We start from the raw sequence: 61,426 nt of genomic DNA on the forward strand, positions 1-61,426 counted from the left end.
CTTTTATGTTATTCTTTTAATGATGTAATGAATTTTTTTTTTTTAAATCATTCCAATTATATATTAATTTATTAATAAAAAATATTAAAATATTTTTTACATTATTTTTATAAATGTATATTATAAATATAAAAATATTTAAAATAATTTAACAAATTAAAAATTCAAATAACATATTTTAAAAAACATAACTAAGATAAATTAAATGAAAGTTGTCTTACTAAAAAAACAAATGTTTTTAGTTATATATATATATATATATATATATATATATATATATATATATATATATATATATATATATATTCCAATTTAAAATGGAGGTATTATCGTGTTAATATATTTTTTTTAAACTAAAAAAATATTTAAAAAATATTAAATCATAATAAAATATCATTTTATCCTCTCTAATATTAATCATATTATTATATTTATTAACCAAAATATTAAAATACTATTTATTTTTAAAAAATTATCATTATATTTTAATAAAAAAAAAAATTCCTTTAAAAAAAATAAAATCACCATTAATCAACATTTTAAAATAAACTAAATTTCAACTATTTGATGAGTTCTACTTTTCTAGTATAAATTTTTACCCAAAACCAATATTTTTCTCATTTCACTTCAATTATCATATCACTCTATTTTTTAATTTAATTTGTCCTTAAAATAAAACTAATTCTAAGTTAAATATATAACTCATAAACATATTTAACCAATTAACTAGACTACGAAACTTACCCCATAACATGCTCCAACCAGAATTTCAAAGAGGTTCTACGCTAAAAAGAGGATCTAATTTTATCTATCTAAATATTAAAATACAGTTTTCTTTTCTATATTTCTATCTCATGTATTTAAAAGATTGAATCAACATTAAACTTTATAAAAATTAGTTTTTGAAAAAATTAAGTTAAATAATTTTTTATCCAAAACACAATATCAAACAAACTCGCTTATTTTTTTTTAATTCAAAATCATAAATTCATAATTAAACATTTTCTATTTAATCTCATATCTTTAATTCATTTACCAACGTACTAAAAATATATTATATTTAAAAATAAATAAATTTATTATTTATTTATTTTTTTAAAAAAATGATTACAAACATTTAATTAAAATCCTAAAAGTGGGAGGGTTAAGACAAACTTTAGCTATTAGATTAAATTTATTATTATTGTATATTACATTTTAAGTCTTTGTTTTAAATAAAAAAAAGTATATATATATTATTTTTCAAAATCATTATATATCAAACATTTTGTAAATAAATTCAAATAGAATAGATCCTTGTAAGAAAAATATATATCAATTATATGGGGTGAATCGCCGGAGTCGGAGTTTAACTAGACTTACTGCGGCGGGAAGAGAAGTTGAACCGGTCAATCTCTGATAATAACTTTAATACTTTTACCAAATTACAAGAATAAGTCTTATCCGACTTCGTCTTCTTCTTCCGTATACCTCGAGTCGGTCCCAAGGTTTGGGCTGTCCCAGCCTCAGTAGAAAAAAAGTGGATATACTTTTTGTTAACTTAGGTCAAATTTAAAAAATTAATAAAAAAAAATATTCTTGGTAAAATTTGAACCCATAACTATATAAAATTTAAGTTTGTATGTTGAACCACTAAGATACGCCATTTTATATTTAAAATTAAAATAGATTTTACTAAATACCTTAATATTTTTAACATGTGGGCCCAACGAACTTTTTAAGTAAATCGAAACCTTTCTGTTTCTGGCTAATGTTAACTATTACCTTCTTTGTTTTTTCCACCCTTTGATATTCTCACTTCTACCATTCTACTCACTATCTCTAACATTACTAATTTATCTCTATCACTTTTATATATTTACTTTTTTTTATTTTATTTAATTAATAAGTTTTTTTATCATTAAATATAATTAATTAATTTTTAATATATTTTTTTTTTACATTATTTATTTAATTAAAAATACAAAATATTATTTTTTTATATTATAATTATTTAAAATATATTAAAAATTGAAGTGTACTAATTTAAAAAAATATAAATATTTAATATAAATATTTAATATTTTCTTATATTAATTATATATATATATACTAAATATTGAAGTGTGTCCTAATTTAATAAAATATAAATATTTAATATTTTCTTATATTAATTATATATATATATATTAAAATACTTATAAAATAATAATTTAATAATTTAATTTTTTATAAATAAAAATATTTATTAAATAAATTAGATAAAATCTTTAAAATATTATATATTAATAATTAGTAAAAGTAATGTTTGAGTAATTATTAATATACTTTATCTTATTTATTTGATAAATAATTTTATTTATAAAAACAATTAAATTGTTCAACTATTATTTTTATATATATTTAAATATATATATATATATATATATATATAATTAATATAATAAAATATAAAATATTTATATTTTATTAATTTAGACACACTTCAATATTTAATATATTTTAAACAATTATAATATAAAAATAAGAATATTTTGTATTTTTAATTAAATAAATAAAGTAAAAAAAACTTATTAAAAATTAAATAATTATATTTAATGATAAAAAAACTTAATAATTAAATAAAATAAAATAATTAAAATAAATAAAATAAGAAAAGTGAATATATAAAAGTGATAGGATAAATAAGTAATTCTGGAGGAGGTAAGTGATGAGTGGGTTGAGAACCCATCTACTGATCAGTAAACTTTCTGTTTAGATTTCTAAAATTTTTTAAAAATTTTGCCTTAAACAGAGCAATCCCAATTTCAATTTCAATTTAGCCTATGATCTTGAAAAACGATGGATTCAATTCAGAATATATATAGTCTATTACTGTTGTATAGTAAAGGAAGATCAGATTATGTATGCTTATAGTAATGGAAATTCAGAAATTGAAAATTGAGTAGAATTGTGTGATTATGTATGCTTATAGTAATGGAAATTCAGAAATTGAAAATTGAGTAGAATTGTGTTTGGAGAAGATGATACCTCTATTTCATAAATGGTGTTTTCAGACAATGAATCATAAGATATTTGAGTTTTTTTAAGGGAGACAAATTCGTCTATTTCGCGATTTCAGATGAGTCTCTGGGTAATTCAAGTGTTTATAAGTTTCTAGAAACTGTATCAGATAAATTTAGAAAAGCTATTAATAATTATAGAAGAAACATGACAAATTTTAATTTTGCAAGAGCAGTTTTTACCTATTATTCATAGGTTAATTGTTTCCTTGGATAAGACTATAACCTTTTCCATGGAAATGCCTATGATTAATCCCGATAAGGAAAGATTGGTTGAAGAGGAGACGGTAGAGATTGTGAAGGAGGGGAGGTTTTGAGGACGATAACGGGTAATGAAATTGGTAGAAGGAAATGGTGTCGAGAAATTTGAATTGTTATTGCTATCGATGTTGGTGTTTGTTTGGTTCTTCTTGTGGTTTGGTTGATAATTTGTAGTGGAATTAAATGCACTCGATGAAGGATGTGTTTACTGGCTATGAAAGTGATTTTAATGTATAGTTGTAGAATGTGTATAATTTGAGATATGATCATGTGTAAATGCGATCGATTTTGAATGTGTTGTTTCGGTTTGGTAATTTGTTTTTTCGTGTTATAATTTTTAATCACAATGAAATTTTTAAAGAGAAAAAAAAATGTAGAAACAATTTTAACAAATGAAGATATTAAATTGTGATTTGAGTTTTGAGAATGATTATATTTAATAAGGATAGAAATTGAGATGAGATTTTAAGAATTATTATATTTTCATAAATTATGTGATAAAAATTGAGATATTTGTAAAATGGTTAATTAATTTTGAATTCAATAGTGATATTTGAAATTTTGAGAATCATTATATTTGCATAAATAATGTGGATAGAAATTGAGATATTTGTAAAAAGATAATTAAATTGTGATTTGGGATTTTGAGAATCATTATATTTGCACCAGGATAGAAATTGAGTTATTTGTAAAAAAAATCAGTTAATTTTACATTAGATATATGGGATTTTGAAGATTCATATTTGCTTTACTTAGAAGGATAGAAATTGATAACTTTGTAAAGGTATTTTTATTTTATTTTTTAATTTTGAGAATCATTATATTTTCTTTACTTACAATGAATAAATAAATTGACACTCAATTACACTTTATTTATTTAAATAAATATATTTTTAATTTATAAATATAAATTCACATTTTTTTTTATTTGTAAAATTGAATAAAATTAAAATTATTTATAAATTCTTAAAATTTTTTGAGAATATAAAACAATTCTTAAAAACTTAACTACGTAACTAAATTAAACTTATTCAAGAAGTTTTGATTCTTGACATGGGTAATGTTGTATTTGTTATAAATAAAAAGAAAATGAGAGTCTAGATTTAGTTGGTCTTGTTCGAATAATGTCAATTTAATGTATAGTGTAAACAAGATTAAGACAGGAACTAATGTACGTACATCATTTAATTAAACATTATTCAATGATTTTTGACTATATAGAGTTGTTATGGATTCTTTGTACCATTTGAAAAAATATATAAAAAGAAGACAAATATAAAAAGTAACAAACTCCTTTGTTTTATCTTAATTATTCAAATGATACGAAATAACTGATCTTGTCCCTGGATTCTCTAGCCTTTTTAATTGTTTGTGAATTTCTGTACCAGATCTTTACTTTAAGCATCAATTGGTTTATATATAACATATTTTGAAAACATTCATAACTTATTTTTGTGTGCTTTTGTTACTTGGGATGTTTTTAAGTTTCAAGGTAGAAGAAGAAAGTTTCATAGTCTAAGTAAGAAGGAGTACAACATAAGGTTTGAAATTTGAATGTTCAATATCTATCTGCAAATGAAGAATGCAAAAAAACACCATTAATTTAAAGTTGTAATAATTTGTTTTTTCTTGGGGAGGATGATTCCTTCTGATATTTTTGTTATTAAAATTTAGGATTTTCTTAAAGGTTTTTAATATATTTATTGATTTGTTAACCTAATGGAATAGTTTAAAGTCAAAAAGTTGTGTCTAATATTAATTTTTAAATAATATATATATATATATATATATATATATATATATATATATATATATATATATATATATATATATATATATATATATATATATATATATATATATATATATATATATATATGTGATTGATTTGAATTCTAGATGATTTATTTATTTATTTATTTTTAAGATCTTGTTATATAATATAAATGAAAATTTGGAATTTTAAATCTTCATCTATTCTTTTGTAATTTCAATTTTGTTTATCTTTTTTGACTGTGTTATTTATTCTTGTGTCAAATTTAAAATTTATTTATGATTTTTTATTTTTTGAAAATTATTCATAAATTATTATAAGAGGAGAGTTGTTTTTATAAAAATAGAATATTACATTAAAAAAAATTAAAATTTATAAAGAAAAGAAAAAGTTGTTACGCTATAATGACGTATATATTCAGAGATTAAAAGATTAAAATTAACAAGTTTGATTCTTAATTAAAAGTTTTTAAATAGAATGAAAATAAATAATTTTGTGGTTTCCTTCTAACTTAAGAAAATGCATGAAAATATTTAATATAATTATTACATAATTTTGTAATAAATAATTATATACATATATAATTAAAAGAAATGACATTGTCATCAATTTTATTCAATGAAAAAAGAAAAAAAAATGTGAGAATGAAGTGAAAAGAGAGATTTTTTTAAAATATTTCAGCTAATATTCCTTCTCTATATATTTAATATCACGAAATCTTTAAGTACAATTTTAACTTAAATTATATAAAATATAATCAAATTTATTTTTAATATATATATATATATATAATATTCATGTAATTCCGTTTTAAAAAGAATGTTAGGTTATATTATAAAAAATATATAAGAAACTAATAATTCATAAAAACAATAAATTTATAATATATGTTAATCTAGCTTTTACTTGATTTTAAAATTGATATAAGAAAATATGGTTGTTCGAAAGTTGACAATATTTAAATAAGTTTGAATTTATTTAAAAAATATTAAAGAAAGGTGATTTTAAAAAAAGTGAATGTTTTTTTAATATTTTTTAACTAAAAAGACTTACATTATATTATTAGATAAAGATATTTTTTTTAAAAGAAACTGATTCGTTTAATAAGAGTGGGTATAATCAAATTGATTTTTAATTTATTTATTTTTTTTAAATGTAATAATCAAAACTTGAGGACTTGTTTGATATTTGGGATAAAACTAGGTTTTTTATCTTAAAATTTAACCATTATATCAACTATATAATTAATTATTTTATCCATTTAATTTAAATATCAAAATTATTCTTACTTTATTTTAATATAAATTAATTATAATATAAAAATATAAAAGGATTAAAGGGTAATTTGATAAAAATAATAATTAAAAACCAGTTTATTCTTAGTTTAATCAAGGATTATTTTGAAAAAAATCCAAACAAAACCCATTAACTGTATTAGAACGAGACCTTAAGTCATTAACTCAATTTCCAAGGATTTTTTAAAAATATAATATTATTTTTAAAGTTGTATTGATTAAGATTTTCATAATAATATATTAAATTATGCAATTATGTATTTTCACACTTATTTTAAAAAAAAAATGTTTTCTTTTATATAGTCGTTCTCTTTTTTTTCCTAATTCTTTTCACAATAAAAACATTTTAAAGCATAACACAAACATAATTTAAAATAGTTTTTTATTCTTATAATTCTTTTAATACAAGATTACCGATTAAAAACAAAATTTGTACATGCATCAATATTAAGAACTAGTAGAACAACAACAATGTCAAGTCTTTCCTTTTCTCCAATAACTTATTGAGTCTTCTTCAACTTCACCACCCATCCGTATCTTTCGCTATTTTCCTCCTCTTCTTCAACATATCCTGCTCTCGGCCAGTCTCTTCCTCCTCGGCTATTTTCCTCTTTCATCTTCGCAATATCCTGCTCTCGATCATGTCAAAAGTTTTATTCTCAACTCCTTCTATCAGGATGCATCCTCCTGTGCATAGTAGATAGTCTCTTTGACGTAAATCATAAAGTGCAAGATCCACAGTCAAATGTTTCCATCTAAATATGGAGTTACACCGAATTGCCTATATATAACCGAAAAAATGTTAACAATAAAAATGAGTAAAAAATAAAATTTCCAAAATTATAGTCAATAATTTTTTCTTAATTCATCGTTAAAAACGTTAATTAAACAGATATATAACATATTATACCTCTATCATTTGATGTAGTCTCGAATATGTACTATTACGTTTAAATAATTTCTCGAGAAGAATAGATGTGTCCGAACAAATCATGAACATACTACATCTTAGATCGAGCAACGATAACATGATACATCCAACCATATTCATGTGAAATTTGAGAAATGACGAGGGAAATAGCACTAAGGTGAAATAGGTGGAGGCAATACCTGAGAGGCATGGAATGCTCATTTGTGTTTAGCTTAACCTAAAAACATATTTATAGGAAATGTTAGGGTTTTTCTTCCCAAATACGCGCATGAGCCTATTCGGCCCAACCCTAGGCGCATGGGCCTTGTCAACCAAACTTTGTGGATAAAATATTTTATTTATTTGTTTTCATGTTTAGTTAAATAATTTATCTTGTGCCCACCAAAGGACATAAATCTATGTAGGGTATCTATCAAGTTTAAGTACAACCTTTTTTTTTTTATTAATTATCAAACATTTATATATACTAGTATTTTAAAAATAATAATAACATTTTATTATTGTCTAAGGGCATCTCCAACGGCACACATAACACATAATGGGTTTTGCGTGCCCTTTACTCTTCCAACCGTCAGACAAAAAAATCGCGTGCCCTATACTCTTCCAACCGTCAGACAAAAAAATCGCATAATGTGTTTCTACCGTCTCTCCTACGGCCAAACGCATATATGCGTATGAACGGTTCATCTTCAACATTTTGGCCATTTTCCAAAAATGATTCTTAGACTATGTTTTTTTTAATAACTTTTAATTTATTTATATGTAAATTAATCCTTCAACTTATTTATTTTTTACTTTTAAGATAAAAAATTATAATGTTTTTTAAATTTATAATTAAATCATTAAATTTATTATACTTGAAATTTTATCTAATTCATTTTATATATTATAATTTATTTTATATTTTACGTTAAATTTTATAAATTTGTAATTTGTAATTTTAAACTGTACAAATAAACATAAAAAATACATAAAAGTAATTATCTGTTACATAATAAATAGTACAATAATTAAAAGTAAAACATAAATAATACAATAGTTAAAATTGCTCACAAATAATAGAAATGAACGATAGATAATAATTAATAATCTGGTAATTAGCATCACTTCCTCCAATATTATTGAAATAGTCTGAAAATGTAGTCGGGGTGGAAGGATCTAGTTGACTTTTACTTTTGAGCTATTTCTTTCATAATTTAGGCTTGTTGAGCCTGAATAAATGCGCACACATTTGGATCTTGTATTTTACTCAAATCTTGCCTTAAAGTTTTGTTCTCTTCCTTAATCTTTTTTAACTCATAACACGTTTGTTTTGCTTATCTAATTGAATTTGCATATGGTCATTTGCCCTTTTTATTTCTTCATAGCAATTTTTTGTTTGTTTCTTGCATTTCATTTATGGCCAATGATGTATTATCATCATTTTTCCTTTTCAGCTCTGATAGGTCTTTCAGATGGAGAATCAGTGTTCAATCTTCCAAGTTAAGAGAAAATAAGGAGATATCGGGGATGCTTGTCCAACAGAATCTAGAATTGGATTTTCTGACTCGGAAGAGGCATAGTTGATAAATTGATTTCTCCTCCTACTTGTGGAACAATTTTTAAAATTTTCAAAAGTTGTAACAATGTTCACACATGATCGAACTTCCAACCTTCTTTGAACTTATAATCTTTCGTGAACAACACTTTAGCCTTTGAGCATCTGTGAAGTTCAAATAATTAAATACAAAATGCATAATTAATAGTATATCAATTAATATTTTAATACTCACAATATCTTCATTTGAAGCATCGCTTTGATGAATATTCTCAATTTGTTTTATGCATGCATTAAGTCTCATTGTTGCTTTTTGGATAGTGTCTAATCGGGCTTGCATAGATCTTTTCATACAAATTTCCCAATCAGTGGCGGACCCAGAAATATTTTCTCGGGGGGGCCAAATACATAGTAACGTAATATTTTTTTGGCGATCAAATAAATGCATTTTCTAATTAAAATTTTACTCGGTAATTACATAAAAATACTAACAAACACAATTATAAAATACTAACAAACACAATTACTAAATTATTCTTGTCCATTAGTCGGTACAAAAGAAGACAAATTTATTCTACGAGACTCCATTTGTTGAAAATATTGCAATATTGGCTCATTTTCAATTGTTGAGAAAATATCTTTCTCAACATATACAACTAAACTATCATTCATCCATTCATCTCCCATTCGATTACGCAAATCAGTCTTCACGGTCTTCATTGCAGAAAAAACTCTTTCAACGGATGCAGTTGCAACTGGTAAAACTAAAGCCAACTCTATCAATCGATAAACCAATGGAAATACTATATGTTTTTCTGTTGCAACCAATTTCTGAGCAAGAATTCCCAAGTCTTCAATTGAAGAAAATTGAGGATCATCCCGCAAATTAAATAAGTAAGCCCGAAGTTGTTGTTCCAAAAATAAATAATCACTGCTTGTGAAATCTTCGGGATAAAGTTTGGCAAGACGAATGAGTTTACGAATATCAAATTGGGAGAATGAATTTCTGGGATGAAGACATGATATGCAGCCAAGTAATTCTGTATTAACTTCTGAAAAACGATTATTCATTTCTTGCATAATCAAGTCAACAACCTAGCATTAAATAATAAATAATAACTATTAATAGATAAGAAATAATAACTATTAATAGATAAGAAATAATTTTTATTATACCTGACAAAAGATTTCTACACGATAATGATGAAGATTAGTGATGAGTTCCCCTTTTCCTCTCCGCCTACCATTGCTATCAATTATCATATGATCATTCATATCAAGTATTGAGATCGAGTGTAATTGACAAAAACTGTTAACTTGGTCCAAAATATCATGCCATCCATTTTCTCTAAATTCTTGTAATTGATTTTTTGAACTCGCAATCAATGACATGGCTTGAACTATATTTTGATCTCCTCTTTGTAGGCAAAGTGATAACTCATTTGTAATTCCCAATAAATTTTTCATCAAATGCAACACAAAAACAAATTCATAATCATTCATCTTCTTAAGTAAACCATTTGCAGTACCTCTATTCGCAGAAGATGATGCATCATTAACTACATTTATCAGCACTTCTTGCACTGAAGACCACATTGAACATAAACGAAGTAACGTCAAATAATGTGATCCCCAACGAGTATCCACAGGTCTTGTCAAATTAGTTTCTTGATTTTTCCCTCTCCCAGTAAGGATTTCTCCATTTTCTAATTCAGCAACAATCTTTTCATGTTGAAGCATTCTAAGTTGATCTCTTCTTTTACAAGATGCTCCGGATGTGTTCACAATCATTGTGACATATGCAAAAAGTTCACTCACAATGATATTGTCTTCAGCAACAGCAACAAGAACTAATTGAAGTTGATGAGAGAAACAATGAACATACATCGCATGTGGATTTTCTTGCAATATTAGAGATTTTAACCCTTTGAACTCACCGCGCATATTTGAAGCCCCATCATATCCTTGTCCTCTCAATTTAGACAATGACAAACCATGTTTCATAAATAAAGCATCAATAGCCTTTTTTAAAGACTCAGCAGTAGTGTCAGACACGTGCACAACAGCAAGAAATCGTTCAATCACACATCCTTTTTTATTCACATATCTCAAAACAACTCCCATTTGTTCCTTCACCGAACTATCCCGAGCCTCATCAACCATCAATGAAAAGAACTTATCTCCAATATCATTTAATATAGCAATTGTGATTTGTGAAGCACAAGCATGTATTAAACCTTTTTGAATTTTTGGAGAAGTCAATTGATTGTTTCCGGGAGCATTTTGTTTTACAACTTTAAAAATCTCTTCATTACGTTGACTATACCAATCAATCAATTCAAGAAAATTACCTTTATTTGATGAACTACTTGACTCATCGTGTCCTCGAAAAGGTAATCCTTGCCTCAATAGAAAACGTGTTACATCTAACATTGCCGTTAAACGAGTGCGATAATTTATTTCTATATCACGACCATGTGTACGTAAAACGTTTCTCACGCTATGTCTTTGATCTTGAAATGATTCAAATTGAATTCTAGCTTCATTATGACAACTATTTGAAGTTCCCATATGACGATTGAATCTTTCTAATGCCCTTTTCCAATTTTTATACCCATCTCCTATAAAGGTATCATCTACGTTTTCTCTATTTAAAGGCTTGAAAAGATAACACCAAAAACAAAATGCTGCATCTTTTGATATGCTATATTCTAACCATGTATATTTTTGATACCAATTTTCTTGAAAGCTCCTTTCATGATTACCAAAAGATGTTTTTGGATACAAATGACCATTTAATTGACAAGGCCCTCGAAGTACATATTCTCTTCGAGCTTGATCTCGAATAGCAATATCAAATTTCTCAATTGGTTTCCTTAATCCTGGATCACTAATAATATCATCCAAATTTAATTCAGCACGTGATTGATTTTCTATTTGATCAGTAATATTAGACTCATTAGTAGGCTTATTAATTGATTGAGAAGGCTCAGGCTGGTCATGTGATTCTACAAATTCGTTTATAGAATCTCTCCATTATTCAATATCCTATATACAATAAATAACTAAAAATAAATATGTGTCACAACCTAACCTAGCCCCTAAATAAAATTAAAATAAATATAATAATTGTGTAAAAAAATATTAATATAATAAGTTGTAAATGAAAAAATATACCTTAATAATTGATATGCTTTTGGTGATTTTGAAGCCTCCTTTTATAATATTAGACTATTCGTGATATATTGAATGATGTCTCTGTAATGAAAAAAAATATGACCTCAAAGATGATTTTCAAATTAGGTTGAATCTTGAATGTATGATAAAAAATTTAAATTATTAGAGATGGAAAGAGACGAATATCAATATAAACAATATAAATATAATTAGGGTTAGTAATATATATAAAATAACCTAATATTAAGGATGAAAAATAATAAAACATTTAAAAATATTAATATATTATTATATTAAATATAATATATAGAGAGAAAAATTATTATATTAATATAGAGAAAAATAAGTAATATATTATTATAAATATAGAGAGAAAATAAATATATTATTATATATATAGAGAAAATAAATATATTATTATATATATATATAGAAAATAAATATATTATTATATATAATACGAAGAGAAAAGTTATAAAGTTTAACTTATTATAAGAAAATAAATATAAAAAAATATAAAGTAATATAATATTATACGGTAAAATAAATATTTTATAATAAATAATCAATAATATTTTGGAAAATTTAAAGCCTTAAAAAATGGGGACCGAATCTTAGCGATTTAATAATATTTTGTAAATTTAAGGATCATTAAAAAATGGGGCGTTAGTTAGCGAATAGAAAGAAGAAAATTAAGGAGATAGGTTAGCGAATAGAAAGAAGAAGATTAAGGAGAATGAGAGATAGGATATGGATAGAAATTAGGGCAGAGATTATAGAGAATTAGAGATTAGATGAATATGAATTAGGGCAAAGAGGTGAATAAATAGAGAGAAAGAGAGATGTGGGGTATATTAAAAAAAAAATTTTTTTTTTTAGGTGGGGGAGGCCGGGGCCCCCCAAGGCCCCCAAGTGGATCCGCCACTGTTCCCAATGCTCCAGCATTTCTCTATTGAAAGTTTCTTCAATACGAGACCATAATCGGTCACTTGTTTGATTCATTCCAATAATTGGATCCTCGGAAATTTCGATATAATCAAAACATAAGAGGATATCCTCATCTTGGTTATAGGCTGCTTATCGGACAAATATCTTAACAATGAGTGAAGGTAAATATGTATTCGATTGAATTCAAATGGTAAGATGCAATGAATTATATATTACCCTCCATGTCAATATATAGGTAAAATACAAACACTTACCATGCTTATTACATTGAATTAGAAATGACCACACAATAAATTAATTGAAATGATCATACAATGAAAAATTTGTCCTATTTCTCTAAATAAATTATTTGAAATGATCATACAATGAAAAGTTTCTCATATTTTAATTGAAATGACCATACACTTATAAGTTTGTCTTATTTCTCCACAAAAATTAATTGAAATGATCATACACTTAAGAGTTTGTCATATTTCTCCACATAAATTAATTGAAATGACCATCAAATGAAAAGTTTGTCATAATTCTCCACTCAAATTAATTGAAATGACCATACACTTACAAGTTTGTCCTATTTCTCCACATAATTAATTGAAATGACTATATAATAAAAAGTTTGTCCTATTTCTCCACTCAAATTAATTGAAATGATCATACAATTAAAAGTTGGTCCAATTTCTCCACTCAAATTAATTGAAATGACTATATTACCATCCTATTGCAATTACACTACTATTAATACATAGCATATCCTCCTTATATTGTTAAATCATTTATAACTTATCACATATATTTTCCACTATCCAAAACTACAAGTCTCCATAATGAATTTCAACGTTAGTAATTCATCATCTTCTTCTTCTTCAGATGATGATAATATGATGATTCATCAAAGACAATAAAATTTATGTCGACTTCACAAAAATAACAACATGATCATCCAACACCTTTTTGAACAACAAAGCCAACAAGTACTACATCGTGGTTTAGTTCCTGGACATATTGTCATCAATCTTGATCGTGAAAATGCAGATCGTAGGTTATACAATGATTATTTTTCAGATAATCCAGTGTATAATGAGACCATGTTTCGTCGGAGATATCGAATGTCTCTCTTATTGTTCCTTCGAATTGTTGATGCAGTCAAAGATCATGATCGCTACTTCCAACAACAATCGAACTATGCGGGCAAACTTGGATTATCTCAAATACAAAAAATAACAACAGTTTTCCGTATGTTGGCATATGGTGCTCCAATAGATGCCACGTATGAGTATATTAAAATTGGAGAATCTATTGCAATTGAAAGTATGAAAAAATTATATTGCGTTGTGGTTGAAATATTTAGCGAACGGTATCTTAGAAGGTCAACAACAAATGATATTTCTCGACTTCTCAATATTGGTCTGCAACATGGATTTCCTAGAATGTTAGGCAGTTTAGATTGTATGCATTGGAGTTGGAAAAGTTGTCCAACCGCGTGGGCGGGGCAATACGCATGTCGTAGTGGAAAGCCTACTATCATTCTCGAAGTTGTCGCAAATTATGATCTTTGGATATGGCATGCATATTTTGGTTTTCTAGACACCAACAATGATATAAACGTGTTATATTAGAGTCAACTCATCTATTTTCGGATCTAACTTGAGGTATTTCTCCTCCAGCTCATTATGTAATTCAAGAAAAAAAATTTAACATGGTTATTATTTAGTTGATGGCATATATCAAAAATGATCTACTATTGTGCAAACAATTCATGAGCCACGTGGTCGTAAGAAAAAAATACTTTGCAATGAAACAAGAAGCATATGGAAAAGACGTTGAACGTGCATTCAGAGTTCTTCAATCACGTTATTTCATTATAATTGGACCGATACGACATTAGAGAAAAGAAGTGTTGCATGATATAATGACTAAATGCATAATTTTGCTTAATATGATTGTTGAGAATGAACGTAACCTTAATGCACACCTATCGAATTTTTAAATAAATTTATTATTATTAGTTATTACATTATTCAACGATTTTGACTATATGAATTATATGAAATATCTAGCCTCTAATACAAATAGAAATAAAGATTAAATAAATAAATAAAAACAAAAGTACACCCTAACTTTTTATTCATTATTGTACCCAAAATAATTATGACTAGATCTTTAATTTATTGCATCAATTGGTTTATATAATTACTTTTTATTCATTATTTATTAAATGATATCGTTAACGTATTGTAATGTTATTTCGGTATATTAAAATATCGACAGGATACCATTAACATATCGTTTCTATCGAAGGTTATACCACAATTTCGATAAATAAAATTTCTAAAATAAAATTAATATAAATTTGTTTAGAGAGAAAAATAAATCTATTAAGGTTTGAGTGAACAAAAAAAATAAGAGAGAGTTAAGTCTCAATTATTTAAAAAAAAATTAAAATAAATTTATTAACACTACTAGGATACCAAACAAAATTTTAAAATATGAATGACATGTCTTTTAAAAATGATTTTATTTATTAGGAATATATTGATTTACTCCGTACTTTTTCTATTTTTATTAATCGTAATACAAAATTCACTATATTTATTAATTAGAATATATATAAATAATTAAATATAAAAAAGATAAATAATTAAATATAAAAAAAAAGTGATAATTAATAATTTCTTTTTAAATTGTCCAGTCAATTCTAAAATATTATTTCAAATTTATAATGTCTCATTTAAATTTGTATTATAATAAATAAATTAAAATAATTTTTAAATTACTTTAAAACTTAACATATTTATTTAATATATTTTTAATTTTTTTCTAGTAATAAAAGAATTAAAATAACAATTTTTTATAAATTATTTAAGAAATGTCAAAAACATTTTATTTAAAAAAATATTAATATTAGTTTCCTTAAATATTATTATTAATCATTGTTTAAACATTTTTTATTAGACCTTATTCTTGACAAACCAACTCATTGCATTTTCATATTTTAACCACCAATATTCTGACTTCTAATATTATAATTATTTGACCTCAATTTTTTTTTAAACATCTCACCTACATTAAACCTCTTAGAGTTAGTTTGATTCAACTTATTTACGTCTGCTTATTTAGTTTATTTGCAGGTACATTTTATATAATCTCAATTTATTTAATCGCTTATACGTTTAACTTATTTATTTTTTATATTTATAATATTATTTAATAATTAATATTATATATGTTTATTAATTTAATTTTAAATGTTGATAAATGATTTAATAAAAAAATAGTATATTTGAAAATAAATTATATTAATATATTAATTTTTATAATTTTTTGGTTAATATATAATTTTAAATATTAATAAATGACTTAAATTAAAAAAATATTATATTTAAAATAAATTATATAAGTATATTAATTTTTATAAATATTTAATATAAATATGATATAAAAATATATAGATATATATAAAAATATTTTAAAATTTACAGTCCCTCCTCTCTTTCGCTTTTATTTTGAAAATTTTAAATATTTAGATATTAATTCAATAAAGAAAAGTAATTTATTATTATTATTATTATTATATAACTTTTCAACTTTCCCCCATCTTTCTTATCAAAATTTTCAATTTTCAATTTATTTTAAGTCTATCTCACCCTCTTTCTATCCATATTCATTTAACACAAGCTTGTTTCATCAATTATCATCCCTATTTTTATTTTGATTTCTAAAACTATAATTAGAAATTAAAAAATCGCAATTTATTTGTTTTTCATATTTTGTTTAATTATTTTATATTTGACGATATATATATATATTATAAATAAATATAAATGTATTTAAAAGTATGTTTTATTAATATAATAATTTTATATAAATATATAAAAATATCAAAAATAGATAGAATAGATAAAAGAGAATAAAAAGAATAAATAAAATAATTAGAAAGAGATTAAATAAATAAGAATGAATGAATAAAATAATTAAAAATAAATAAAATAAATAAAAGAGAATAAATAACAAATATTTAAAAGTGATAAGGGAGAAAACGGTGAAATTATAGCTTAAATGCTAAAGAGAAAGTTAGAAAGAAAATTAAGTTTAAACACATTAATTTTAATTTTGTGTGAGCTTAGACGTCTCCAACCCAACGACATACACAAACACACCCAAAATGGGTTTGGAACTCCAACCCAACGACATACACAAACACACCCAAAATGGGTTTGGAACTCCAACCCACCATCAAACTCATATGTGTAATGTGTAATGGGTTTTTAATCCATTTCTCTCTCTTGGAAACGCATATATGCATTTCTACTATTCATCCACACAAAAAAGTAATTTTATATATACTAGGAAGATCTCCGTGCGATGCACACGGATAAAAATATATTGTTACAACGTTCTGCGTTCATCAAATTTGGTGTTGAATTTAAAATATAAAATGTTATTAGCCTAGTTGGTTAAAGAGTTGTACTTGTTTTGTTAGGTTGCAACCCACAATCCGACTCAATTATCCATTTACTCTCACATATATATCCAAATTAACCACAGCTCTCGACCCGACAATCCGGACACTTTCAAAATTAAGCATCATTATATATATATATAGATTTAAGTATTTACAAATTAAGTTTAAAGTTATATGTTTAATTTTTTTTTTATAATGTATTTATATATTAATTTTGTTTATATAATTTATTTTATTTTTGTTGTGTATGAATTAATTATATATAATTAATTTTATTTTAATTTTATAAATAAATGAGAAAAGATTGAGATTAAATATGTGAAGTTGATAAATATATAAATAATATTAATAAGGTTAAAAAGTTAGTATAAGAAAGGAATATTCTAGTTTGGAAATGTGTTTTTAGGTTGGAAATGAATTACTATTTAATGTGACGTTTATTATATTTTAGATTTGAGAATGAGTTTGTGGATTAGAGATGGTTTTTTATTATGCAAATTTACTGTAACAGTTTATTGCACAAATGTCCAAACACAACATTTAAACATTAAATCAAACAAAGCCTTAATATATATATATATATATATATATATATATATATATATAATTTCTCAATCACTTAAATTAAATATATTTTAAATTTCCTTACCAATTTAATTTTTTTAAACATTATAAAAATAACAAATATTTGTAAATTATTTAAAACATGTCAAATATAATGTTTTTTATTTTTAGTTTATTATATATATATATATATATTCTATTTATTATATTTTATAGATTTTTTTTGTATATATTTATATATAATTATAATTTTAATACTAAAAAGAAAAAAAACATTATTAACCTCTAAAATTGACACTCACATATAACAAAATACATTATCATTCAATGATGCACATTATTAATCCTCTACATTCTCAATTCTCACAATATACATTATCTTCGAATTGCATTCTTAAATATTTGATTTTCTCACCATTCACAATTCCCACCGTACATTATCTTTTCAAGGATGACATTCTTAAACATTCGATTATGCCTTCTGACATGATTTTAGGTATTTAATCACCCTCCATGGACGAATCTTGCGGTCATCATGGATATATTTTTAAACATTTGACTATGCCTTCTGGCATTATCTTAAGTTCTAACTCACCTATGTGGATGAACCTTGCGGTCTTCAAAGATACATTTGACTACGTCTTTCAACATTATTTTAGGTCCCTAACTCACCCTTCGTGGATGAACCCCTCACTATTCTCAATTCCCACCATATATTATCTTTAAGATGATATTCTTAAACATTCGATTACACATTTTGGCATTATTTTATGCCCTAACTCACCATTTGTGGATGAATTTTGCAGTCTTAAAGGATATATCCTTAAACATTTGAATACGCCTTTTGCAATGAACTTAGACTTTAACTCATCCTCCATGTATTATCCCCTTACCATTCTCAATTTCCACCATACATTATTTTCAAGGATGACATTCTTAAACATTCGATTATGCCTTTTGACTTACATTTGTCTACGACTTTCAACATGATCTTAGACCCTGACTCACCCTTTGTGGATGAACCTTTTATCATTCTCAATTCTCACCATACATTATCTTTAAGGATGACATTCTTAAACATTTGATTACGCATTTTACTTTAGGCCCTAACTCACTCTCCGTGGACGAATCTTACGGTCTTAAAGGATACATCCTTAAAAAATTGCCCGCTTTTCAACATGATATTAAACTCTAACTCACCCTTCATGGATGAACACCTCACCATTCTCAATTTCCACCATATATTATCTTCAAGGATGACATTCTTAAACATTCAATTATGCTTTTTGACATACATTTGACTACGGCTTTTGGCATGATCTTAGACCCTAACTCACCTTTCGTGAATGAACCTCTTACCATTCTCAATTCCCACCATACATTATTAAACATTTGATTACACATTTTATGTTAGGCACTAACTCACTTTTAGTGGACGAACATTGCGGTCTTCAAGGATACATTCTTAAACATTCAACTACACATTTTGGCGTTATATAAGCCCTAACTCAATCTCCGTGGATGAACCGTTTGATTTTCACACTAATGTTTGTGTTACTTAAGCCGACATTGTCTCTTCTATTCAATTACGCCTTTTAGAATGATTTTAGGCCTGGACTCATCCTCCATGGACGAACCTTTCAGTTTTTAAGGATACATTCTTAAACATTCGAACATTCAATTACGCTTTTTGGCTTAATTTTAGTCGTTGACTCAACCTGTCATTATCTTAGGCCCTGACTCACCTTTCATGGATGAACCCTTAGGTTTTCAAATCAATGTTTTTGTTACTTAAACCGATTCTCGTTTACGCTTCATCTACCATTATTAGTGTGAGTGCTTCCCACTTATACTATTATACATTATCTTTCAAGCTAAATATGCACCCACATATAATACTCACTTTTAAAGGAATTCAAACCTTATTCTTAAGTATGAAATGTAAAGACTTTAATCATTAGACCACCTAATAATGTTGAAATAATTTTATAATTTTGTGTATAAATATATATTTTATAAATGAGATTTTGAATAATTATATATTATATATATTAATACTCATACATATATATAAATCTTCACATATAATATAAATATTATATATATATATATATATATATAATATTCTTGTTTTATGAGTATAAAAAATTGTTGGTTAATAAAATGATTAACTAATTCTTCAAAATCTATTTTAATAAATAAATATATATATATATATATATATATAATAAAAATAAATAAATTTCTTATATATATATATATATAATTTAATATGTAATAAAAATAATTAAACGTTTTTAAATATTTTATAAATTTATTAATAAAGATATTTTATCTTTTAATTTATTTTCAAAATACATAAAAGAGAGAAAATAAAAATAATAAAATTTGTTATTATTAGTTGTATGAATTAATTATAATATATATATATTAAAAATTATATATAATATATATAAAAATAATAATAATAATTAATTAACGAGAAAAGAGATTATAGAGAAAAAAATTAAAATAATTAATTAGGAAAGAAAAAGGTTGATGAATGTGGATGGAGCTTTTACTACACATCCAAACTCTCTTATTAAAATTTGACAGGCAATTCACAAGAATAAAAATATAAACAAAAAATTTGATAAAAAAATAATATGTATTCAATATTTAAATTTGTTAATAAATTATGAATAACATATTAAAATAAAAGATATAACACTTTTGTTTCATGTTTTATTCAATTCAGTAAAATAATTTATCTTCTCACATATCTCATTACATATTTTTTTCGAAAGAAACTTCTCATCTCGTGACCGTATACTTTCACTTTGGTTAATCAAATATTTGATTCATAATTTTTAACCATTTTCAATTGATATCGGTCTATTATCCCTCGTCAAACCACATTTTAATCACACTTAGTTAAAGGGATATACTTGTTTTTGTTAGGTTGTAAGTTCAAAACATACATATAATATTTTTAATTTTATTTTTAACTATTTTAAGTTTATAGGCAGGTCAACCCACAATACGACTCAAGTATTCATTTACTCTCATATATATATATCCAAATTAACCATAACTCTCGACCGGAAAATCCGGACACTTTGAAATTAAGCATCATTATATATATATATATATATATTAGATATATATTAGATATATAAATCAACCAATAATCTCAATCGACCTCAAATCTCGTGACCTCATGATCATTTATTACTAACATCTTATTTATCAACAAAACACACATCTCAATCATACTTTCACACATCTCTTATCCTAAAAAAAACAATCAATCTCAACCAACATTTAACCTCGTGACCTCACAATTTGGTTAATCAAATATTTGATTCATAATTTTAAACCATTCTCAGTTATTACTAGCCTATTATCCCTCAATAAATCACATCTCAATCATACGTGGTTAAAGGTTGTACTTGTTTTGTTAAGCTGCAAGTTTAAAACATACATATAGCATTTTAAATTTTATTTTTAACCGTTTCAAGTTATGGGCGGGTCAACCCACATTCCGACCAGAATATCCATTTTGTCTCACATATTCAAAATAACCACATGTCTCGACCCGATAATCCGAACACTTTAAATTTAAGCATTATTATTATATATAATATATTAGTTACTTTGTCCAACATTCATCAAATTTAGTGTTGAATTTAAAATATAAAGTCTTATTAGTTTAGTTGGTTAAAGGGTTATACTCATTTTTTTTAAGTTGCAAGTTCAAAACATATTTATATCATTTTTAATTTTATTTTTAACCGTTTCAAGTTTATGGGCGGGTCCACCAACGATCCGATCCAAGTATCCATTTTGTCTCACATATATATCCAAATTAACCACAGTTCTCGACCCGGCAATCCGAGCAATTTAAATTTAAACATTTTTATTATATATAAATATATATATATATATTAGTTAGTTAAAAGGTTGAACTAATATTGTTAAGAATGTCCAACATTCATTAAATTGTGTTAAATTTAAAATATAAAGTTTATTAGTTTAGTTGCTTAAAGAGTTATACTTGTTTTTGTTAGGTTGCAAGATCAAAACATATCTATATCATTTTAAATTTTATTTTTAACCGTTTCAAGTTTATGGTTGGGTCAACCAACGATCCGACACAAATATCCATTTTGTCTCACATATATATCCAAATTAACCACACATCTCGACCCGACAATCCGAACACTTTAAATTTAAGCATTATATATATATATATATATATATATATATATATATATATATATATATATATATATATATATATATATATATATATATATATATATATATATATATATATATTAGTTACAAAGTTAAACTTATATTCTTAAGAATGCCCCACGTTGAATTTGATGTTGAATTTAAAATATAAAGTCTTATTAGCTTAGTTGGTTAAACAGGTTTATTTGTTTTTATTAGATTGCAAGTTCAAAACATACTTATAACATTTTTTATTTTATTTTTAACCGCTTCAAGTTTATGGGCGAGTCAACCCACAACCCACGATCCGATCCAAGTATCCATTTTGTCTCACATATATCCAAATTAATCACATCTCTCAACCTGATAATCCGAACACTTTAAATTTAAGCATTATTATTATTATATATTTGTTAAGATTACTGTTCATTTAATTTTGCTAAAAAGTTCTATAATATCTTGAATCTAAATATTGAAATGTAAATTAAAATTTAATGAAGTGTTATATATAGATATATATTAATTTATGTATGTACCGAAATTTTGAAAACAATCATATCTTTATTGTACAGTTGATTTTGGTATCGGTATCATATCGGTATATACCAAAAAAATAATATTTTTAGTATTTTACGGTACGATATTATTAATATTGATAATTTTCTCTCCCTACGTTTATATAACTTATTTTGAAAACCTTAACTTCTTTTGATGTGTTTTTTTATTAGTTGCAATGTTTCTAAGTGAAAACTGAATTGCAAGGATTGTATGTTTTGGGTAGATCAAGTGTAAAAATATTTTCTAATGGTCTTTGATTGTATTAACTTTAAATAAAAGTTAGATAAATAAACTCCGATTTAAAAATAAATAAATAAAATCTTTGTAATTTTCTTCAAAACATTGTTTTAAGACATTATGTGGATCAGTGTATATCAATTTCTAGTCCGAAATTATATCAGATTATATGTGTGAATCTTTTGGTTTACTAAAATTCATATAAAAAAAATTAACACCAAAATTTGAAAATATTTTCTTCTATTTTCTATGGAAAAATATGTCTAAAGTTGAATATAGATTGTCCGTACATCAATTAATTAATGAGAGACTAACCTAACATCTTATTATCGATATGATTAACATCTTTGTTCTATCTATGGAATAACAACATTTGATTAATCATGCAATTTCTCTGCTTATAATAAATAAAAATGTAAGTGTCAAGGTTAGAAGGAGAAAATTTCAAAGTCTAAGTTGGAATGAGTCCAACATAATGTTTGGAATTTGAATGTTCAATATCTTCTTATGGTAAATGAAGGAAGCAAGAAATAACCAATTTAAAATTATAATAATTAATTTTTCTTGGGGAGGATGATTCCTCTTTTGAAATTTGATGATATTTTTGTTATTAAATTTCAATTATTTTTTTTTACAGATTTTTAATATATTGATTGACTTGTTAAACTAATGGAATAATTTAAGAATAAAAAGTTTTTGTCTATATTAAAGTGTAGTTATCTCACTTGAATAATTTACACTTACTTCCTACATAAATATATATGCAAGAATTATTTTTAATATTATAACATAATTTTGTGATTAATAATTAAATATTTAATATTATATAAATATAATCAAATTTATTTATTTAAAATATATATATATATATATATATATATATAATATTCATGTAATTCGTTTTTAAAAGAATGTTATGCTATATTTATAAATAACATATAAGAATCTAATAGATCATAAAAAAAAACAAAATTAAAATTCAACATCAATAAAAAAAAAATATATAGTTTATTTTCTTTTAAAATTGATTAATGCATTACATAAATATAAAAATATTGTTGTCCGGAATTGATGATATTTAAATAAATTTGAGTTTATTTAAAAATTATTAATGGAGGGTAGATTTAAAAAAAAAATTATTTTTTATTTATTTAAAATAAACATACTTAAATAATATTAATATATAATGATAAAAGATTTTTTTTAATGAAATATAAAGTATTTTAGTTAATTAATTAGGTTAGCATCGGTGTTGACAATAAAGACTGGGGTCTGACTATTGTGAACAACTTTCAGCTTTTATTCGATAATAATCCTGTGAGGGATTAGTATCTGTTTATATTCTTCGCAAATTTTCACAAACTCTTGAACAAATTTAAGTGCAGAACCATTTGTTGAATTTGAAGTTTCGGACAAGTGAATGTAAATGGTAGAAAGTAAAGAACACAATGAGTTTTATGGATGTTCGGAGATAAAACTCATACGTCACCCCTTCTTCCACAACCGGAAGGATATTCACTAGAATATTTTAATCGGTATAGAACACATTACACAGACCTAGTTAGAAACCACATGACTTAACAACTGTCTGCTTTTGAACTTCTGGCTAACTCTCTATTGAACAGAACAATCTCTGTTCAACTTACAATACTGAGATTTCTTATAGAAACGACAGTAAACCAATTACAGAATAATCACACAGTGAAACAATGAGTAGTTTGTGCTTTGAGCTTGGGAGTAATTTTCTTGAAGCGAGTGTGTGAAGCGGTTCGACTGTTGTCATTGAGCTTCTATTTATAGTTAAAGTGCACCAACGGTCGAATCTTCTTTGTGGACACGTGGCATGTGTCCGTTGGACGGCCGCGTATAGTACGAGAGTACATCAAACTCTGAATATTTGGATTGTGGCCGTACAAAACAGGTAGTGCGCCGAATATCCTCTGATATTGTCTTGTATTGGTGAGGTACGTGGCGGTTGTTCATACGTTGTTAGAGTTGAGTGAATATGTGGTTAAACGGATGCTTCCTTCAGACGGTTGTTAAAGTAATGCATTAGACGTTCTCATTAGACCACATGTAAAGGAGTTATGTGTCGTCTAACTACGCTTCCCTTTAGACAGCGTCTAAGGGAGTTAGACACCGTCTAACTGCGCTTCCCTTTAGACCGCGTTTAAAGGAGTTAGACATCATCTAACTGCGCTTCCCTTTAGACAACGTCTGAAGGAGTTAGACCTCGTCTAACTGCGCTTCCCTTTAAACAGCGTCTAAGAGAGTTAGACATCATCTAACTGCGCTTCCCTTTAGACATCGTCTAAGGGAGTTAGACCTCGTCTAACTGTGCTCCCCTTCAGACCGCGTCTAAAGGAGTTAGACTTCGTCTAACTACGCTTTCCTTCACACCGCGTCTAAAGTAGTTAGACCTCATCTAATTGCGCTTCCCTTTAGACAACGTCTAAGGGAGTTAAACGTTGTCTAACTACGCTTCCCTTCAGACCACGTCTGAAGTAGCATTATCCTTTAGATTTGTGCATGCACAACACAAATTATCTAACTTAGTTTTATTCCGACCACATCATTAAAACCATGTTGAGCATATTTTCTTACGTTAATTAATTATTTTTTTTTAATTAATTTTTTCTTTTCTTTGTATAGTTTAGCCTAATAAATTATTTGATGAAAAAGTAAATAGGATAATATTTAATTATAATTGATTTTTTTTTTTAAAATACAACCAAACAAAGCTCTCCCCCAAGGAGTTTTTTTAATAGTATAATATTAATATTATTTTAAAAAATTTATTGATTAAGATTGTCATAATAATATATTAAATTATGCAATTATGTATTTTCACAAATTTAACCCAAAAAAGTATTGTTTCTCATTTTTGTCAAATTCTTTTCACAATAAAAACATGAAATTTAAAGCATAACACACAAAGTTTCTAAATAATTTTTTATTCTTATTAATTCTTTTCTTATAACATTACAAATTAAAACAAAAACATTACATATAGCATCAATATTAAGAACTAATATAACAACAACATGAAGGTCAAGTCTTTATCTTCTCTCCAATAGCTTATAGAGTTTTGTTCAAGTGAGGGAGATCAGCCTCACATTTTCCTCCACTTCTTCGTCGACTTCGATTCAAACATTTTGTTTTCCTCCACACTCTATCCGGGTGCTTTCTCATGCGCCTTGTAGATAAAGTGCAGATAGAACACATGCATTTCTTCCTCTCAATCTGAAGTTACACTGAATTGCCTGTATATATATAACCAAAAAAAGTTAACAACAAAAATGAGTGAAAAATAAAAATTTTGAATTATAGTTATTAATTTTATCTTAATTCATCATTTAAACCTTAAATAAAGAGGATATATAACATGATATACCTCTATCATTTGATGTAATCTCGAATATGAATTATTACATTTTGAAAAAGTTTCAAAAAGAATAGATGTGTTCAGACAATTTACGAATATACTATGTCTTAGATCGAGCAACGTAATCATGATATATCTAACAATATCAATGTAAAATTTGAGAAATTATGAGAGAATAAGCATGACGGTAAAATATGTGTAGGCAACACATTAAGAGGTGATTGTTTAGCTTAACTTAAGCATCTATTTATATGTAAGATTAGGGTTTTCCTTCCTAATACGCGCATGAACTTAATTCGGTCCAATCATAGGCGCATGGGCCTTGACAACCCAATCTTTTCGGTCCAATCATAGGCGCATGGGCCTTGACAATCCAATCTTTGTGGTAATATATCCTAATTTGTTTCCATGATTAGTAAAAAGAAAAGTATAATAAGTCCAACCAAAAAAAGTCTATGTAGAGCAGATATTAAGTTTAAGTCCAATAATATATCCAATAATTATTAATCTATTATTGTGTTAATATATTGTGTTAATAATAATAACATTCTATTATTGTCTAAATAGTTAAAGATAATATTCTTAAAATTTGTCCTTTTTAATATTTACCTCTTAATTTTTTCATTCTAGATATTGTGTTAATTTTTGTAATCTTCATTTTTAATTTATTCACATTTTATTTCTTCTAAAATTTATTATTTGAAAACAAAGATCAGTTGGTTTACTTTATTGAGTTAGAATATAGTTACAACTTCCAAGTGTTAACTTAAATTTTTTATTTACTGATGTTGTTCTTTTAATGATGTAATAATATTTATTTTTTTAATTATTCCAATAATATATTTATTTATTAATTAAAATAATTTTTTAATATATTTTATAAATTTAAATTATAGATATAAAAAAAATATTTACAAGAATTTAACAAATTAAAAATTCAAATAATATATCTTAAAAAAATAACTAAGATAATTTAAATGAAAATAGTCTTTCTAAAAAAACAAATGTTTAAGTTAGATTTCCATTAAAAAAAATATTCTAAGTTAAAAGGTCGTGTTATTATATTTTTATAAAAATTAAGAAAAAAGTTTTAAAGAATTAAACTATAATAAAATAATATTTTGGCCACTCTAATATTAATTATATTACTATATTTATTAACAAAAATATTTAAATACTAACTATTTTTAAAAAATAATCATTTTATTATTATACATTAATAAAAAAAATGAATTTCCTTTTTATAAAAAAAAATCCCTCCAAATCACCTTTAATTAACATTTTTAAATAAACTAAATTTCAACTATCCATTAAATTCTAATTTTCTTTTTAGATTCTTACCAAAATCAATATTTTTCTTCATTTTTTTCAATTATCGTATCATTCCTTTTCTTTTCACTCTATTTAAAATTATAAAATTAAATTTTTTCTTATCTTTTAAGTTCTTTTTCAAATGGGAAGGACAGTCTATAGAACAGTCCCAAAAACGGTCCACCTCCCTGTCTCATTTAAAAAAAAAAAGTCTTAAAAAATATAATAAAAATAAATACTTAATTATAAAATTACATCTTTTTAAAACTTCTCTTTTCAAATGAGATAGGGAAGGGGGAATTTGAGGAAATGACCCTAAAAAGAAGCCTAATAGCGGAAAGTGAGGGTCAATAATTTAAATAGCGCTGGTGACCCCCATTTTTTTTAATGACATTTATACCCCTGTGTCACGTATCCTCCAGTTGCGTGACGCACCCTAAACCTTATAAAGTCATAATTTTTTTTCATTTTCGATTCATTTTCTCTCTCATCCATGTCTTCCCTGTCTTCTCCGCCGTGAAACCTAATGGTGGCGGAGAAGACTTTCTCTTCTTTTTCATCGCCGAAGAACCAATCGAAGAGGCACCGTCGACCATTCCACCATATTCAATGGCCTATAGCTGCGAAGAACTTCCAACGGAGACGAGTTTGTACAGCGCGGAGGATTTTGAAAAAATTGACATTTCATTCGACCATTCCACTATATTCGTTTATATTTTGTGTTTATTTTGTGATTGTTTGTGTTGATTTCCTATACATATGATTGTTTGTGTTGATTTCCTTTACAGAACGTTCCCCATTGATTCGCCCTGATTCGTTGAATGCAGGTTGGTTGGTTGGTAGGATGCGTCACGTAGGATGCGTGAAGTAGGATGCGTCAAGATGGATGCGTCAAGATGGATGCGTCAAGTCGGATGCGTCAAGTAGGATACGATGCGTCACATTTATTTTTATTTTTATTTTATATAAAAACCCAAATAAGCCTCGACGACTATTCATGTTCTCTCTCTCTCTCGCACCTGCCTCGACGACGCACCTGCCTCGACGTCTCTTCCTGCTCGTCTTCGTCTTCTCGTTCATTCATTGACTTCATCAGGTTAGTTTTAGTTATGTTGGTTTATGTTAGGGTTTAGGGTTGTGTCTTGCTTGCAAATGGTTCATGCATGATTTATGTTAGGGTTTAGGGTTGATTGCTTCTTGCTTGCAAATGGTTCATTCATGGTTTATGTTAGGGTTGCTTCATGCTTGCAAATGGTTCATGCATATTTTATGTTAGGGGGTTTAGGGTTGCTTCTTGCTTGCAAATTGTTTATGCATGGTTTGTTAGGGTTTAGGGTAGGTTGTTTCTTGCTTGCAAATGGTTCATGCATGGTTTATGTTTAGGGTTGCGTCTTGCGGTTACGTCACTCAGTTTCGTCACGCAGCTGCATCAAGCAGGTTGTGTCACGCAGGTGACGGTTGTTTCTAGCTATTTTGACGGTTGCTTTGCTTCTCCTTTGTTTATATTTGTTGTGAAAGGTTTTCACAAACAATGTTGTTTTTGTTTTCCCTTTTATAGATGGAAGACTTCACGGTTTATGATTTTCCTGGTAGGATTTCATTGAAATCTGTCCTAGCCCTAAAAAAAGTATCTGATAGGTTTGAAACGCTGGATCTTATGGAGAGGGCTCTAAATCCCAATTTCAGTATTTATTGAAAGGAGTCCTAGACTTGTTGTTCTCAAGGACAATTTTCCTTCAGTTGCTGCTTCGGAAGGTTAAGGCCAATTTGAATAGGATGATTTTCAACTTGAATGGGGAGGAATATACTTTTGGTATGAAAGAGTACGCATTGATTACAGGCCTCAACTTCGACAGATTGCCTGAATACAAAGATGAATGCCGAGGTTGTCCACCTTTGCTGATAAAATATTTCAAAAGGAATACGACAATTCAAATGCAGGAGTTGGAATCTATTTTTATGAAATGCACCGATAAGGAAGATGCATGGAAGATCGGGCTGATCTGCTTGATTAACCAGTACATCTTCTCGTATGACCCAAAACGAATTTTAAATGTCAAAATCATCCATATGGTTAAAGATGTTGAAGATTTCCTCTGATTTCCATGGGGAAAGTTGTCCTTTAGATTCACCATGAGGGGTCTTGACCAGGACATAAAACACCACAGGTCCGTATATATGTACAGGAAAGGGAGTGGAGTTACTAATTCTTTTGCTTATAACATTTATGGGTTTGTACTAGCACTACAAGTGTGGAGCTATGAGGTTATTCAAAACTTTGTCCCTAAATTCGCCATAAGGAAGAATGTTGATGGCCTTTTTCGCCCAAAGATACTATTGTATCAATCCAAAAGGAAGAACACATTTCAGGAGGTACAATCTGCCTTTAATAGCTCTGTGTTTTCTAAGATGGAAGAGTTCTCCACGGAGATGAGTTTGTACAATGGGGAGGATTTTGAACAAATTGACAATTCATTCGATGATTTGTTTGAGGGAGTTACTGATGGGAGGAGAAAGAGAAAGGCTGATGAAGATGAAGATGAAGATGTTGATGAAGAACCTACTACTTTCCAACCTTCCAAGAGGAAGAGGAAGGTTGAATATGATGATATATCCCCCCAGCAAAGCATCCACCAAGCGTCGTAGCCTGCGTCACATGAGTCCCCCATCCGCAACTTCAACACCTCCATCATCACTGGCACCTGCACCGGCACCGGCATCTCCTGTTCAGATAAAGGATGTCGAAGTGATAAAGAAGGATGTCGAAGAGATAAAGAAAGATTTCGAAGAGATGAAGAGAGACATAAGAGACATCAAATTGAATCAACAAAACTACTTTATTCTGTTTGAAGAGATGATTCTCAGTCTAAGCAACCAGTTCGCCAACCATGTCACCAACCAGGTAATTCGCCAACCTTTTGAGCTTTCTGTTTTTTACTACTTTATGTCTGACGCATCTTGCTTGACGCATCTTGTTTGTTGTTTGGTTCTGTTTAGTTGCTTCTTGACGCATCTTGCTTGACGCATCTTGCGTGACGCAACTGCGTGACGCATCCTGAATCTAAATTCTTTTCAATTTTGTAGCAGGAGGAAAAGGAGAATGACATTAGTTTGAATGACATTAGTTTGAATGACATTCGTGATGAAGAAGGGGAAAAGGAGAATGACATTTGTCTGAATGACATTCGTGATGAAGAAGGGGAAAAGGAGAATGGCATTGGTCTGAATGACATTCGCGATGAAGAAGAGGAGGAAAAGGAGAATGAGAAGGTTGATAATGGAGCCATTTTGTAGGACAGTGTTGAATTGGAGCAGAAGAAGATTGAGAATGAGAATGATCCGCCGATAGAGAAAATTCTTCAAGAGGCAGTGAAGAAGATTGAGAATGAGAACGTTGTTGAGGATCCGATTGACAACCTTGTTAAAGATCCTATTGAGAATCTTGTTGAAGATCCTATTGATCCTATTGAGAATGAAATGGAAGAAGTGCAGAAGTTTAAACCGATGAAAGAAGAAGGGGAGAACAAAGAAGAAGGGTAGAAGAAAGAAGAAGGGGAGAAGAAAGAAGAAGTGGAGAAGGCAGTGAAGAGAAAGCCTATACAGAAGACTTTTCAGAAGAAGGTGGGGAAGAAGATAGAGGAAAATGAGGAAGATGAACTGAAAATATGCAATACTCCTCCTCATCTTCCTAAGAAAGACATATTGGTCACGAGAAGGAATAGGAGGCCGAAGAATGATCCAGAGTTCACCGACCCTAATCTAAAACTGTCCAAGTTAAAAGATCTTATCACCGTCAATCCCCTTCTAAAATATGACGATCAACTTCTTCATCAATTGCAACACATGGCTTAAAGATCCAAACACTGACGGCACAAAAATTGAGCTCCATACTACGTTAGGTGATAAGGACTTATTTCGCCGAGTGCTAAAAATGTTCAACTGGCTGCAAGATCAGGTAAGTAATATTCATGTTAGAATAATTTCACAATTGCAGATTGTATTTTGAATGTTTTCTCTCATGTAGGAAATCGATGCAGGCTGCTTCATTCTAAGAAGAAGATCTTGGCTATATCCAAAGACATATAAGAAGAACTTCTTTATTACAGATTGTTGGCTCCACACTAAGTTCACTGCTGGTTACCCTAAATTTCAGGAAAGTCGTATTGAGTATGACATTGAAAACTTTTTAGAATTCTTCTGGGGCAATGAAAACAACTTTATGAACAGTTGGAAAGTATGCGATGATATATATATTCCTTTGAACATCAAAGACGTCCACTAGATACTTTGTGTTGTCCGTCTACAGCAATGGCGCGTAGACGTATATGACTGCGATCCTGGATGTTATGCTAATCTTGATGAATTTGTGCAACCGATGTGCGAAATGATTCCGGTTATATTTGACAAGGCATTGCCTCATGAAGATAAACAAAGATTTCCTCTACTTAACCCTGATTCCGTTTTGCCATACACAAGGCTTCCAGAGTCAGAAGTCCCCAAAGCAATTAAGAGTGGAGATTGTGGTGTCTTTGTACTAATGTATATAGAGTACTTGACTGCAAACCATATGTTGAGGAAAGGTTGGAGAGAAAAGTGGGCGGTGAGGTTATTTCATGGACTTGTAGATCCATATGTTATTTATGAAACTTTTGTAATGATATCAAATTTTTGTAATGTAAATCCCAAACTTTTGTAATATGGTTGATGTAATGATATCAAACGTTGTTGATGTTATATATGTTATTGATCTAATGTAAACCATGTTACACAATTATTTTAATGCATTTGTGACTTAAGTTACACAATTGGTAGAGATTTATACAAACCATGTCTAATGCAATAGGTTCTGCACTAATGTAAACCATGTTACACAATTATTTTAATGCATTTGTGCCTTAAGTTACACAATTGGTAGAGATTTATACAAACCATGTCTAATGTAATAGGTTCTGCACTAATGTAATAAGCTGCGTCACTCAGTTTCGTCACGCAGCTACGTCACGCAGTTACGTCACGCAGTTGCGTCACGTAGTGAAAACCTTAAGCAGTTATCTGAATGCACCATGTATTACACCTTGTATTACATCAGCCAGCTAACACCAGAAAGACTGAATGCATCCTGTATTAAAAAGACTGAATGCAAATACCATAAAATGAGTCTACAAAAACAAAAACAACATTGATATCCTTGATACAATACACTTGACTTGGTAATAAGTCTACAAAAACAACATTAACACCACAACACAACACTTGACTTGGTAATAAGTCCACAAAAACAACATTAACACCACAACACTTGACTTGGTAATAAATCTACAAAAACAACATTGATATTCAGAAACAACATTAACACTAACAAGTTCATTCTAAGTTAATGGCTCGTACAGTTGAGATGATGGCTCGTACAGTTGAGATGATGGCTCGTACAGTTGAGATGATGATGGCTCGTACATTTAAGATGATGATGGCTCATTCTGCTGAGATGATGACGGATCATGCTGCTGAGATGATGCTCTTGCATGTTGCTCTATTGTGTCCTAGACCTACACATGAACTGCATCGTCTCGGGACCTTACGGACCTCACCTTGGGATGTCCTACGTTTAGTTTGTGGCCGACCTTTCTTAACCTTCACAGGTGGTTTTAGACACACGCGTTGTTTGATAATATCGGGAAGATCCCAATTCTCTTCATCACCAACCGGATAACATGTCTCCGCATATGCATTCAACCAAGATACAGTTGTATAATACCTATGAGAAGGAAAATAAAACGATTAAAAATAGGTTAAATAAATAGGTTCAATACGATTAAATACCTTGAGCATAAGTCGTAAGGAACCACATTCCTATGACGGGCAGCAGCCAGTGCAAGTGTACAAGGAAGACCGGAGACTTCAAATACCCTACAAGTGCAGTCTTTGTCCTTCAAATTGACTTTAAAATGTGCCTTAGTATCATGCATATATAACTCAAATCGGTTAAGGGATGATACGGTATAGAATCTGGTTTTCTCAAAACCATCACATAATAACTTTTCATACGTTGGAGATAAAAATTCTTGGTGGTTGGACGCTTTTTCTCTTTTATCATTAAACCATACTTGTAATGTTGTTCTTAAAGACTCAGCCATTGCTGAAATTGGATACTTTCTGGCTTCCCTACACTGACTATTCAAACTCTCTGCATAATTGCTTGTGAGTTGATTGTATCGCTTACCGGGGAAATATGCTCTACTCCATCTTTGAAACCCAATTTCTTCCAAATATGCAGCAATCCTATGATCTTTAACTCTGATCTTGTCAAAAAACGATTAAATTGGGGGATAATGTACGCACGAGAATCCAAATCAAACTCCGCATGACAATTATCAGTTTTGAATTTTGCCATAATATTCATCTTTATGTGATATGTGCACGCACCGTGGTCTGCTTCTGGAAAAACGGCACACAAGGCATTGGCGATGCTTGGGTGTCTATCGGATACGAAGACGAGATTATCAACTAATCCAATTGATTCTCTAAGTTTTTGCATAAAATAAGTCCACAAATTATTATTCTCTGAATTAACAACGCCGAATGCAACAGGATATAGTTGCTCATTGGCATCCAATGCAACAGCCACCAATAGTTGACCTCCCACCTTGTGCTTGAGAAAACTTGCATCAACACATAATACGGGACGACAAAAGGCTTTGAAACCCCTAATTGAGAAGCCTAAAGACATGAACATATACCTGAAATGACTGTGCTCATCCGTCTGGATGTCTGTTATGGTACCCGGATTGTTCTTCTCCAACATGTACTGGTATAATAGCAATTTACCAAAAGAATCTTCTACAGTTCCTCGCACCGCCATTAAAGTCGTTTCCCTTGCCCTCCAAGCCTTATTATAAGTCAAAAACATCCCATAAGATGACTGCATGTCTTCAATTATTTTCTCAGGCAAGTGGTTATGATGATGGTTCATGTACTTACCCTTCATGCATTGCCCAATAACCCATGCCGGTGTTTGCATTTTTTTCTCCGGCCTCGACAAAACTGAGCATGAGTGTTGTCGATTGAATTTCCGAATCTCAAACATCTCGGAAAACTTACCTTTCACAGCACGTAAGCTCCACTTGCATGTCTCATCCATACATTTCACATACCAAAGATGTTTTCGAGACTTTTTCACTTTGAATTCAAAATGATAAGTCATCGCATATTTATATAGCGTCAGTTGAAGTTCTTTTTTAGTATCAAATAACGTACCGACTTCCAATACGGTTTCACTAGTTAATGCCAATGCAAATGAAGGGTCTGTCGGTGATACGTCTGTTGGTGATACGTCTGTCGGGTCTGTCGATGGTGTATCCATTGATGGTCTTGCACTAGATGGTGTATCCATTGATGGTTTTGCACTAGATGGTGTACCCATTGACGCTCTTGCACTAGATGGTGTACCCATTGACCCTCTTGCACTAGATGGTGTACTCATTGACGCTCTTGCACTAGATGGTGTAGGTATTGATGATCGGTGCGACGTGCGTGCAATTGCTAATGCAGGACTAGTAGTAGCTTGGAAGTCACTAACCCGTTCATAATTAAAATCAATAACCCGTTAATAATTAATCAGTTCATGATGAGCCCGTTCATCTTCTTCTCCTCCTCCTTCATTTTCACTTTCAAATAAAATTTGTTGAGAAACAACTCGAGAAACAACGCCAGGTATAGTTTTTTTAGTAAGTATTGGTAGTGTACTATCTTGACTTGGGTACTTCTCTACTAATGAGACACAAAGTGGTGACGAAGGTGACGAACTTCGACCCGAAATCAACCGTGATAAATACATGCCCACATTTTTATCTCTCTCAATAACAATAGGGGGAAGTTTTGCAGAAGGATCATACATGACTTTAATCACTAAATCATATGCAGACTTTTGCACGTTAATCGTCTCATAGATTATATCAACTAATTCAGCAAATGTAGTACATTGGGGTATATCCATAGTTTTGCATGATTGTGCAGAGAAAGACCTGGTACCATCGGCTGCAATTTTCCACTCTCCATTGTACACAACAAATACGTCAGCAAATACTTCAACTGCAATTGAAAAAAATGATACTATCAATCGAGAAACACCGTAACAATGAAATGCAAGTAATAACTATAAATGGTCTGGGGTGCGTTACGCAGATGCGTAACGCAACTCCGTGACACAACTACGTGATGCAACTACGTTACGCAACTGCATGACGCACCCGGATTCCGCTGCAACGGTGGCATTCACCTACTCAATCCTTAATCACTAAACCCTAACAAACAAAGCGTCGAAAGAGAGAAATAAAGGAAGGAGGAAGAATACCAGTAGAAGCGGACATCTCCTTCGTTGGGATTCCGCTGTCTTCGTCGGGGACCGTCGTCGGGGGTGGTCTTTTTAGAGAGAAGGAGGAGAATGGGAGTGAAGAAAGAGAACAAGAAAGAAAGAAATGAAAAGAAATTGGGAAACTGGAATTTTTTTAATTATATAGTAAGGGCATTATGGACTTTTCACAATGCCCTCGGGTGCGTCACGCAACCGGAGGATGCGTGACGCAATAGGGGCATTTTCGTCAGAAAAAAAAAGGGGGTCATCAGCGCTATTTAAATTAGTGACCCTCACTTTCCGCTATTAGGCTTCCTTTTAGGGTCATTTCCTCAAATTTCCCTAGGGAAGAGAACAGTCTCAAGTTTCGACAATTGATCCCTTTCCCATTTAAAAAATAATTTTTAAAAAATATAATAAAAATAAATATTCAATTATAAAATTACATTTTCTTTTTCAAGACTTCTTTTTGAGGGAGGGATGATTTATTGTCCAAGTGAAGTTGTCCCCTGTCTCATTTACAAAACAACTTAATTTTGATCATTTAAACAAATAAAAAAATTATATATATATATATGAAATAAATTCTAAACTTTAAATTTTAAATTTTAAACCCTAAATCATAAACCCTAAAAAATTATATATATAACATTTTATTTTAATATTTAATTTTCTCTTTCCTCTTTTCACTCTCTTCTCTCCCATGAGACAACAAGTGAGACATTATTTTTGAGGCAACAGATCAAAATCTTTTTTGCTTAATCCCTCTTCCTAATATATTTATGTTAAAAAGATCACTAATTTCATTCATCTAAATATCAAAATACCTTATTATTTTTTATAATACTATCTCATGTATTTAAAAGATAAAATAATCATTACACTTTAAAAAACTAGATTTTAAAAAAATTAAGCCAAATAAATTTCTTATCCAAAACTAAATATATCAAACAAGCTCTCATTATTTTTATATCCAATCATAAATTCATAATCAAACATTTTTTTTTAATCAATAATTCACTTATTCATTCACTAACATACTAAAATATATTTTATTTAAAAATTAATAAATAAATTTATTATTATTAGTAATTAAATTTTAAGTTTTTTTTATCAAAAATATATAATATTTCAAAATCATTATATATTAATATTTTTTTAAATAAACTCAAATCAAACAAGGTCTTCATAAAAATTCAAAAAAAATATAGATCAATTATATGGGCGAGTCGCCGGAGTCGGAGTTTAACTAGATTTACTGCCGGCGGGAAGAGAAGTTGAACCGGTCAATCTCTGATAATAACTTTAATACTTTTACCAAATTACAAGAATAAGTCTTCTCCTGACTTCGTCTTCTTCCTCCGTATACCTTTCATAATTTTCTCACCATCTCTCTCTACACATTTACTAGTTTCTCCGTCGCCGGCGAATCCTGTAAGTGAATCGAAACCCTTCCTGTTTCTGGCTAATTTGATCGATTGTTCGTCCGCCGTTAACGGTTACCTTCTTTAATGGATCTACTAATCAGGAATCGTAAACTTTCTGTTTAGATTTCCAGGGTTTTTTAAAAAAAATTGCCTTAAACAGAGCAATCCCAATTCCAATTTCAAAAAACCCATGGATTCAATTCAGAATACAGTCTATTACTGTTGTATAGTAAAAGAAGATCAGATTATGTATACTTATAGTAATGGAAATTCAGAAATTGAAAGTTTAGCCGAATTGTGTTTGGAGAAGATGATACCTCCTTTTCATAAATGGTATTTTCAGACGATGAATCAAAAGATATTTGGGTTTTTTAAGGAAGACAAATTCGTTTATTTCGCGATTTTAGATGAGTCTCTTGGTAATTCAGGTGTTTATAAGTTTCTAAAAACGGTTAATGATGAATTCAGAAAAGCTATCCAAAACAGTTCTAGAAGAAATATGACAGATCTTAATGCTCTTGCTTTGCAAGAACAGTTTTTGCCTGTTATTCATAGGTTGATTGTTTCTTTGGATAAGACTGCAAACTTTTCCATGGAAATGCCTATGATGGCCTTAACCAACTTGTCGGTTAAGACCGTTAAGGAGCGATTGGTTGTAGAGGAGACAGGTAAAGATTGTGAACGAGGTGAGGTTTTAAGGAGGGCGATAACGGGTAATGAAATTGGTAGAAGGAAATGGTGTCGAGAAATTCGAATTGTTATTGCTATCGATGTTGGTGTTTGTTTGGTTCTTCTTGCGGTTTGGTTGATAATTTGTAGTGGAGTCAAATGCACCCGATGAAGAATGTGTTTACTATGAAAATGATTTTAATGTATAGTTGTAGAAGGTGTATAATTGGGTTAACCGTATAATTGAGATATGATCATGTGTAAATGTGAGGATTTTGAATGTATTGTTTTGGTTTGGTCATTTGTTTTTTCGCCTATATATGTTACAATTTTTAATCACAATTAAATTCTTAAAGAGAAAAAAAAAATTGTAGAAATAATTTTAACAAATGAAGATATTAAATTGTGATTTTGATTTTGAGAATGATTATATTTAATAAGGATAGAAATTGAGATGGGATTTTTGAGAATTATTATATTTTCATAAATGATGCAGATTAATTAATTTTGAATTAAGTAGTGATATTTGGGATTTTGAGAATCATTATATTTGAATAAATTATGTGGATAGAAATTGAGATATTTGTAAAAAGATAATTAAATTGTGATTTGGGATTTTGAAAATCATTATACTTGCACAAGGATAGAAATTGAGTTATTTGTAAAAAAAAAAATCAATTAATTTTACATTAGATATATGGGATTTTGAGGCTTCATTATATTTGCTTCTTGTATAAGGATAGAAATTGATAACTTTTGTAAATATATTTGCTTCTTGTATAAGGATAGAAATTGATAACTTTTGTAAAGGTATTTTAATTTATATTTTGAGAATCATTATATTTGCTTTACTTACCATGAATAAATAAATTGACGCTGAATTACACTTTATTTATTTAAATAAATATATTTTTTAATTTATAAATAAATATTTTATTTATAAATATTTTTTGAAAACGGTTAGAATCATTTCATTAAAATTTAAAAATGGGAATGTTAAAAATCTAAGCTAAACAAACTTTAGCTATGATTAAGGATCACAATCAAAATACTCAAAAAAAATTGATTAATAATATTCATACCTTCTAAAAAAACAACAAACAAACAGATATTAAAAACAGAAAAAACTACATTCAAACTTAACTATTTCATCCTAATATTTTTCAATGTCAGTCGTTTTCTTTGAAAGATCTTCTTCCTCTTTCTCTTACTTTTCTCGTTCCTCTGACGATGAAAGGAGGTTGTATTGAAGATGATGATGAGTATTGTTGTTTCTCATTTTGAATTCTCTTTTTGTACGGGCCCGTTTTGATTTGATAGAAAAAATTGTTTTTGAGAATTTCAAGGCTTTTATCTTTGTTATCTTTAACTTGAATTTATATGTTTTTGTCTTCATTATCTTCGGCTTCAGCTTCAGACTCCACATTGGGTTTTGGAATCTTCTTTATCGGCTTTAGAATTCTCTGTTTCAGCTTTGAAATTTTGGGTATCTTCCTTTTGAATTTCCTCAACAACAACTCGAGGTTCATCTTCCATTTCCATTCTGATCCTTCACATTATATAAAAAAAAATCCTCTTCACCTTGATTCATTACTTTCTTTCCTTTTTCCTAGAATCCTTCTTACTTTCCTCCTCTGTATTTTCCCCATTTTTTTTCTTTTTTATCACTATCCTTGACTTCCACAATATGTTCTTCCATTCTTGATTCTTCCGTTTCATTTTCCATTTTTTTGCTTCCTAGGCTTTCATGATTTTTCTGTTCTTTCTCAATTGATTTTGCACATTTAGTACAACATATTGGAAAGTATTGCAGAAAGTACACATATTTGGCCTCCATTCATATGAGATTTTCATTACTGTGGGCTTTCATTTTCTATCAACAACTGTCATATTTTTTTGCAGTGTATTTTGAGGATGCATTTCAATACTTATTCTAACAAAAGTAAGGTGTTTTCCTCCCTCTGTAATTGGGTCCATATATAATGGTTTTCCCAATAGACTAGCAGAGTGACTTAGAGTTTCTACATTATACATGTTTGCTAGGATGTTCCTATGTTTGAACCATATTTGGTTGTTTCTTTTGCCTTACTTAGAAGGCTCAATTCTTTAGACCATCTCTCAAACTTCATACAGTTGGATCCAATATAAGTATGCCTAATTTTCAGAATATCATCTCGTTCCCTTTTTGAATTATAGAAAATATAGATCATGGATGTTTGCATAAACTTTCTTCAGTCCTTTCTGTTCTTATTGTTTCATTAGTGATTTCTTAGTGTCTGGAAAAGATACACGGTTCTTTCTTATGTAGTTCCCAACAACTACATTTTCCCATTCTTTGACGTATTTCTCCTCCACTTCAGTGGGTAATTAAAATTCAAAAGGAGAGTTTAAAATCTCAACTTTTGTTTTAAACTCACCTAAGTAGATTTGACGCATTATCTTCTGCTTTTTTTTCCTGCTATCTTTTTCCAGACTTCATTTACCTCCAGTTGGAATTGCTCTTGATAGTATGTCTCTTTGATTTGGGGGACTTCATTAGCTCCCTCATTGTTTTCACTGACTAATTTATTATCTTTTTGTATTCTTCCTTCTTCAGTAGGTTTCAATATTGAAAATAATGTATATTCAATTGGATGGTTGTTTGCTGTATTTTCTCTTTGTTGAGAATAATATTTCCTTTATTTGTATGCATGAATAGCTTTATAATTTGATTTGTAAGTCAAAAAAAAATTTGCTTTTCATTATACTCAATCTTTAGTGTTCCTTATTTTTCTGTACTTTCTTCGTAATATAAAACAATTCTTAAAAACTTAACTAGGTAAATAAATTAAACTTATTGAATAGTAAAATTTTATGAGGGCAACTCAAAATTATTTTAATTGATTTAAATTACCTTCTTAAATTTACTTGCAATACATTAAATGGTAATTTGTAATGATAAAAGAAAAATAGAAGAAACTTCACTTGATATTCATTTTTTTGATAATTTATTATTTTTATTTAATTTAGTTTGGTTTTATTCTTTATATTTATTTATTATAATTGTTTTTTAAATATAAATAAATATACAAATAACAATAAATTCTTATATTTTTAAATCATTACAAATAATCATTTATATAACTTGGTTAAAAATATTAGTGTAGTAATTAATTATTTTAAATTGAAGATTCATAACATAACCGTAAATGTTATAGTCAAACAAATGTTACTTGTTTTTTCAAAATGTTAAAATTTCATTTGAAGCAACTTTTAAAGAAAAATGTGCTTTGTTAAATTGTTTCTTACTAAATTTGTTAGCCTTTTTAGTTTTTAAACTGTTTCAAGTACTATGAATTTTATGATTTTTTTTTTATAATTTTAACTCTATAATTTCCAGATACTCAACCAAAAATAAAAGTTCATATGCATTGTGAATGAGAGTGAATGGATTTTTACGAGTGTTACTGGTTTTGATTTTTAAATTTTTAACTAAAATGAAAAAAAAAATGTTGTACCTACCAAATATGTCAGAAAGGATCATAACTTACTAAATTAAACATAGTTCAATTCGAATTAAATTGAAATATTTTTAAACAACAGTGATAAAATAAACTTAATTCAAATAAACACTTGAGTCGTAATTTTGTTATCTCTCCGTAACTTAAGACGGAGAGCCTTTTATGGGTAGATACAAATATGTTATTAAACTTTTACAATTTTGCAATCATTATTTGATTTTCACACTTCCAATATGTAAATTTGTAAGAAAAGAAAAATGTCTATGTTATTCTCTTTTCTGGTTTTTCTTTATTAGTTTTTACCTTATCGAACCTTCGGATATTGATGCAACCTTGCAAACCCCAGCCGAGGTAGTGAAGGGAATGTCCTTGAAGCAAGCAATGAGATCTTTATTGGTATGCAAATCGGGTTGAAGCGTTTCCCACACCTTTTTCTTAGGGTTTAGTACTTCGTCTGGATTTCCAACAAAACCGGGGAATGTCACCCTTTCGCCAATAATTGCAGATTCGGGTGGCTCTACCAATTCAACCTGACAGTAACAACACAACCAAATTAATCCAACTTCATACCATATGAGATCAATCAATCAATCCATATACCCTACTTAGAAACATCAAAAAGTTAATAAATTTATTAAAAAGACTCCTGTCGAGTGTCATTTTGTTGATTTGGATGAAATATCTTCGCTTTGAATTTTTGTTTTGGTATAAACTCACTCCAGCTATGGAGAGTGTTTCCAAATGGGATCAAATATCTAGATTTGTTAATTCTGAAGATAACCTAATTAGACATGTATATTCATTCATAAATGTCATAACTTTCTTGTCCAAACCTAGTTTCAACTCCATAAAGTATTTTTAAATGGGGCAATTTGTTTATGTTTCTATATTGAGATTTGTTAACCAATATAGAAACATAAATAAAATTTTGAATCTGTTTAGTTTCCAAATGTTTTTTAACCAGATACAAAAGCAAAATGTTTCAAAATGGAGCATATAAGTTACTTACATTGGTTTGATCTGCACTAGAAACAGCAAGAACCATTGCTTGCGATTTGATTCCACGCATGGTGGCAGGTTTAAGGTTGCAGAGAACACAGACCTTACGATTCTGCATCTTTTCAATAGGAATATATTTAACAAGCCCACTAACAACTGTCCTCGGTTGGCCTTCACCCACATCGATCTCTTCAACATATAAAGAATCGGCATCATGGTGTTTTTGAGCCTTCGTAATAAGCCCTACACGGATATCAAGTCTACTCATCGATATTTCAGCTTCAGCAGTCGGTTTTGTCTTGGCTTCTGTTCCAGATTTTGTCGGACGCTTTTTCTTTCCAGTTTGGTCTGTAGGTGTTGTCATGGATTGAAAAAACATAAACAAGATTTCAACACAAAAACTCGTTTTAACGTGGGTTATTAGAGATTAATTTTGAATAACTCACTATTCAATCAACAATTTACTCCCTAATCAAACCATTAACTAAAATGTTAAAATTCTCTGTATTTTATTTTAAAAATTAATTTGAACTGAAACTGGGTTTGAACAATATATGTATAATTCATTGGAAAAAAAAAAGTATTGTAAAAAAAATATTCAAACCCTGCTTCAGCTCTGGATCCAAGTGTTTTCAAACAATAGGTTTTTACTAGAGCTTGTTTTATGTGGAATTATTTAAAAAATCAAGATTATGAAATCAAAATCTTATTTGACGAAAAAATGGGTTATTTGAGATTAATTGAGATAAATTATTAAAATACCTTTTCTTTTATTTAAATTGATAAGGATATATTAGTATTTTAGTTGATAAATTGAGTGATTTGATGGTTAAAAAGGAGGTGATGTGATAAAGGGTTATTTTGAAATAATCAAATAACACAATATCAAACAAGCATGGTGTCTTTTTGCTATGATTTTTTAATAACCTACATTAAACAAGATTATTTGAAAACAGCCATTTTGTTATTCAAATAACCTAGGTCAGACAAGGGCCTAACTTATAATAAAAAAACATGAGAGTTTGAGGCTCTCATGTTCGATTTTCACTATGAACACCAGTTTAAATTGGTGGTTATAGCGGTGGAATGTTCTGTTAGCTTCGGTGGAATGTTCTGTTAGCTTCTTTCAGGAAATAAACTTTCAGCGCAAAATCATTATAATAATACTAAACCTGAGATTTCAGTCTTCTTTAATTGCTCATTTAACTTCTTGACTTCATTAGCTTCAGCTTTCAAAATTCGCTCTGCTTGACTTCCAGCGAATTTCTCCCTGAAGAACTCTACCTCTTCATCTTTCAGTTCCTTAAACAATGGTTCAGGGGTTCCGATTTTGTGACCAGCTGGAATGAACTCCCACGGTTTTTTCGCCTTCCCAATATCTCCTTTCTCATCAGAAAGTGAGATTTTTGCTTCATTAGGCCAATTGAGCTGCTTAAGGACCTTGAGAACATAAAATATTGTTAAAGTACTTAGCAATCAATAAAAGATAGGAAAAGCAGAGAAAACTGATAACAAAAAATGTCAAAGCCACGAGAGTATATACCTCTTGTGAAAACGATGGCATAAATGGTTCTAACAAACAAGCGAGTAGGTAAGCAACTCCAGCCGAAGTTCTCATAACTATTGAACAAGAAGGTTTATCTTCCTTGAACAATTTCCAGAATTGGCTCTCCTGTAGATAGTACATTGATCTGGGGTAATTTCGAAATAAACAAATGTCGTGTTCGATTGAGAAAATTGATTGTTTGGGGTTAAATGACCAAAATAGCCTTGGAGTTTGATAATTTAAAAACGTTTAATGCTATGTTTAGATGTGTATGATTAGAAATGAATCATGATTCCAGTTTTATAATAATTGAATTACAATTATTATATTTAGAGAAATCATAGAATTGCAACTCCGATTATCCCCCCATACCAATTTCACTCGAACCAAACCTAGCCTTTATTTTTTGGTATTTTAATTGGTTATTTGATGCAAAGATTGATATGATGTTCTTTTAGTACTTACTTGAAGATATGCATTTCCTTCACCAGAAATACTCATTGCAATCTTCAAACCTTGCTTTAATTTGACCTGTGTCAACAAGTATGGAACGGTTCTTTGATGAAATACGTAGAAAGAAAAATATGTGTAATCAATCAACAAACAAAGACATGTGATTCAAAAACAATCACCTTTTCCATGCATTCGACATACTGATCCACATAATCACCAACTTTATCTCCAAAGTTTTTTGTTAAATGATGTGATTCAGCTCCTGGAGCATCAGGAACTATCGAGCTATATCCTACACCTCTATTTTCCTTAGAATCTGTAGTTACAATGATGAAAAATGAATAATCTCATGTTCTTATGTAAAAAAATATCCATCATTTAGTCCTACCAATTAGTACCTGGATCTTTAGCAATGAAGCTCAAGACTCGATTGATGAAGTTGCCTAAGTTATTAAGTAACTCGCTGTTAAGCTTTGCTTGTAAATCTGCCCAAGTAAATAGCGTGTCTGATACCTAATCATTAATCCAATAAGAATTAACATTCAGAAGATCCCAAATACAAAATTATCAAACATTAAAAACAACAAAAATGGTTAGTTATATTACCTCAGGGCGATTAATTAGCAAGTAATATCTCCATACTTCCACAGGAATTTTCGTATCCTTTGCATCATTTCCAAATACACCTATCCCTTTACTCTTTGAGAATTTTCCTGCACAGAGATCTCTAAAGATTCAATTGAACCATACATAGTAAAATTGGCTAGAATGGACAAATATGGTTTCAGCTCTCTACCCGTTTCATAGTTTAAGTACTCGGTCACACTAATTGTCTTCATCAAAGTCCAATTTTCACCAGTACCAAGAAGAGTCGATGGAAACATAACCTGAAAACAAACCGAAAGTCACTACAGAAACTTGAAAAAAGAGAAGCCCTATATAATAAATAAATACTCTTCTTACTGTGTGGAATGGAACATTATCCTTTCCCATAAACTGATACAGCTCCACATTTTCCGGATTCTTCCACCATTTCTCCCATTCAGCAGTGTAGCAAGCAGTTATTGAAACGTAACCAATTGGGGCATCAAACCAAACATAAAATACCTAACAATTGAATAACACATGAGTAAGAAATGAGCAAAATATCTCATACAAACATGATCTAAATTCTAACCTTATCCTTAAATTTATCAAGTGGAACAGGAACACCCCACTTTAAGTCCCTTGTAATACAACGTTGTTTCAATCCTTCTTTTAGCCAAGCATTTGTTGCTTGAATAGCATTCTGACTCCACGCTCCAGCCACTGACATTTCGTTTATGTATTCTTCTAATCTATCCTTAAGTAGAGGAAGCTCCAGAAACAAATGGTTTGTATCTCGAATACGAGGAGTCGACCTACAAACCTTGCATCTAGGGTTTATAAGCTCTGCAGGATTGAGAAGCTTTCCACATTTCTCACATTGATCACCACGTGCAGAATCATACCCACAACCTGGTGTTGGGCAAGCTCCTTCCACAAACCGATCAGCCAAAAATCTTTCGCATGTATCACAGTATAACTGGAAAGGGTAATTAAATAAGATTTGAGTAAAAACGATCAATAAGGTAAAGATCACTATTGATCAATCAATCACCTGCTGCATGATGTTTTCTGCAAGCCAGTTATTATCAAAAAGTTTCTTGAAAATTGCTTGACAAACTTCAGTCTGCTCTGGAGTAGAGGTGCGTCCAAATTGATCAAAGCTGATATCAAACCAGTTATAGATATCCTTATGAATTACATGGTATCTGCGAACAAATCAATCAAACTAAATGTTAATTAATGCAATCAGATGCAGAAAGCTTCAAATCGATGTTCTTAATTACTTGTCACATATCTGCCGTGGCGTGCAATTCTCCTCAATCGCCTTATTTTCAGTTGCAGTTCCATATTCATCAGTACCGCAGATGTAGATAACGTTGTAGCCTCGAAGACGGCAGAAGCGAGCGTATACATCAGCACTCAAAACACCTTCATACATGTAAAAAACAAAAATTTCAGAAATGGAATTCAGGACTGTCAAAACGAAACACCAATACTTATTGAGAGAACTTACAGCCGATGATGTTTCCGAGATGAGGGACGTTGTTGACGTAAGGCAAGGCGCTGGTGATCAGAATGTTTCGCTGACCGGGAATTGGAAGCTTAGGTACTTTCTCATCGCCGGAGCTTGAAGTATCGGCCATGATGGCGTATTCTAGAAGGTTCCAACTTGTAAAAATGGCGGCTTTGCTGTGTGAGGATTCTGCGTCAATTAGGGTTTATGAGACTAGGAACAAGCGATCTTCCAAAGTTGTGGTGGCGGCCGGCGGTTGACCAATTAGGGCAAAGATAAGTGGACGAATAATTAATTTACATCTTTTGTAATAATTACAAAAATAAATTATAACTTAACATTCTTTTAATAAATTAATATTTAGCTTTTACAAATTTCAATTTGTTTCAACAAAGATAAAAAAATTAATATGTAACTGTTAGAACCCTTCAATTTCTTTAATTATGGGATTAATTGAAATCATAATCTAATTGGATAAATGAGATTTATAATAAATATATCTACAAATTTAAATAAATAATTAAATTATTACTAAAGGTTAAGGAAAGTGAGTAGTTTTTGTAACTCTATTTTTTTAAGTGATAAAATGTAAAAATAACAAATATTTGAAATTATCGTCTAATATATTTGCAATATAATTTAATCCAAAAAATATATATTTTTTTAATAGCATAATTGATATTTAAGTATTTAAGTTTAGAACTTGGGTGGGGTTGTTTTTATTAAATAGATCTATCAAATTTTTAGTTATATTAGATTTTTTTTAAAATGAAAAAAAAAAATATGTTATATTGTTTTAACGATTTTTTTTTATTAGTTTGTCACGTTTTTAAATAAAATGATATTTAAAGACGTTTTTTTGCGTATTTTTTAAAATTGAGTTTTGTTTTCGTATTGTTTTCGAGATTTACGCATTTTAATTTGTTAAAGTTCGTTTGGGTGACTATATAATTTTAGGAAAGATTTGATAAAATTTATATTTATTTTTAAAAAAGTTTGTATTGTTTACCAATTTAAACGTATTTGTAGTTTAAATTGAGTAATTTTTTTTGAGATATACGCGTTTAAATTTGTCGAAGTTTGAATGATTTAAATAATGTGTGAAAATATATTTAAAAAAAAATTAAAAAATTACTATTTTATTTTTACAAATGTGTAAATTAATTAAGAAAATAAGAGTATTACGTTAAAGTAAGAATACAGACATTTTTTTGTTTTTAAAAAAAAATTAAATAACTAAAATTATAATAGTTAACTAACACAATTTAAAGTTCAAACCTTATTTTAAAATTTTTCATCAAAATTTAAATCTTAAACAGGAATTGAACCATTTTTTAAATTTTTTATTTATTTTATTCACAATTTTTATATTAAATATAAACAAAATTATCTTCATTTTTGTTGTTGTTTAGATGAAATCGGATAAACGGATTAAATGTGGGGGCATAATGACCTTAAATTATTTTAACACATAATATAGATTATACATATTAGACTAATTAATAAACATTATCATAATCTATTTAGCTTGGTTTCATTAACATCACGATTTAAGACACCACCCAATATTTAGATAATTTATTACATTTTAAAACAAAAACAAAATTGATTTAAAAAACCAATTCATGCATGTGTCAAAATTATATAAATAATCATCCATGTCATCACTTAATTATTATTATTTTTTATTATTATTCTTATTAATGAAAACTTGAATGACACTCACTCAGCGACGTTACGATCCTACCTCAACTCAAAACGCTTAAAAAAAATCAAACTTATAACGTTACGCTCCTTTAAAGGGAAATTTGAGGAAATGACCCTAAAGAAGGGTCAAATTATGGATGGTGCGGGCCCATAATTTTAATAGCGCTGGTGACCCTAAAACTTTTTTCTAACGAAAATGCCCCTATTGCGTCACGCACCCTCCGGTTGCGTGACGCACCTGAGGACATTGTGAAAAGTCCACAATGCCCTTACTATATAATTTAAAAAAATCCAGTTATTCCCATTTCTTTCTTTCTTGTTCTCTTTCTTCACTTCTCATTCTCCTCCTTCTTTCTAAAAAGACCACCCCCGACGACGATCCCCGACGAAGACCCCGACGAAGACGGCGGAATCCCAACGAAGGAGATGTCCACTGCTATCATTCAGATTACAGATTACAGGTTACCACAAATGGATCATTTTTGCATTTGTAGCTTTATTACAGGTTACCGCTGCTATCTTTTTGCATTTCAGATTCATTATATATTCATAATCTGTAAACTATATTCTTTCTCCTTCCTTTATTTCTCTCTTTCGACGCATTGTTTGTTAGGGTTTAGTGATTAGGGATTGAGTAGGTGAATGTCACCGTTGCGGCGGAATCCGGGTGCGTAACGCAGTTGCGTAACGCAGTTGCGTAACGCACCCCAGACAACGTAACAACAAGAGCATCAAATGACTTTATGCAAGTATCGCGAGTGGCTAGACAGATGGTGGAGCGGTTTGGGTTCAGTAAGAAGATCGGCCAGATTGCCATTGGTGGAGGCGGTGGAAATCCCTTCTTGGTCAACAGGTGTTGATCAAAAATTCGAAATCCATTGATTTGATGAAAATGTTATGTGTTAGTCTGTGTTGTGTTTGTGAATGCAGATGTCTTCACAGAAAGATTACTCGATGGCGACAGCAGATGTTGTGGATGCAGAAGTGAGGGAGCTAGTGGATAAAGCATACTCGAGAGCAACACAAATAATCACAAGCCAAATTGACATTCTCCATAAGCTTGCTCAACTTCTCATAGAGAAAGAAACTATTGATGGTGAAGAGTTCATGAGCCTCTTTATTGATGGCAAAGATGAACTTTATGTTTCCTAATTCCCCTTTCTATGATTTTTCTGTAAGAATTGCATGTCACCCTAAAACAATACATTTGCATATATACATATATAAACACAACAATTGTTCTGTCAAATCCAACAACAACAATAACATTAACAAGAAGAAGAATCAAATAAAATAGAAAAAATGTCATCTGCCAGTTCCTCCTCCTTTGTGCTTCTTATCTTCTAGGGTAGCAGCTTCGTTAAGCATATCGACTGCATCTTTGTGCATGTCCAGCTTCGCAAGGGCAACCGCCTGCATGTAAAAAGCAGTCGACCAATCGGGGAGGACACACTGGGCTTGCATGGCATCTCGGAGAGCTGCATCAGGTTGCTCGCACATAAGATAACATAGACTTCGTCTTCCATATACTGTTGGGGAAATCATCATTCCCACATCTATGAACTGCAACATTTTTATAACCATAATCAAATTATAAACAACCAAACATACATATATTACATACCAAAATGTTTTATTTTTATATACCTGAGAATAACAATCTATAGCAGTTCTAAAATCCTTATCACGGAATGCCAAGTCACCACGCTTCCTTGCATCCAGCATGTCTTTCATCTGTTGTGTTCATTCTTGAAAAGAAAGCTGGAACAAATCAAATAAACAAATAAGCGCTTGTGTTTGCACCAAAATGGCATTAGCAAAAAAGAATACCTCATTAGTTCATTCGTCGTCTTTATAGTGAGTTGTTACCAAGATTTGATGGATGGCTGTGAGGTCCATTCTAATAGAGTGAAAGAAAGACAATAGACTCACATCAGGTTTATTCTGCAATGGGGCAAGGGTAGCAACCAGGTCTCTTGTGTTCTCTTGGTTCATACTGCAAACATTTTGAAGCTATATTAATAACAACAGTAGCCTCTTCAGTTGAAAAGTTTCCTTCCAAGTGTGAATCAATCAAAAGAACAATGTTTTTCCCACGCATCATATCAAGCGCCTGCATTAGGACAAAGTTTGTTAATAAAGAATGCAATTTTAATTTTGTCTCAAATTTCTCAATTTAAAGGTCTAGGCACCAACCTACATGAGTGAATTACTCATTTAATATAAAATATTCTACACTTGGTATAAACAATGTTTGCAATTATTAGAACTTGTTTTTATGGACTACTTTGTTAATACAACCTAAAAAAACATGGGGAAGCACTTACATGACTTGGTGGGATGTGTTTCCCACTGAGAAGATTCAGAAGCACTGTTCCAAAGCTAAACATGACACTTTCTAAAACAAACAAACAAATAAATAAATTTCCTTTCTTGGACGATTTCCAGATAACTAAAGATATCAAATCGAACTGGATGGATTAACTAACTCTACAAGAAACACATTTGTTTGTTACCTGAATTGCTGGAAGGGATTTGAGCTGAATCTTGCGTGACGCATCTTGCGTGACGCATCCTGCGTGACGCATCCAATCAACCAACCAATCAACCTGCATTCAACGAATCAGGGCGAATCAATGACGTTCTGTAAAGGAAATCAACACAAACAATCATATATAAACGAAATAAACACAAAATATAAACGAATATAGTGGAAATTTTTGCTTCGGCCGTCGTCGTTCGCCGTTGGAGCCGCAGTTCGTCGTTGGAAGTTCTTCGCAGCTATAGGCCATTGAATATGGTGGAATGGTCGACGATGCCTCTTCGATTGGTTCTTCGGCGATGAAGAAGAAGAGAAAGTCTTCTCCGCCACCATTAGGGTTCACGGCGGAGAAGACGGGAAAAAATGGATGAGAGAGAAAATGAATCGAAAATGAAAAAAAAATTATGACTTTATAGGGTTTAGGGTGAGTCACGCATCTGGAGGGTGCGTCACGCAGAGGTATAATGGTCATTAAAAATTTTGGAGGTCACCAGCGCTATTAAAATTATGGGTCCGCATCATCCGTAATTAGGCCACTCTTTAGAGTCATTTCCTCAAATTTCCTCCTTTAAACCCTTCTTTCTTTTAACTGCTCAGTGTCATATAAGTGTCAATTAAAAAGTTGTATATATTATGGATTAAATATAAAAGATATAAAGTGGCATATATAAATGGTACCCATGTTTGTTTTCCAGAAATATATTCTCAAAAGATTAGATTATTGGAATAACTTGAATGTAGTACCTAGGAATCTTTATTTATGAGTACCCATCAAGTAATTAAGTTACAACGTCATACATATGTTGTAATGGGTTTTAGAATCTCAATTTTTAATTTTTAGTATATAATATTATTAATTATATATTATAAAATATTTATTTTTTATAATACTCTAACTTTATCTCTTTATTATATATAAAAATATTTTTTTTTCTATTTTATATAATAATATATTATTTATTTCTCTGTATATTATATATAATATAATAATTTTTTCTCTCCATATTATATCAAATATAATAATATATTAATTTTTTTCTCTATTGTAATCATTAAACCAATTTTATTATTTTTTTATAGCATTTTTTTATCTTTAATATTATGTTTATTGTCTATCTATCTGTATTATAACTTTTTTATATCACTAATCATAATTATATCATTTATATTGTATTCGTCTTTCCATCTCTATTATTTTAAAGTTTTTGATCATTACCTTTTTATGTTTTTAATTTTTTTTATTTATTCTTATTCTTATGTTTATCTTCATAATCTATTCTCATTTTAAAATATTTATAATATTCTTTTCACTATAAAAACATCATACACAATATATTACAAAATTTATTAAATAAAACTTTAAAATCATTAAAAACATATTAATACCTACCACCATATGTATTTTGTTTCTTTTTTTAAATCAATAATCTAGTTATATATTTAATTTGTATATTTAATATGTTTTTGATAAAATGTATAACTATTATATTTATTTTAATTTTGGGGGCCACAACATTTAAATTTGCATTGGGCCTCCCAACCCTCGAGATCGGCTAAACAGGTACCTTAATTTGTTTTCTAAAGTGAACATTTTCACTCATTCGTTAAAAAAAAAAAAAAACAAACCTAGATGTCACGTTTTTAAAGAAAAATAAAACAAAATAAATAATCTACAAGTTCAATTAAACTAAATTATTCACCCACTAATAAGATGTATATATATTCTCAAACCAATTTAAGTCAACATGGGCATGAATATTGGTCTGAAGTGAACAACCTCTTTAATATAAAGCACTTATATCAAATTTACTTAAAAAAACAAGAAAGGTTGGATCTTGATACCTTGCCACTTCTATGAACTAATCATCTTTAATTTATTTACTCATGAGAGACTTGTTTAAACTATTTGTCAGTCTTTTCTTCCTTAATGAATTGCTTCTCAGTCTTCTTTTGTACTAGTATAAGTAGACATGAACAATGAATACTAACGAATACAAATCAAAAAAAAAAGAATGATGGAAATGGTAGAGATCGGGAATTCATCCGAATGGGTGATCAAAGTACAAGAGAATGTCGATAAAATGGACAATTCCAAAGAAGTGGAGTTTTGGAAGAAACGTTCAATTTATAGAATTCCAGACTCGGTTATTAACATCAACAACAAGAAGGCCTACAAGCCTCAATTAGTCTCTTTTGGACCTTATCATCACGGAGAAGAACATCTCAAATCCATGGAGGGTCATAAGGAACGTGTCCTCCTTCATTTTCTTAAAAGATCGAAGAAGCCACTCAATCTTTATGTCCAATCCTTGTCCAATTGTATAAACACTATTCTCGAATCTCCATATGATTTTATTTTTGTTTTACTTTTGTTCCACCATCTAATATCGTGTGCATGTTTTTGTTTCGAAGTGGTGAAGGATTTGAAAGAATCTTATGATTTGTTGGAAGATTTTCATGTGTGGAATGACTATGCGTTCCTTAAGTTAATGATTCTCGACGGTTGTTTCATGCTTGAGGTCTTGAGGACAGCGACTCAAACGCTTGATGATTATGCTCATAACGATCCTATATTCAGTGATCATGGAAAGCTTAACATCATACCATATATCAGAAGAGATATGCTCATGCTTGAGAATCAATTACCTTTTTCTCTCCTCTGCAACTTGATCGCCATTGAAAATGACAAGGTCACAACATTTTTTACTCTTTCTCCATTACTAATAAATAATCAAGTTATAAACTAAATACATATTTTACTTATTTTTATTTTAAAATATTTTATACAATTAACTTAATCAAAATAACTCCAAATATAACTCATTTGATCACCCAACAATATATTTTTTTAATTTATCCAGATTATTTATATATAACCCTACATCTAAAAAGTTCTCACTCTTAAAACCCTTGTTGATTGGTTAATAGGATGGTTTTCAAATAAGAATATAAGTAAAACTAACTAATATATAGTCTAAACCGAACCAAAAACAATTTATAAAATTTTATGACGTTTAACGTTTTAGTGACAGTTAAACTATCAATTAGTCATGGTTAAAATTTATAAAAAAAAAATATACATAATTCAGAACTTATAATTATACTTTAACATTTCACTTAATAACTAGTTTTTACAAACTAACAAAATCGATCCAACCGATCAAACCAAAACCAACAATTAAAAGTTATTTTAAACTGACTTCAGCAGTTTTGTTATACATTTTTGTGTTCGAACCGAACATCTTACTTTTAATTCCTCCTATTGCAGGACGACGATGAAAGAAAAATAATCAACTTAGTGTTGAAGTTCAACAACTTGACAACAACAGGAGAAATGAATGAAAAAAGTTTACATATATTAGACATCTTTAGAAAGAGTCTCATATGGCAAGATCCAAAAACACAACTTTCGCATGGTATCGATAAAGATGGCGGCTATCAAGAAGAGATAATTCGATCAGCAATGAAACTAAACGAAGCCGGAATCCAATTAAAAAAAAGCAAATCCAATAGCCTAAAAGACATCACATTCAAACGAGGATCGCTCAAGCTCCCAACATTAGTGGTTGACGACACAACCGAATCAATGTTCCTAAACCTAATCGCGTTCGAGCGTTTTCATGTGGGTGCAGGAAACGAAGTTACCTCTTACCTATCCTTCATGGATGACCTCATAGACAATGCAAATGATGTTAGTTTGCTTCAATCGAAGGGGATAATTCAAAACGCGATTGGTAGCGATAAAGCGGTTGCGAATCTATTTAATTCTCTTTCGAAAGATGTGACGTTGGATCAAAATATGAATTTGGATCAAGTTCGTTACAAAGTGCATAGGTATTGTAAGAAGAGTTGGAATGAATGGAGGGCGAATTTGATTCAGACATACTTTAGAAATCCATGGGCGATTTTGACGGTTATTGCTGCTATACTTCTGTTTTCTCTTTCGATTCTTCAGACCATTTATACGGTTTATCCTTATTATCATCCCCGTCAAAATAGTTCTTCTCCGCCACCGCCTCCGCCGCCTAATTCCTGATTGTCCGGCATGCATGTGAGTTTGATGGAGGATTTCGTGTTTAGTGTTGTTTTTTAAGTTTGTGAGAGTTTGAGTGTGTAGTCTATTGTTAATTCTCATTTTTATGATATGTAATTTGTTTGTTTCAAGGAAAATTTTAGTTAAATAAAACTCACTGTTCCATTTTCGCTTATTAAAAAAGTATTATAATTTGAAGCATGATATAAAAAATATTTGAATAACAAAAATTAGCTCTTTTTCTTTTTTATGATTTTTCAAAAAGTATATTTTCAAATTCATCTCGAAGACTATAAAAGATTATTTGCATACTCGTAGATTAAATATATAGCTCGCAAAAATACACTCAACAAATCTCAATCCCAATACTTATAGACTAATAATATGTTACGGTTCATAAATAAAGGTTACGGTCCCAAAATAATTCTAGCACCCTCCACGATCTTAATGTGCACTTGGACTAGATTTCTGTTTTTTAGCTTTAATGTGTTATTTTGTTTTATTTTTCTTGAATTCCGTTAGTTGTTGTAACCGAATATTATGGGGAAAATCAGCAAGTATATATATTGTTGATATTTTTTTTCTCAAGGACCCATAAATGAATGAATGTATCAAATTTCTTGTGAAAATTCTTCACCCCTATGCTATTTTGTGCTTTGAACCTTTACTTCGGACTGTTTGGTATAGACCAACAGTATTTCTTTTCTCACTCTTGATTCTTTATTCCCCTCGTCCCAAATTCTTAATTACAAAACTCTGCATTTTAATTATATATTTTCACCCAGTCCTAGAGATCAATAACTCGATTTTTGAGATTAAGAGCCCAAAATTATTAAGTTACAAATTAAGACGTAACAGTAACCTCACCTCTTTATTTAAATTTATCTCTCACAAAAAAAAAAATATCAAAATGTTAATGGGAGATTATACAGAGGCAGTTTTCCCTTTACTTCTCTTTCTCTTGTACCGATTATATACAAATCTGAAAATATTTAATTTTTCATATATAAAACTTTAATATAATTAAAAAAATTATTAGTATAGAATAAATAATTTGTTTAAATAATAATTCGTATTAAAAACATATTAATACTATTGAGGAAGATTTATATATATAAATGACCCAATTGTTATTTGAGCTCCAATTTAGGTAGTTCATACCAAAAAAAAATTGAAACTTTGCAGGATGAAATATTACAATTTTACTTATTTAAAGTTTTTCTTAAACAGATAAAAAATTCTCGTAGTTATTTTAGTGTATCATTTTTAATTAATTGATTACGTTCATAAATAAAATAGTATTTACACACATTTTTAAAAAGTTTTTTGATCATATTTTATAAATTGTGTATTTTTCAAAATTTACATAATTTAGTTTGTTAAAAATGATTTAAATAAATGTGTGACCTGAAAAAAGGTTTGAAAAAAAATTCAAATAAAGATAAATTTGGAATTTAATTTTCACTTTGAAACAACATAAAACCCAAAAAAAATACTTTTATTCTATAGATTTAATTAAAAAATATTTTAAAAATAAAATATTAAAATATCAAATTTATTTTAAGAGCGAAAAAAAACTAAACACGCCATTTAAACAGATAAAAAAAACCTTTAATATACAAAGTTATATTATGTTTTTTTATTCTTCTTACATCAACAAACTTCTTTGTTCTTCTATTTTCTATTTGATCATAATTTATTAAATTTTTAATATTAAGAAATTAATTTCAAATATCATCTAAAAAAGTAAATATATTTATATATATTATATGTTAATACTATTTTATTTAATATTTAATATATAAAATTATATAATTCAATATATTATAATTATTAACTAATTAATATATAATGGTATAATAATCTTGATGATTTTTTAAATATTAATTTTAGATATTATATAATTTAAATATTAAGTATTTAAAGTTTTAGATGTTTTGTTTAATTCAGTTTATTATCACATTTAAATTATCAAGTATTTAAAATTCAGTCTTTAATATTAAAATCTTAATTTTTAATTTTATCAAATCAATATAAATTTATATAAACAAATCAAAATCATCGATCTATTGCAAAATAAATAAATAAATGAGTACACTATAATATTATTACAACCCCACTTTAACTTCAAATCAAAGCTACCTTGGTTGGTTGGATGAAATCGAAAATATTTAGTTATCAATATATATATTTTTTTTTTGTAATTTGATTTATTCTTAATAGGTTCAATAATAAAAACATTTAAATTTAATCCAAGGAATTTTGATATTTCAGCTCCTTGTTGATTCTCACTCACCTTGTAAACCGCATAACAACTCCCTTATACAAACCTAGAAGTTTCTCCAATTTGCCAACTTCTTTTTTCATAAAAGAAAACTCATAACCATCAAATAAAATTAAGTCAATGGAAAATAATTTTTTTTTTTTTACAAATGGTAAAATCACAAATTTTCATTAACAATTGTGTTAGTTAATCATGGAATTGAAATTGAGATTAGAATTGGGTGTAATCCAATTATTAAGTTAAGTAAAGTATCTAAAATTAAGAATTTAATTTATAATTTTAATGTAATTCAATTTATTATAATTTTATAATTTTCAATTTAACATTTTAAGCTTAAAATTGTAAAATTGTAATTCCATTTTTTTTAATGTTTTGTCTTGATATTTATCATTTAAAACATGATTAATGTTTTTAATCGATAACTTTTTTTTTAATTTAAGATGTTAAAATATTAAATCGGTATATATATATATATATATATTTTTTAATTTAGTAAGTTAACATTTTAAATATATATATATATATATATATATTTTTTTTAATTTAATAATTTAAAATATCGAACCGATTTTTTTTTTGGAATTAAAAAAATTAAATGTTAAACCAATATTTTTTTAATTTATGAAGTTAATGTGTCGAACTAGTATTTTTATTAGTATTTTTATTAATGAGAAACAAAACATAAACCAAACTCTTGACACATAAACTATTCTAATGGGTTGTGTTAAAATAATTTTTTAATAAATAATTTTTTTTTTAAATATAGGAAATGAATAAAATTATAATTAGAATACCAATACCAATACCAATACCAACTAGCATTTAGTCCGTGCATTTGCACGAGTAATAATATAAAAAACCGTGAAAAAAATTACAGATAACATTTTTAATTTTATTTTTAACCGTTTTAAGTTTATGGGTGGGTCAACCCACAATCCGAACCAAGTATCCATTTACTCAACATCATTATATATTAGTTAGTTAAAAAGTTGAACTTATATTAATATTAAAACGTCCCGCGTTTATCAAATTTGGTGTTGAATTTAAAATATAAAGTCTTTGTAGCCTAGTTGGTTAAAAAGTTGTACTTGTTTTGTTAGGTTGCAAGTTCGAAACATACCTCTAGCATTTTTAATTTTATTTTTAACCGTTTTAAATTTAAAAACGGGTCAACCCACAATCCGACCCAAGTATCCAAATTAACCACAGCTCTCGACCCGGCAATCCGGACACTTTAAAAATTAAGCATCATTATATATATATAGATATAGATACCAATACCAATACCAATACCAATACCAATACCAATACCAATACCAATACCAATACCAATACCAATACCAATACCAATACCAATACCAATACCAATACCAATACCAATACCAATACCAATACCAATACCAATACCAATACCAATACCAATACCAATACCAATACCAATACCAATACCAATACCAATACCAATACCAATACCAATACCAATACCAATACCAATACCAATACCAATACCAATACCAATACCAATACCAATACCAATACCAATACCAATACCAATACCAATACCAATACCAATACCAATACCAATACCAATACCAATACCAATACCAATACCAATACCAATACCAATACCAATACCAATACCAATACCAATACCAATACCAATACCAATACCAATACCAATACCAATACCAATACCAATACCAATACCAATACCAATACCAATACCAATACCAATACCAATACCAATACCAATACCAATACCAATACCAATACCAATACCAATACCAATACCAATACCAATACCAATACCAATACCAATACCAATACCAATACCAATACCAATACCAATACCAATACCAATACCAATACCAATACCAATACCAATACCAATACCAATACCAATACCAATACCAATACCAATACCAATACCAATACCAATACCAATACCAATACCAATACCAATACCAATACCAATACCAATACCAATACCAATACCAATACCAATACCAATACCAATACCAATACCAATACCAATACCAATACCAATACCAATACCAATACCAATACCAATACCAATACCAATACCAATACCAATACCAATACCAATACCAATACCAATACCAATACCAATACCAATACCAATACCAATACCAATACCAATACCAATACCAATACCAATACCAATACCAATACCAATACCAATACCAATACCAATACCAATACCAATACCAATACCAATACCAATACCAATACCAATACCAATACCAATACCAATACCAATACCAACTAGCATGTATCATGTGCATTTGCACGAGTAATAATATAAAAAATTATGAAAAACATATTACGGTAAAAATATTTATATCCAACTGACCTAAGTCCATTTACTCTCACATATATATCCAAATTAATCACAAATCTCGACTCGACAATCCGAACACTTTAAAAATTAAACATCATTATATATATATAGATAACAATACGCAAAGGCGCCAATAACAAATACACTCGTAGGGACCTTTATCCATAGTACTATTATATTATATATTATATAATATATAATATATAATATATAATATATACCTACTTAATTTATTAATTTCTAACTAATAACCCGGAGGCCCACTCTACTAATTAATATATTATATAATATATATTCTATCTAAACATTTAACTAATATATTATATATTATATTTATTATATCTAAACAATCTAAATTTAATTTATTAATTCTTAAATAAATAAATAAAAATTCAATAGTCATTACTAATATATTATATAATATATTTATTCATAATTAAAGGAAATTTTAATTTATTAATTCCTAAATAAATAACTACTAAATAATATATAATCAATCACTTCCTAAATAAAAAATATATATCTTATTCTTTCCTAATTAAATCTAGTTACCTACCAGTAAACTATATATAATTTATTCAGCTTAACTAAAAAAAATATGTCCTAATTACTTTGAGAATTGAATTCTTTTCTCACTAGTTATTAGATCTCTATAATTTGTAAGGCTAAAACGGAAGAACACATCCTTTCGACTTAGATTGAAATTTATTCTCTTACCAGGTTTGTATAATTTCAATTATGCATGTCTATAATACCACAACTATAACACTCAATAAAAAATATCTAATGCCCTCACTATATATAATCTATAAACTAATAATATGCGAGACCAGGGATATGATGGTGCTAGCAAGATGAGTGATATTTTTAATAGTTTGCAAGCTTTATTTCTTAAAGATTGCCCTTATGCGTATGATGTGCATTGCTTTGCTCATCGATTACAACTAGCATTAGTTGTCGTGGATGAACAAGAGATCTCTGTATGACTTTTCTTTTCGAATCTAACGACTATTATCAATATTATTACATCTTCTTCAAAAACAAATACTGAGTTACAGTCATCTCAAGTTAATGAAATTGCTTGTTCTATTATTGATGATGGACGTGAGATTGGACGAGGAGTTAATGTCATACTTTGTTTCGTTGTGCTTAAACGATTCATTTTTTTAATATATCATGGACTATTTAAAAAACATCGTGTTATATATATTGGTTTTTATGAAAATATTTTTAGCCCGGGTAGATTTGAAATCCTGGCTCCTCCCTTGTCAATGCGTTCCTTAAAGCTGCCCGATCATTAAATTTGTCTACATTAGTGTGAAACTCATTTTTGTCAATTAATAAAAGTGATTTTGCATCTAAATTGACGATAAATGAGTTAACCGATACAAGGTTGGTGAAATAGTAAGCAACTTCTAAGAGTATCGATTCCCTCGATTGGATAAACTTGAGGTTAGAATACTGGGCTACAAATAATGAAACAATTTATTAAATTGAGTTTTCACAATTTTAAAAAAAACATCATATCATACAATTATCTCAAAAGGGTGATCTTTTAATCCATATGATATATAAGGAAGAAGTACACGTTCAGTTCAGACTAACAATTACGGTTAAGAATGCTCTAAATAAAGTTGAAGATCTAGACGAAAAAGAAGATAAACATACCCTTCTAATTAATCACAAATATCAACTTAGTTTAATTCTCACTAAGAGCGCTCGGAATAAAGTGAGGATCTAAATAAAAAATAAGA

At 28.7% G+C, this 61,426-nt stretch overlaps 4 protein-coding genes and 2 pseudogenes across 4 annotated transcripts; 3 read left to right on the forward strand and 3 right to left on the reverse strand.

Annotated features, from left to right (window-relative positions):
- Positions 1-2,820: 2,820 nt before the first annotated feature.
- Positions 2,821-3,618, forward strand: LOC124924192 (annotated as a pseudogene).
- Positions 3,619-6,871: 3,253 nt separating this feature from the next.
- LOC124924193 (zinc finger MYM-type protein 1-like) lies at positions 6,872-11,002 on the reverse strand. Its single transcript, XM_047464262.1, has 2 exons — positions 10,325-11,002; positions 6,872-7,000 (listed from the first exon to the last, which is right to left on the reverse strand). The coding sequence occupies exons 1-2, from the start codon at positions 11,000-11,002 to the stop codon at positions 6,872-6,874; spliced, it is 807 nt and encodes a 268-aa protein (XP_047320218.1).
- Positions 11,003-37,317: 26,315 nt separating this feature from the next.
- On the forward strand, positions 37,318-38,348 carry LOC124928103 (phytolongin Phyl1.1-like). The gene has a single exon (XM_047468633.1). The coding sequence runs from the start codon at positions 37,667-37,669 to the stop codon at positions 38,315-38,317; it is 651 nt and encodes a 216-aa protein (XP_047324589.1). The 5' UTR covers positions 37,318-37,666; the 3' UTR covers positions 38,318-38,348.
- Positions 38,349-41,760: 3,412 nt separating this feature from the next.
- LOC124925487 (probable methionine--tRNA ligase) lies at positions 41,761-46,979 on the reverse strand. Its single transcript, XM_047465498.1, has 14 exons — positions 46,745-46,979; positions 46,515-46,659; positions 46,283-46,436; positions 45,821-46,207; positions 45,607-45,750; positions 45,440-45,530; positions 45,250-45,356; positions 45,042-45,156; positions 44,823-44,959; positions 44,656-44,721; positions 44,188-44,316; positions 43,817-44,084; positions 42,655-42,992; positions 41,761-42,175 (listed from the first exon to the last, which is right to left on the reverse strand). Exons 1-14 carry the CDS (start codon positions 46,872-46,874, stop codon positions 41,945-41,947), a joined length of 2,442 nt encoding a protein of 813 aa, XP_047321454.1. The 5' UTR covers positions 46,875-46,979; the 3' UTR covers positions 41,761-41,944.
- A 2,582-nt stretch (positions 46,980-49,561) lies between these two features.
- LOC124924194 lies at positions 49,562-51,326 on the reverse strand (annotated as a pseudogene).
- Positions 51,327-52,826: 1,500 nt separating this feature from the next.
- On the forward strand, positions 52,827-55,159 carry LOC124924060 (UPF0481 protein At3g47200-like). Its single transcript, XM_047464106.1, has 3 exons — positions 52,827-53,312; positions 53,406-53,683; positions 54,262-55,159. The coding sequence occupies exons 1-3, from the start codon at positions 53,006-53,008 to the stop codon at positions 55,027-55,029; spliced, it is 1,353 nt and encodes a 450-aa protein (XP_047320062.1). The 5' UTR covers positions 52,827-53,005; the 3' UTR covers positions 55,030-55,159.
- Positions 55,160-61,426: the final 6,267 nt, after the last annotated feature.

This window comes from Impatiens glandulifera, chromosome 2 (assembly GCF_907164915.1).
Source record: "Impatiens glandulifera chromosome 2, dImpGla2.1, whole genome shotgun sequence".
Classification (NCBI taxonomy): Eukaryota; Viridiplantae; Streptophyta; class Magnoliopsida; order Ericales; family Balsaminaceae; genus Impatiens; species Impatiens glandulifera.

What these genes read in the sequence shown, in the direction of transcription:
- LOC124924193 (XM_047464262.1), bottom strand. Translation starts at nt 11,002, where the DNA reads ATGGTTGATGAGGCTCGGGATAGTTCGGTGAAGGAACAAATGGGAGTT. An exon ending in AGATGAATGATTATGAATTT is followed by an intron (nt 7,001 to 10,324) that starts GTTTTTGTGTTG and finishes GATCGAGAGCAG; the next exon opens with GATATTGCGAAGATGAAAGA.
- LOC124928103 (XM_047468633.1), top strand. Translation starts at nt 37,667, where the DNA reads ATGGATTCAATTCAGAATACAGTCTATTACTGTTGTATAGTAAAAGAA.
- LOC124925487 (XM_047465498.1), bottom strand. Translation starts at nt 46,874, where the DNA reads ATGGCCGATACTTCAAGCTCCGGCGATGAGAAAGTACCTAAGCTTCCA. An exon ending in GTACTTAAACTATGAAACGG is followed by an intron (nt 45,357 to 45,439) that starts GTAGAGAGCTGA and finishes ATCTCTGTGCAG; the next exon opens with GAAAATTCTCAAAGAGTAAA. An exon ending in CTAGTGCAGATCAAACCAAT is followed by an intron (nt 42,176 to 42,654) that starts GTAAGTAACTTA and finishes TGTTACTGTCAG; the next exon opens with GTTGAATTGGTAGAGCCACC.
- LOC124924060 (XM_047464106.1), top strand. Translation starts at nt 53,006, where the DNA reads ATGATGGAAATGGTAGAGATCGGGAATTCATCCGAATGGGTGATCAAA. An exon ending in TGTCCAATCCTTGTCCAATT is followed by an intron (nt 53,313 to 53,405) that starts GTATAAACACTA and finishes TTTGTTTCGAAG; the next exon opens with TGGTGAAGGATTTGAAAGAA. An exon ending in TCGCCATTGAAAATGACAAG is followed by an intron (nt 53,684 to 54,261) that starts GTCACAACATTT and finishes CTCCTATTGCAG; the next exon opens with GACGACGATGAAAGAAAAAT.